At 38.8% G+C, this 72089-nt stretch overlaps 5 protein-coding genes and 1 pseudogene across 7 annotated transcripts; 3 read left to right on the forward strand and 3 right to left on the reverse strand.

The window, feature by feature from the left end:
* The first annotated feature begins 4955 nt into the window (after positions 1–4955).
* Positions 4956–6650, forward strand: LOC110804660 (uncharacterized). The gene is made up of 2 exons (XM_022010264.2): positions 4956–5056; positions 5198–6650. The coding sequence occupies exons 1-2, from the start codon at positions 4956–4958 to the stop codon at positions 6648–6650; spliced, it is 1554 nt and encodes a 517-aa protein (XP_021865956.2).
* Positions 6651–13500: 6850 nt separating this feature from the next.
* LOC110804665 (nucleobase-ascorbate transporter 11) lies at positions 13501–19625 on the forward strand. 2 transcript variants are annotated; one of them, XM_022010270.2, is made up of 10 exons: positions 13506–14479; positions 14980–15077; positions 15189–15359; positions 15959–16059; positions 16239–16374; positions 16546–16596; positions 17311–17598; positions 17808–18042; positions 18187–18467; positions 19049–19625. In XM_022010270.2, the coding sequence occupies exons 1-10, from the start codon at positions 13804–13806 to the stop codon at positions 19268–19270; spliced, it is 2259 nt and encodes a 752-aa protein (XP_021865962.2). In that variant the 5' UTR covers positions 13506–13803; the 3' UTR covers positions 19271–19625. The 2 variants fall into 2 exon arrangements, with proteins under 2 accessions (XP_021865963.2, XP_021865962.2); XM_022010271.2 differs by lacking the exon at positions 19049–19625 and having other exon boundaries at positions 13501–14479; positions 18291–18456.
* LOC110804666 (artemisinic aldehyde Delta(11(13)) reductase-like) lies at positions 19465–21764 on the reverse strand (annotated as a pseudogene).
* Positions 21765–21981: 217 nt separating this feature from the next.
* Positions 21982–24374, reverse strand: LOC110804667 (12-oxophytodienoate reductase 3). Its single transcript, XM_056840745.1, has 3 exons — positions 23977–24374; positions 23698–23828; positions 21982–22908 (listed from the first exon to the last, which is right to left on the reverse strand). Exons 1-3 carry the CDS (start codon positions 24219–24221, stop codon positions 22103–22105), a joined length of 1182 nt encoding a protein of 393 aa, XP_056696723.1. The 5' UTR covers positions 24222–24374; the 3' UTR covers positions 21982–22102.
* Positions 24375–24895: 521 nt separating this feature from the next.
* On the reverse strand, positions 24896–29596 carry LOC110804664 (putative U-box domain-containing protein 50). Of its 2 annotated transcripts, none has more exons than XM_022010268.2 (9): positions 29146–29596; positions 28893–29005; positions 28632–28765; positions 28054–28489; positions 27717–27857; positions 27084–27626; positions 26105–26806; positions 25758–25926; positions 24896–25400 (listed from the first exon to the last, which is right to left on the reverse strand). In XM_022010268.2, exons 1-9 carry the CDS (start codon positions 29342–29344, stop codon positions 25342–25344), a joined length of 2496 nt encoding a protein of 831 aa, XP_021865960.1. In that variant the 5' UTR covers positions 29345–29596; the 3' UTR covers positions 24896–25341. The 2 variants fall into 2 exon arrangements, with proteins under 2 accessions (XP_021865960.1, XP_021865961.1); XM_022010269.2 differs by having other exon boundaries at positions 24898–25400; positions 28066–28489.
* Positions 29597–66979: 37383 nt separating this feature from the next.
* On the forward strand, positions 66980–67411 carry LOC130470046 (uncharacterized). The gene is made up of 2 exons (XM_056839607.1): positions 66980–67177; positions 67265–67411. The coding sequence occupies exons 1-2, from the start codon at positions 66980–66982 to the stop codon at positions 67409–67411; spliced, it is 345 nt and encodes a 114-aa protein (XP_056695585.1).
* Positions 67412–72089: the final 4678 nt, after the last annotated feature.

Consider the following 72089-nt stretch of genomic DNA (forward strand, 5'->3'; position numbering starts at 1 on the left):
CACAAAGCTAGATTAGTTGCTAAAGGTTACAAGCAAATTCACGGCGTGGATTGTGTTGAAACCTCATGCATAATCGTAATGCTCAAGTCTATAAATCAAGCAATGATTGCATATTGGTACATATGGCAATTGGATGACAAAATAATTCTTCAATAAAATGTTGGAATAAACTATGTACATGGTATGTCATAGGATTTGTGGATCCAAATAAATGCTTGAAAAAGAAAGCTAGCTTATGAAATCTAAGTACAGATTTAAGCAAGCAATTGGGAATTAGAAATGTATTTTAGTGAAGCTAATAAGTATTTTAGTTTCATAAAATGTACATGATTCTTATAGATATATAAGAAGTTTAGTGGGAGTACATAAAAACTTAACTGGTCCTGTGTGTATCACACACATATCTCTCTATTGTGAAATAACATTCAAATGCTAATGACTTAGATTTGAAATTATTCATCAATGATGGACCAAGGCGAAACTTAGTACATACTAGGTATTAAGATCTATTTACAAAGATCTTATATTAATGTTTTGGATTAAGTAATGGCATTTACTAAATCAAACACGAAAAACTCCTTTGGAGATATTCGACCCATGTGAATAAATCTAAATAAAGAATGTTTGAACTATGTATAAGCATTTACTAAGTTAAACATCGAAGGATCTAAGTAAAATTCTTAACCTATATTATATGTCAAAGAATTTAGCTGGATTTAGTATCTACTGAAACTAGATGAGCTAAAGTTACATGAATAGAATTCAATTGGGAATTATTCTGCAAAAGAATTTATCATGTATGATATAATATGAGTATCGCCAAAAACGTATCGTATGACTTTAGGCATGACGAACATATACCAATCTCTATTAATCTAAGTGAAGATCAACTAGATTGAGATCAAGAATACTTATGGTACTTGAAAAGGTACATAGGAATAGTTCTTGATTCAAGGAAATAAAGATATGCTAAAAATTGATGCTACACGCATAAACACTGGCAAAGGATCAAGCAAGACCCTTTGGAGTTAACCATTGATAAGGACGAGCTATAGAGCATCGTGTTTTGAAATGGCAACATGGATTGGAGACCATGAGTTGTTGCGTGGGAAATTGAATATTAATTTCTATGTTCTAAGATACAGCTGGAAAGTCTTCCACATATCTGTGAACTGCTTGGATAAGTAAATCCAACCAAAGCATCACTAGCAACCTAAACAGTTGAAGTAGAAGTACTTATTGCCTAAGAAGCAATAAAACAGAGTTGTTTGTATTAATGAGTTCTTCATTGAACTTAGGTAGATCACATGTCTGCTGACTTGATGATTCTTCATTGAAAAATGCGTAGAACCACTCTTGTAGCTGGACAGACTAGATCACAAGATAAACATACTCAGAAGATCTTATCATCATATCTCGAAGAACATTCGATGAAAAGGATATTAAGATTGGCAAAGCATGATAACTAAACCTATGCAACAAGTGAGAAGCAACACTCACATTATAGCACTGGAAATCAAGCATAGCTTTGAATTCCATGAACTGTTTTAAAAGATGGGTTTGAGACCCATGGTTGTAAAACATTAGGGGTTGAACATTTATCATATATGAAATGTATTTTCATATTCCATTTAATCTTGGTTTAGTATTAAATGATGAGTCCCTTCAATTTGACGATATATTCAAGATAGACTGTCTGGACTAGTCATGTGACTAAGAAATGTCTATCAAGTGAACTTGAATGTCAAAAGTTGAAAATGGTCCCTGGTCGGAGTTTTCTATAAAGATGGACGCATAGAAAACATTAGACGACTAGAATGCAAGATGACTAGTAGTTCTGTTTCTTGAACTATGTGGACATGGCAATGTCATAAACATTTGCATAGATACTTACTTTGGGAAGACTAGTATCGGACAGACCTATGAAACTTTACTGTAAGAGATGAAAATCTGTCATAAGTAAATTTCATTAAAATTATTAGACACTAAATCCTCAATACCTGAGTGATTTGAGATTACTTGTTTGAGAACTGGTTGCTTTGACGTTGACCAACCGTCGCACCGTAAAAGGAGGCTATAAAGGCAACGCTCAGGTAATCACCTATCAAACGAAGTCTAATCTCAAGATCGCAAGATTAGGGATTGTCCTCCCATGAATCGGGATGAGATGCTTAAAAGTTGTACAAAGCCACTCGGAGAGCTAGAGACTGTGAAATGCATGGCCGTGCTCGGATGAATCATAGGCTATGATTATCTGTTTATTTGATCAGTTGAACTCTGAAACCGAGAAACACCTCTGGACATAATAAGGATGACAACTCTTACCTTATGTTCAAGAGCAAGCATCGAGCGACAAAGGAATTAGGAAATGCACACTTGTCCCTAAGGACAAGTGGGAGACTGAAGGAAATAATGCCCTTGGTCCAATTATGCATTCTATGTTAAGTCTAATAAATGCGGTTCAGTATTAATTAACAAGTTAATAATTCAGTGAGATCAAGTGAGCTGAATGCCTAGCTAGAGGCCGCTTCAGTTCAAGTGGAATTAATGATATTATTCCACAGCTTACTCTTGACTGAACCCGTAGGGTCACACAAATAGTACGTAAACGGATCAAGTATTTAATGGCATTAAATACTCTATCTATGGATATTCGGAATCGACGGATCTTGGTTTCAGTGGGAGCTAAGATCGTCACAAGAAAGAAATGAATACTCCGGAAACGATGATATTGCCGGAAACGGAAATATGGATCGTATCGGAAATATAAATATTATCCAAGTCGTAGATGTTGCCGGAAACGGAAACATGGTACGTATCGGAAAATATTATCGGAAATGGAAATATTGCCAGAATCGGAAATATTGCCGGAAACGGAAATATTGTCAGAATCGGAAATATTATCGGAATCAGAAAATAATTCCGGAAACGGAAATATTAAATATTTGTTCGAAACGGAAATTAATTCCGGAATCGGAAATATTAAATATTGTTCGTATCGGAAATAAATTCCGGAATCAGGAATTTAATCGGAAGCGTATCGTACGAATTAGCATCGGACGAGGCCCGCTAGACGAAGGCCCAGCACGAAGCCAGGCCATCGCCCAACGAGCCGTACGCACCAACGCACGCCTCGACCAGGCCTAGCGCAAGGCCAGGCCCAGCCAAGGGCGCGCGCGCGCACGAGCACAGCAGCGTGGGCCGAGCGCTGTACGCCTGTCATGGGCCGCAAGGCTTGCGCGGGTGCACGGCTCGTGCAACGTTTGTGCGGGAATCCTAATCCTATTAGAATTCGTGCAAATATTAAATCCTAATCCTAATAGATTGATTTTGTTATTTAGAGTCCTAATAAGAGTCTAACTAGCAAATCCACATCCTAGTAGGATTACAATTCCTTTTCCATACCCCTATAAATAGGTGCCTAGGGTCACAATTTATGGGAACGATTAAAGTATTCAAAGGGTAAGTTTTTGAAAGAAAAATCAGCCATACACTTGCAAACACATAGCCGAAATTCCTAAGCACCTTAAGGGCGATTCTAGTTGGTCTAACTTGAGGCGGATCCGGACGTACTGTGGACTATCTACGGAGGGACGACATTTGGAGTCCTAAAGACTTGTTCTTGTTCGGTTCGGGCGCATCTAGGGAAGGCACGCTACAACATGTATGCATCTATTCTATGCTAAATGATTATGTGTAAATAATATGCTTTCATGGCTTTATGGTTTTTTCGCATGATTTATGAATTGTCATATGTATCATAACCTAACACATGTCACGATCTGGCAAAGCATCCAATCATGCAGCTATGAGGGACCAATTCCCAAGAAACCCTAACACTATAAATAGTGCAGATCCCTAGGTAGAAGGGCATTCAATTCATTCCCACCTACCTTAAACTATAGTTTCTCTGCCTTCTCTCTAAAATTACTTCTCTTTCTAGCCTATATACTTACTTAAGCATCGGAGGGAATATTCCTACGGGAATATTCTTGTTTCGCAGGTTGCCAGAAGTTCGTGCCAGCTCATACTTGATACCTCCGAGGAACGTGTGACACGTCATCACCGTAAAAGATCCCACAACATTTGGCGCCGTCTGTGGGGAGGTACAGTATCATGGCCGAACCGCAGTCCGAAGAAGAGTATAATGATGGAGAGGAGAGGCGGCCTCGCGAAAGGAGTCAGCGTCACATAGAAGAAGCCAATCGAGTCGCAAATGCCGGAAACACACCACGTCGGGTGCAGGAGGTTGAGGTAATCGTAGAGGAAGAACCAACCCTGGAAACATCTCCATCGGGTGGCCACCTAAGCCCCAGCGTCCGAGATGCCGTGCTGGACGAAAATTTGGACTTGCTAGTCTTTGTGGATCGCTGCGCGAGATTCTAGCAGGATTTCAACATCAAATGAATCAAACCTTTCGACAACAGTTAAGAACCACATTGTAGGACGAAATTCGAAAATACATGTTGATCTATAGCACTGAAAGGACGGCCGCGCAGAGGCCCCTCAGTCTAGGCGTCAATCGGATAAACATAATGCCTCTTAGATCCAATGTGTGGAGGGCCGGAGAAAGCTCCCGTCCGTAAGCCAGCTGTGGAATCAGTCCCATGGCCGAGCGCTCAGAGATTGACCGCGGCTTCCAAACCTTTTTACCTCGAAGGGATCAAACCACGCGACCGCCGTCTAGGGGAAACCCACCGGTCGTCTTGCGACCCTCCTCGAGACGTCAAGAGCACTATGAAGCTGAATCTGAACTGTCAGACACTGGGTCCACCCCAGTGATGGAAGACCCTCCATTTTACCCCTCTGCTTGAGGACAGACCCAGATGACGCCTAACAGAGTAAGCATGCGCCCCCGCATGTTTTCCATCCGCCGTGAACCTACTTACCACATCCAAAAAGGGCTTAATAGTCTGACGCTGAGGCCCATGAGTACTCCTTTTTCCGAGGACATAATGAACGCCCCGAAAGAACCCAAGGTCAAGACTCCTACCATTGAAGCCTATGACGGTACTACTGACCCAGATATGCACCTAGTTGCTTACCGTCACCACATGTATGTTCAAGGAACAAATGAAGCCACTTGGTGCAAATACTTCCCTGCCACCCTTAAAGGAGTGGCGTCCAAATGGTTTGAGCGACTACCCCCAGGATCAATTGCCTCCTTCAACGAACTGCAAACCCTGTTCTCCACTAGGTTCATGGCACACAAGGAAGAAAGGAAAATGAGCATGCATTTAGGACGCATTCAACAGGGGAAAGGTGAATCATTAAGAAGTTATGTGAAACGTTTCAACCTAGAGGTCGGGCAGATCCCAGACCTACCCGATGACGTCTCTTTTGATAATTTTATCAGGGGACTGAAGAAAGGATCCTTCAAGTTTGACTTAGTCAAGAAGAGTGTGCGGACTATGGCCGAAGTTCTAGATGAGGCTGAAGCATTCATTCACGCAACGGAAATATGCAGCGCATCCAAGGATGGAAAGACAGGTGAAGCAACAGACTCCTCAGGAAAGAAGGATAAGATGGACCGAAAGGCTCCACGGGTAAATGGCACTTGGGCTCTGTCAAAAGAGCATGATACTAACTCTCCTGGGCACAAGAGAGAGCGTCCGCAAGAAAGAGAATATTTCGAGTATAACGCAGATCTCCTCACAATACTAAAAGACGTTGGGACCCGGTTTGATCTTGAACGACCTTTTCCTATGAAGTCACCTGCTGAGAGTCGAGACCCTAAGCTGTATTGCCAATTCCACGAGGATATAGGGCATGACACCAAGAACTGTAGAAGCTTAAAGAGAGCCCTAGACGGCCTCGCCTCCAAAGGACACCTCAAAAATTACTTACAGAGAAATGCTCACGGCTCGGGAAAGAGCCAATACAAGAAGAACAAGTCACCTGTCTCACCTACAGAGGGAAACCACATCGAAGGAGGATTTGTAGCCGTCATTTCTGGGGGGCCAGCGGCTGGAGGACCCACTATGAGGGGACAGAAAGACTATGCCTGCCGCCTAGGACAAGTTATGCTGTCGGGAAAGTCACCTATAGACCCGTTCCCTCGGATTGAGATATGTGAGTCGGATAGTGAACGAGTAGCCACCCCACATGATGATCCTCTGGTGGTCGAAATCAAAATCTCCAATATGAGAGTCAAGCGTATCTTGATAGATACAGGGAGTTCGCCCGACATAATGAGCATGGAGTGCCTCAGCCGTCTAGCTCACGATCCAAAGACCATTGAAAGCATACACTATCCCTTCATCGGTTTTGGAGGAAGCATAATACATCCTGTGGGCGTCATCAACTTGCCGGTTCGGATCGGGGATCGAAAAGATGGACGAAAGATGGGAGTAAACTTCTTAATTGTCAAGGACTTGACATCATACAATGTCATCTTGGGACGTCCCACCCTGAACAAGATTAAAGCAGTAGTTGTCACCTATCTCATGCTCCAGAAGTTTGTATGTGATGGTGGGGCAATAGGAACTATACATGGAGACCAACAGCAAGCAAGAGACTGCTACCTCACAACCCTCAACCCGTCAGCATGGAAGAAAGATTTGGCCGAAGCGAGGACCAAGAGAAAACTTGAGGAGGAACTACCTGTCGCCAATGAGAATATACCAGCCAAGATAGAGAAAAGTGGCTAAAAATAGAATGTCATTAGAGTAGTATAACTTATGTAACTCGAGCCTACTAAACGGCCTAACAATCGTGCCAGAGCCTACAAAACGGCCTGTAATGCCTGCCTACAAAGCAGCCAATTTAGTTTTGCTACTTAGTGAAATGATAATCTCTATGATAATATTTCCCTACCTGATGAACTAATGACTCAATAAAGTCACTCAAAAACTAAGGGGTAAAACACCCCCACATTGAACAACCCCTAAAGGGGAGACGTCACTAGTGGCGAAAATAAATGACGGCCTCAGAAGTGACCTGTATTAACAAAGATGTAAAAAGCGCAAAACAAAGCTCAAACAAGAGCAGATGACACCTTCTCCTTTGAAGGCGTCTCAAAGAGACTAATCGGTTGACGGCCTGAGAAGTGGCCTAGATTAGCGCCCCAAATTAGGCTAATCACCTAAAACATTGGAGTAACCGTCCACAAATGGACCAAAAAGCATGTTCCTAAAACATCAGTAATAAACTGAACTGGAATAAAAAGCAAAGTGCACAGGAGGCACTAAATATTCTTACATGCGCACAAAGCGCAACAAAACCAAATAAATAATGCCCAAAATGCATCAATGTTATTACAAGCGCTCACGGCACCACTCAACACCAACTAAAAACCACCTATGAGTGAGGGGTTGTGGAGCTCCCGTCCTGGACCTACTGGCCTTCCGGGGAATTCACCTCCTCTTCCTCCGCGTCCCCATCCTCCCCCTCGCTAAAGAATTCGGGAGGATCTAGGCCAAGGCGTCTAGAATTCGAGACGGCCATCTGGTACGAGATGCGACATTTAAACCAGGAGAAGTCCTTCCCATCCATTGATTGATCCCATGCCCGATGAGCATTCTCCAAGATAGACTCTAAAGGAACTAATGCCCTTGGTCCAAGTATGCATTCTATGTTAATTCTAATAAATGCGGTTCAGTATTAATTAACAAGTTAATAATTCAGTGAGATCAAGTGAGCTGAATGCCTAGCTAGAGGCCGCTTCAGTTCAAGTGGAATTAATGATATTAATCCACAGCTTACTCTTGACTGAACCCGTAGGGTCACACAAATAGTACGTAAACGGATCAAGTATTTAATGGCATTAAATACTCTATCTATGGATATTCGGAATCGACGGATCTTGGTTTCAGTGGGAGCTAAGATCGTCACAAGCAAGAAATGAATACTCCGGAAACGATGATATTGCCGGAAACGGAAATATGGATCGTATCGGAAATATAAATATTATCCAAGTCGTAGATGTTGCCGGAAACGGAAACATGGTACGTATCGGAAAATATTATCGGAAATGGAAATATTGCCAGAATCGGAAATATTGCCGGAAACGGAAATATTGTCAGAATCGGAAATATTATCGGAATCGGAAAATAATTCCGGAAACGGAAATATTAAATATTTGTTCGAAACGGAAATTAATTCCGGAATCGGAAATATTAAATATTGTTCGTATCGGAAATGAATTCCGGAATCGGGAATTTAATCGGAAGCGTATCGTACGAATTAGCATCGGACGAGGCCCGCTAGACGAAGGCCCAGCACGAAGCCAGGCCATCGCCCAGCGAGCCGCACGCACCAACGCACGCCTCGACCAGGCCCAGCGCAAGGCCAGGCCCAGCCAAGGGCGCGCGCGCGAGAGCACAGCAGCTCGGGCCGAGCGCTGTGCGCCTAACGTGGGCCGCAAGGCTTGCGCGGGTGCACGGCTCGTGCAACGCTTGTGCGGGAATCCAAATCCTATTGGAATTCGTGCAAAGATTAAATCCTAATCCTAATAGATTGATTTTGTTATTTAGAGTCCTAATAAGATTCTAACTAGCAAATCCACATCCTACTAGGATTCCAATTCCCTTTCCAAACCTCTATAAATAAGGGCCTAGGGTCACAATTTATGGGTACGATTGAAGTATTCAAAGGGTAAGTTTTTGAAAGAAAATTCAGCCACACTCTTGCAATAATAACCGAAATTCCTAAGCACCTTAAGGGCGATTCTAGTTGGTCAATCTTGAGGCGGATCCGGACGTACTGTGGACTATCTACGGAGGCACGACACTTGGAGTCCTAAAGACTTGTTCTTGTTCGGTTCGGGCGCAGCTAGGGAAGGCACGCTACAACATGTATGCATCTATTCTATGCTAAATGATTATGTGTCAATAATATGCTTTCCTGGCTTTATGGTTTTTCCGCATGATTTATGAATTGTCATATGTATCATAACCTAACAGATTCTTCCCCAAGCTTGAAAGAGCTAGCGGCTTACCCCCGCACGGTCTCAATCTCATCCCGGGTAGCCTTGAGTTTTTCCTCTCAGGCGTCCAAATTAATTGCCACATAACAATTTGTTAGGTTATGATTCATATGACAAAACATAAATCATGCGGAAAAACCATAAAGCCAAGAAAGCATATTATTTACACATAATCATTTAGCATAGTTTAGATGCATACACTTTGTTGCGTGCCCTCCCTAGCTACGCCCGAACCGAACAAGAACAGGTCTTTAGGACTCCAAGTGTCGTCCCTCCTTAGATAGTCCACATCACGTCCGGATCCGCCTTAAGATTGACCAACTAGAATCGCCCTTAAGGTTGCTTAGGAATTTCGGCTATTTAGGTGCAAGTGTATGGCTGATTTTTCTTCAAAATCTTACCTTTCGAATACTTCTCTTGTGTCTATAAATTATGACCCTAGGCACCTATTTATAGAGGTATGGAAAAGGAATTATAATCCTACTAGGATTTGGATTTATTAATTAGAATCCAACTTGAACTCTAAATAATAAACTTAATCTATTAGGATTAGGATTTAATCAATACACGAATTCCGATAGGATTAGGATTCGTTACGAACATGAGCATCGTATGGCCACGAGCATCGCACCACCCGCGCAGGCCTTGCGGCCCACACAAGCAGCCGCTGCTCGCAGCCCAACAGCAAGCCCAGCGTGCGCGCGCCAAGGCCTGTCTGGGCCTGGCCTTGCGCTGGGCCTGGCGAGGCTGTGGCAGCTCCATGTTGGGCGCTCGGCTTGCTGGGCGCGGGCCTGGCTTCGTGCTGGGCCTTCGTCTAGCATGCCTCGTCCGATGCTAATTCGTACGATGCGCTTCCGATTAAATTCTCGGTTCCGGAATTCATTTCCGATACGAACAATATTTAATATTTCCGATTCCGGAATTAATTTCCGTTTCGAACAAATATTTAATATTTCCGTTTCCGGAATTATTTTCCGATTCTGATAATATTTCCGATTCTGACAATATTTCCGTTTCCGGCAATATTTCCGATTCCGGTAATATTTCCATTTCCAATAATATTTTCCAATACGTACCATGTTTCCGTTTCCGGCAACATCTACGACTTGGATAATATTTATATTTCCGATACGATCCATATTTCCGTTTCCGGCAATATCATCGTTTCCGGAGTATTCATTTCTTGCTTGTGACGATCTCAGCTCCCATTGAAACCAAGATCCGTCGATTCCAAATATCCATAGATGGAGTATTTAATGCCATTAAATACTTGATCCGTTTACGTATTATTTGTGTGACCCTACGGGTTCAGTCAAGAGTAAGTTGTGGATTAATATCATTAATTCCACTTGAACTGAAGCGGCCTCTAGCTAGGCATTCAGCTCACTTGATCTCACTGAATTATTAACTTGTTAATTAATACTGAACCGCATTTATTAGACTTAATATTATATGCATATTTGGACCAAGGGCACTATTTCCTTCACAATTAACATAATTTAGGATACATACTTATGTAGCGTGCCCTCCCTAGCTGCTCCCGAACCGAACAAGAACAAGTTTAGGACTCCAAGTGTAGTCCCTCCGTAGATAGTCCACAGCACGTTCGGATCCACCTTAGATTTAATTAACTAGAATTCAACCTAAGGTTTTAAGTTATTCGAATATAATTTGTGGCAAATTATTAACTTTAGTTTTAACCTTAAAACTATATGAATACTTGAATTGGGTGATTATAAATTGTGAATGCCATCACCTATTTATAGGGTTGGATTATTGTAACTAGAAGCCTACTAGGTTTCAATTAATCTAATCTTATTAGAATTAGACATTAATTAAAACTATTAAGTTAATGTTTAATTTAACAACTAACTCTAGTAGCTTTAGGAAATTAATCTTTAATCTAATCCTAATTTCTTAAGGATTCGATGCATGTACGAACTCAATGCACACACGCACGCACAACCCACGAGGGGCGCTGGGCGCGCGCACGCGCGGAGAAGGCTCGGCCCAGCAGCGCTGCATCCCATGAGTGGGCGTGTCAGCCTGCTGGTCTCGCTTGGGCCTGGCCTTGCGCTTTGGTTGGCTGGGCCTTTCGATGATGGCGGGCTGCCTTGCTGCCTTGCGTGCATGGGCTTTGCTGGGCGCAGGCCTGGCTTCGTGCTGGGCCTTGCGTCTAGCAAGCTCGTCCGATGTTTATTTCGTACGACGCGCTTCCGATTAATTTTCCGATTCCGGAATTCATTTCCGATTCGAACAATATTTAATATTTCCGATTCCGGAATTAATTTCCGTTTCGAACAAATACTTAATATTTCCGATTCCGATAATATTTCCGATTCCGACAATATTTCCGTTTCCGGCAATATTTCCGATTCCGGCAATATTTCCATTTCCGATAATATTTTCCGATACGTACCATGTTTCCGTTTCCGGCAACATCTATGACTTGGATAATATTTATATTTCCGATACGATCCATATTTCCGTTTTCGGCAATATCATCGTTTCCGGAGTATTCATAATTTGCCTTTTGACAATTTCAGCTCCCACTGGAACCGAGATCCGCCGATTCCGAATATCCATAAATGGAGTATTTAATTCACTTAAATACTTGATCCGTTCACGTACTATTTGTGTGACCCTACGGGTTCAGTCAAGAGTAAGCTGTGGATTAATATTATTAATTCCACTTGAACTGAAGCGACCTCTAGCTAGGCATACAATTCACTTGATCTCACTGAATTATTAACTTGTATAATTAATTAATACTGAACCGCATTTATAAGACTTATCATTGAATGCATACTTGGACCAAGGGCATTATTTCCTTCATGCATTACCATTGAAGTTTACCAAACAACTAAAATGTGGTATTGAAATTTTCATTACTATTCCCACCTTATTACCACCGCCTACCAAACGGGCCGTTAGTACCATAATGCAAAATGGCCATTGGAATTTGAATATGATTTCCTGTAGAATCCCAACATGCAGACCTGCTCCATTGGATCCACGCCATTCCAATTCCTAAGTTTGGGACTGACCATTCTGCACCCTTTCACAAGGCCACCACTTTGATTCTAAAACTGCTTACAACCACTGCACATATGGAGCTAAGTTCCCTCAAACAGTCATTGACAGAAAGTGGAGTTCCATGTGGAAAGCTAGATGCCCCCCAAAGATTAAGTTCTTTATGTGGTTGTGTCTATGGAATAGGCTCCCTACTGCACATCACTTAGCTAGCAGATAAATCACCCCAACGGGAAATTTCTACTTTTGTCCTAACACCCAGGAAAACCTTGAACATATATTTCTTAGATGTCCTAGGTTGAATAGATTTTTGGTCAAATGTTAAGTTTATCCCCAAAGTTATACATTATGATTCTGATTTTAACACATGGTTTTTGGACAATGTTTTGGAAAGAGAAGTGGTCAATGATTTAAATATTGAACATGCAACTGTTTTTAGCTTCTGTATTTAGAGAATCTGGTTGAGAAGAAATCTCTGGTTTTTTCAAAAAGAAAATAAACCCGTCATTTTCTGGTCCTCTCAAACCATTAGCCCAACCACATAATTTTTTCAGAATGACCAACCTCATTCCTTGAACATCAAGCCTTTGCATATACTCCCAATTTCTGATCAAGCTAATTTTATTGTCAACGTGGATGCTACATTCTGCTCCACCTCCTTACTTGCTTCCTATGCCGTAATATGCAGGGGAAAAAATCACAGTTACATAGATGGAGTGGCTGGCACAAGCACATCAGTAGCATTTGTTGCTACAGAATCTCAAGCCATACTCCTTGCAATCTCTTGGGTCATTGTGAAACAGTGGGCAGGAGTGGTAATCATCTCTGATTGTAAAGTGGCAGCAGATAACATTAATGAAGAAGAAACAACCACTGCATGGTTCTCTAACCTATATGAAAAATTGCAGTGACATGCTAAGAAGCCAAAGAAGCCTCTATTTGAAGTCAAGAAGAAGATAGCAGCTGAAGGAAGTGGATCATGTGGCAAAGAAGGCCAAGACCCAGCCGAGTCTGTTGCATCAAGGAGTTAGCCTCACCCCCTGTAATTCTAGTATTATCTCACCTACTAATAACATTTCTCTTTTGGAAACTCTTTCTTTAAGTAGTGCATGTGCCATTGATGGTTGTATTTTTGTTCCACATGGAGTGGAAGCTGATGATATCAACACCAATTAACCTTGTATATTTTGATGGTCTAATTTAAGAATGCAGTGACTCAGTTTAACCAGAAAAAACACTCTTATCTCGTATGAGAATATCTTTGTAGGCAACAACAAATAGAATGTTCACAATTTACGAGGAAGTCTTGACCTAAAGTGGCTTGTGTCCCTATAGTACCCGTAATACACAATGACTTGTATTGATACTTCTTAGCAATTTTGCGTTTTTGATACTGATATATTATGTGTTGGTAATCAAGAGAGTTGTATTTGGGTTTTTAGTACAAGCCTTTATAGGTTTAGAAATCCTCCGCAAGCGATTATGATTTTTCAAATAAGAATCACTATTTACTTTTTCTGAGTGAAGAATCACTAATGTCACCATTATCTTGAAAAAGAGAATCACTCATGACATCGTTACCAATTTCTCTCTCCTCCTTTGCTAGTAAAATCTTCATTAAGCCACCAAACACTTCATAATCACATGCCTCCATTTTCCTAATTGTGCTCTTAATCCACATTATTAGCTCTTTTGCTTAAATTTTACTCCTTCAGAATCACTCTTTTTTTCTCTTCAAAAAGCACACAGTTTTCAATTATTCGTGGCAGCTGAACTCAAGCAGTGAACTTTCAGCACAAAACCCCAATTCAAATCTTGAAGCGAAGCTTGAAAATAAACCAGTAATGGCAACTGGGTCCAGCTCAAAAACCCTAGATAAGAAGGCTAAGAAGCAAAAAGGCGCAGGTTCGCACCCTCCAAACAACAACAACAACAACAACATTGAGTCATTTGTTCCAAAGAGAGACCATGACCCAAGAGATTTGAAATCTTGGGCTAAAAGAACTGGGTTTGTGTCACTTTTCTCCGGTGAATCAACAAATGCAGCTTCAACTTCAAGTTCTAGGAATCACAATTTAAGGAATGATAGAGGTGGGAATCGGTTAAATTCCGTCGAGGAGAGAGAAAATAATCCTGTTTTGAGTAGGACTAGAGTGGATGGAGATGGTGAAATTCAGCCACAGCCACAGCCACAGCCACAGCCACAACCAGTTGGTAATGATTTCCAGAGGAATGGAAATAGAGATGATGAAAGGAGGGGGTTCAATAATGGAGGTGGGAATGAATTCCAGAGGAATGGGAATAGAGACAACGAAAGGAGGGTATTCAGTAATGGAGGTGGGAATGAATTTCATGAAGGTAATGTGGGTGCTCACACTGTTCACTTTGAAAATGAGGAAGTTGGTGCTGAAAATGAAGTGGGTTTGTATGATAAGTCCCCTAATCCAGAAGACCCAATTCTTGGAAGGCAACCTAGGATTTTCAAAGTTAAAAGTGGGATTTCGGATAATCCAGGTTTTGGTGAGTTTTTTTTTGCTTACTTTGTTTATTGTTTACTTTGTTGTATATTTGATACTATTTTTCTATAATAACCTTGTTGATCTGTTTGAACAATTTATTGCTCCCAGTAAAATGTATGGTTTATTAACCAATTAAAAATAAAAAAGTCAACTTTAAGAGGAAATAAAAATGAGTAGATACATTGACTTCCTGTTGGAACATTATCTTTAGAAAGAAAATATTGCTGAGTTGAATCTTCATCTAGAATTGACTGTCGCAAGCCCTTTTGTATTAGAAGATTGGATTGCTGATATAAAAAGTTATACTCCAGTACATGAAATGAGCTAACACAATGCTGTTCTGTTGGTTTCACCATCTTGAAATATCAACCATGTAAGGTGCATTACATAGTATCATCATTTCTGTGGCATTGTAGTTTTCATCTTGTGAGATGACAAGCTAGTTTGTGTTGAGTGATTAATCAACTGACTATGACTTAAATGTGGTTGTGTGTATGGCAGTCCCAGTAATCTATTATGGCCTCCAGCATTATTTCTCACTTGCGGGTTCACTTGTTTTGATTCCTCTTATTATGGTACCGGCGATGGGTGGAACTGATGTAAGTATTCTTTTCGGGCTATCTTGGATGGTAATATCTTTGTTTTAGAAAGCAAGAGAAATGACTTTATGAACTTTGCATCTGAAATCAATTTGTTCTTCCATGACACAGAAAGACACGGCTAATGTTGTATCCACGGTGTTGCTGGTTTCTGGCATCACAACACTGCTGCATTCATTCTTTGGGACTCGTCTTCCGCTGGTACAAGGAAGCTCATTTGTATATTTGGCCCCAGCACTTGTTATTATGAACTCAGAGGAGTTTCGCAACCTTACACAACATGTAAGTTTTTTGCCTATGTCACTTTATATGCTTTGTCACCAATTGAGGTTGGCATGAGTGGTTAAGGGTCTCTTGCTCCTTAACCAAGGTCTCGGGTTCGAGCCTTGGGAATGGAAAAAAACCTCAACTGGGAGGGATGCTGCCCATCGAGGTACCCATGCAAACTCCCGCGGGAGATTAGTCCATTCGCTGAAAGCGGTGGGAACTCCTCGTAGTAGAACAAAAAAAAAACTTTATATGCTTTGTCCCGTTGACCGGTAGATAACAATATTTCAGTGTCTTCACTCCAAATCCAAAATACACATTTGTGTAGGGTTAACATGTGATATGATATATTGATATTATTTTTTTAGGAAATTTCAGTAGTGTTTTAACAGACTTTTTAGGACAACAGCAATACCCAACTTATTACATGTAATATTGGCATATAGCTAATGAGTCTTTTCCTGTCTGCCTTCTTATATGTGGCCAAAGTCAACTTCCTGGTTACCATGAGATGAAAACTGCTATAAAGATGCCTGCTGCTAATCTTCATTTATCGCTATTCTGCTTCAATGACATTCTCTTTTTCGATTTTTATACTATTTAATGAACTACAGAAATTCAGGTACATAATGAGAGAGCTACAAGGGGCAATAATGATAGGATCACTTTTTCAGTGCATATTGGGATTCAGTGGCCTCATGTCTTTGCTACTAAGGTATGCTAACGGTTCGTTTGGAATAGAACTTAGAAGGATAACTTTTGGACAGTCTCATAGGTTACCTTATCTCCCTTAAATGACTTGTTTCAAACTCCTACTGAAGTAACAAGCTTATTTTCTTCAAGTGAAATGTTTAAGTTTACGCATTAATTCATTTTTTTTTATTTCTATTGCAGGTTGATTAATCCGGTTGTAGTTGCGCCAACAATGGCTTCTGTAGGTTTGGCATTTTTCAGCTATGGGTTTCCTCAAGCTGGTAGTTGCGTCGAAATAAGTATACCCCACATATTGTTGGTTCTTTTCTTTACCCTGGTAATCTACGTTATAATTAAGAATGAACATCATCTTTCTAATTAGAAAATTGATTACATCATTTTATATTTTCCCTGGTCTGAGCTAACCATAAGTGTAACAAGTGTGGTTGTTCAAGATTGACAACTCTTGTAACTTTTAGTTCTTCTCTCTTGTTTTCTTTGTTTTCAGTATATTGGAGGAGTATCTATTTCCGGGCATCGAGTATTCCAAATTTATGCGGTATGTATATCAGTTTCTTGACTGGCATGTTCAGAACTTTTAGTGGATTGATTAATGGTATGCTTTTCTAGCAGCAAAAAATGCACAATTTGTCTATATCAGCCTTCAAAACTCTATACTCTGTGGTCTGTATTTCTGTACACTACAGCACATCTTGTTGTTCTAGTCTGTTATTGGGTTTTTACGAGTGCGTGCGTGCGTTTGTGTGTGTGTGTGTGTGGGTGGGTGGTGTGTGTATGTGTGGTACTGTGGTTTGCTGCATGTCACTGCTGTCCTTTAAAAAGAATTCTCATGCTTCCAAATTCATGTAATCCTGTTAGTGCACGATTAATCTTGCTATTCCAACTGGTGGTAATTGGTCTGAGACTCTGAGCTCTCAGATTCATTTTGTTAGGCACCAGGAAGTTGGATTCTCTCTTATTTTGTGAGAAAATTCATTTGATGGCTCTGTCTTGTCTTATTCTTAAATTCGACTTTATTGTTCATGTGAATTTGAAATTATGGATTATAGGCAATGTAAGTGAAGCCAATGGGTCACCCCTGTTTGTTTTTGTTTTTGTTTCTGATGACATTTATAATTTTCTGTTTCTTATTTCTAATTTAGCAAAGTTAATTACCTTTAAGTTTTGAAAGATATAGATGGAAAAGGGGGCAGATAAGTTTCTTCAAATTTAGCAGGCTTGCATATTTATTGACCTTTATAAACGTTTGCAGGTACCGCTCAGCATTCTGATTGTATGGGCATATGCTTTCTTTCTGACGGTTGGTGGAGCCTACAATTTCAGGGGTTGCAGCCCCAACATCCCAAGTTCAAATATCTTGGTTGGTGCGTGCATAAAACATGCATATACCATGAAGCACTGCAGGACAGATGTTTCAGATGCATGGAGTACTTCTTCGTGGATTCGGATTCCATACCCTTTACAGTGGGGCATCCCTATTTTTCGCTTCAGGACTGCCCTCATCATGATTATCATATCACTTGTCTCATCAGTAGATTCGGTGAGTTCCTTTTCTTTCAGATGAAAGCTGTCCACCCAAAAAGTTTATTCTGCATCAGTTGAAAACTCAATCAAGCAGTGATTATGATGGACTGACATGAAATCACCTATTACCACCTGAAGAGTCAAATATTAACTTTTGTGGCACCAATTGAACATGATGATGAACTTTAAAGTCAAACCTTGACGTCATTTGTATAATTTGTGCAGATTGCGACATATTATTCTGCATCATTACGAGTCAACTCAAAGCCTCCTACCCCAGGAGTTGTGACTAGAGGGATTGGGATGGAAGGTTTTTGCAGTTTACTGGCTGGATTATGGGGTACTGGAACTGGATCGACTACTCTAACCGAGAATGTGCACACAATTAGCATGACTGAGGTAGCAAATCGAAGGGGTATACAGCTTGGCGCTGTCCTTTTGATTTTGTTATCTTTTATAGGTAACTACCACAACCAACTTTAATCAGATTCTCCAGTTAAATTTCCCTATTTTCTTTATACTTTGAGAGAAGTCAACTTGTTAATATTAAGTTATGCCACTACATTTATATAATCCTAATGTATTATATGTTTTGTGACTTTAGGAAAAGTGGGCGGAATCCTTGCTTCCATCCCACAAGCACTTGTTGCTTCTGTGTTGTGCTTCATTTGGGCCCTCATTGTAGCTCTTGGTCTCTTAAATTTGCAGTATACTCAAGCATCTAGTTTCCGAAACATGGGAATAGTTGGTGTTTCCTTGTTTCTTGGATTATCAATCCCTGCATACTTTCAACAGTTCGAACGTGATATCAATATGATTCTTCCCAGTTATCTGATTCCGTATGCAGCAGCATCAAACGGACCGGTTCATACTGGCAATAAACAAGTAAGTAGTGCTTTTATTGATACTGTTGTATGCTGAAAAATAGTGAGAATGTATAATTTACTAACAACCAAATATAGCAAGAAAACTTTATCTTAGCGCTGAGTTTTTGTAGTTCTGTGAATTGATGAATCTGCAAAGTAGTTGTTTCTTTATTTGTGCCTTGTAATGCTTGAATGAGAATGTATAATTTACTAATAACCAAATCTAGCAAGAAAACTTTATCTTAGCGCTGAGTTTTTGTAGTTCTGTGAATTGATGAATCTGCAAAGTAGTTGTTTCTTTATTTGTGCCTTGTAATGCTTGAATTTGATCTAAATAAACCACTTGAATTACCTTATCATGCCTTGAAATCAAGCTTGTTACCTACTTACCTCTTCTGATTTTGCCTGTCTGGTGTGTCCAACTAAGTGTCCAACATAAACTAAGCCTTAGAATTTTGAACACACGCGTCTAAGGCATGTGAAGATATTTGTGTTTTTTTAATGGTCTCTCATTCCTGTTTTTATTTTTTTCTTGCCTCTTCTTTTCTATTTGCCCCCATATTCATCAAACTGATTCCTTCTTTCTCTTATTTGTACCAGTTTGATTTTGCAATTAATGGTCTCTTGTCTATGAATATGGTGGTGAGCTTCTTGATAGCATTTGTGCTAGACAATACTGTCCCTGGCAGCAAGCAAGAACGAGGGGTATATAAGTGGTCAACTTCTGAAGATTTGGCTACCGATGCATCTTCTCAAGCTAGTTACAAGTTACCCAGTAGAGTGGCTAATGCTTGTTGCTGGGCAAAGTGTCTAGGTTTATGATCTCAGCAGTCCTGCGCAAGCACCTCAATTCTCATTAGGAGATCGGGTTCTTGGCCGCTCCCTTGTGCATTTGCTTCCTTTAGGTTGTGTTTCAGACTTTTGATTCTTATGGTATGGCTTAGATTTTGAGATTCATGTTCTAGAGCTCCAATAGAGTTAAGGAACTACATAAGCTATACATTGTAGGAAACAAGTAAAAAGTCTTATGTTGTTGCCATAATATATAGTGTAATTCACATGCCTTACAAGAGTAAATTGTGAATTTTAAATCAATTTGAAGAGTAAGTTGTGTTTACTCAGCAAGATTGTAACTCGGAAATCAATGAAAAAACTGTTATACTTGTGTTCTTCTATCCATCTTTGATCCACTTAAGAATATATATATTTTTTGTCATGTGTCTTATTTTCCGGCACTCAGCAGTGCAGCAGCTACTAATCAACTTCGGTTTACAAGCTGGTTGTCTAACTATCAGGTTTCACTATTTTCATCCAAGGAGGGGTAATCACTGTAACCAACTACAGGATCGTGGGTATAGAATGTAGCAGCATCATAATCATTCAATGGTGCGTCGATCTCAAACCGGCGAACCAAATCAGGGTTTGAGAGGAAAAAACGGGCATAAGCAACGAGATCAGCATCATCTTCAGCAATGGCCTTCATCCCCAGCTCTTTGTTGAATCCTCCACTGATCATGAAGGTTCCTTGGTATGCTCTCCTGAGCTCTCTGAGAAGCTCAACTTCTGTTTCACCAATGCCGTGGGTAAGCGTTCCTGCTTGAATTTGCAAGTAAGGGAGTTCAAGCCCTATTTCTTCTTGCCTTTTGTTAAGTCTCTCTACCACTGCTAAGCCCAGGGAAAGTGGGTCAGAGTCATGGGAATCGTTGGTGTACATTGTTGGTGATATTTTCACCCCGATTCTCTCGATCCCAATAGCTTCAACTACTGCATCCAGAACTTGCACCAAGAATCTGCATCGATTTTCTAGGGACCCACCAGGCCACCATACTGATCTGTCCTGTCATTGATTCCATCTTTCAAAAACTGGTCGATGAGGAAGCCATAGGCTGCGTGGAGCTTAACCCCATCAAAACCTGCTTGAATGGCATTAATGGCTGCTTGATGGTAATGATCAACGATCTCAGGTATCTCCGAAGAATGTAAAGCTCGAGGATTTGAATAATCTGATAGTGATCCGTCGGGCAATATTCCTTTCCACCTGCTTGATATAGGCTTGTTTGTGGAAGATATTGGTGCTGCACTTCCAGGTTGGTACTCTGTAGCACAAGAGTATCAGGTAACACCTTGATATCCTCAATTTTAATTTCCTTTTTAATGTCTTCAAATGAAAATTTATCTTAGATAATTGTTGTTGACCTGTATGATTGTGTTAGCAATATTAAATAAATTTCAACTGATTAAGTGATAAACTATTATGTTACAGAGCATACTAACTGTTCTTGTTGCATCAAAATCACATATGTTTTCATCCGTAATATGCTTCTTCAAGGGGTAAAATAACTATTGACTGAAATTTCAAAAATATCCTATGAGTTCCTTGTTATTTTGTTTGCTCAATGATGGAAAAAAAAATGAGATGAAGAGTAATGAATGTTAATATACCAAGGTGCGAGGCACGCCCTACATGCCACAACTGACAGAAAATGTAAGCCCCTTGAGAATGTACAGAATCAGTAATTTTCTTGCATGCCTGCAGTTGTTCCTCCTGGTAAATCCCTGGGCAGTGAGGATACCTGCAAAAATTGATTCTTCTTTATTTTCATTCATCCTTAATAAGTATAATAACTCCATGATAGTATTGTGGAACAAGAGGAGTGAAATACTGAAATGACAAGGTTACCCATGAGCTGCGGGAGAGATGAAAGTGCCTTCAGAAATGAGAAGGCCACCATTAGTAGCACGCTGAGAGTAATACTCAACCATGGCTTCGTTAGGGATGCCGTTCAATGCCCTACAGCGAGTCATAGCCGCCATAACGACTCTGTGAGATAAGCGTAGCTCCACCACCTTCCCCATCCTGTATGCACTCATTAGATTATCCGTCCTCATCACCTCTTTCTTTCCTGTTTCTTCCTTTGTCTTCATTTTAACTCTCTTTTGTCTAATCAGGGTGCTGTCTAATAGCGTAGGAAGCATACAACAAGGCTCTTAATGTTGTTGCAGGTGGTTAGTATACATCATGAATGTTAAAGAAAGAAAAAATCATCTCCTTTTGTTAGCTTAATCGTTGACTATGAACACTAAGAGAAACAAATAACATATTCTACTGTCAATTATACTTACTACGTGTTGTTCTACGGTTATATGATTGGCATATGCGTCGGTATTATTCGTATTGCTGTTAGTAGCTAGATTAAGACTTCTATGTGGGTGCTTAAAGTTAGTCAATTGTAAGGTTTATTATTTGAGGAGACGAAACCATTAACCACTACTATTAATTTTTAATGTATGGTTTCATTTGACCGGTCTTACAACTACAATCTGGTGAGACGGCCAATTGTTCTTGCAGTGACTTATTATATTGCTGAGAGGTCTAAGGTTTGAACCAAAAATAAGAACAATTTCCTTGGACAAATTCACTAAGTGATAGGTGTATGTAGAGATGAAATTGGACGGATAGAGTTAGTGAAGGAAAAAGAGATTTAAACAGCAATTTCTGTAAAACTTGTATGGATTGTAAGTTGTAATCAAGATTTCCGTAAAATAAGCTGTTTCGTTATTCTTGTCCACCTTTGCTTGACTTGCAAAATGATTAATTTGTTAAATTATTAGTTATTACAAATCAACCCTATTTAAAAGCTGGTTGTCTTTTTCTCAAGGTTGACTTACTTGACTACTTTCATCCAAGAATGGATAATCAGTGTAACCCAGTACAGGATCATGGGTATAGAATGTAGCAGCATCATATTCATTCAATGGTGCACCGATCTCAAACCTGCGGACCAAATCAGGATTCGAAAGGAACAACCGGGCATAAGCAATCACATCAGCATCACCTTCGGCTATGGCCTTCATCCCCAGCTCTTTGTTGAATCCTCCACTGACCATGAAGGTTCCATGGTATGCTCTCCTGAGTTCTCTCAGAAACTCAGCTTCTTTCTCTGTAATCCCACGGGTAAATGTTCCTGCTTGAATTTGCAGGTAACAGAGTTTAAGCCCTTGTTCTTCCTGCAGCTTGTTAAGTCCCTCCACCACTGCTAACCCTAGGGCAAGCTGGTTAGAATCGTGGGCATCTTGGTGGTACAATGTCGGGGATATTTTCACTCCGACTCTCTCTATCCCAATGACTTCTATCACTGCATGGAGTATCCACATCAGGAACCTGCACCGATTCTCAAGGGACCCTCCATACTCGTCTGTCCTGTCATTGATCCCATCCTTCAAGAACTGGTCAATGAGGTATCCATAGGCTCCGTGAATTTCAACACCATCAAAACCTGCTCGAGCAGAATTAATGGCTCCTTGACGGAAGTGATCAATTATTTGTGGGATCTCTGAAGAAGCTAAAGCTCGGGGTGTTGAATATTTAGATAGTGATCCGTCAGGCAATATTACTTTCCATCTGCTTGGTATATGCTTGTTTGTGGAAGATATGGGTGCTGCACCTCCTGGTTGGTATGCTATATCACCAGAAAACATGATCAGGTACCCTCATTTCACTGACACATACTCACTATGTATTTTCCTCTTAATTATTTTCCTAATATGGTCAAATGGAAATTGAACTTTGTTAACTTGTTAAAAGTAAGACTTCAACTGTTTCTGTTGCATCAGTATCACAGATTTTTCCAACTGCCTATCTGTCCTGTCATTGACTCTAAAAGGACTCTCCATACTCGTCTGTTTGAAATTAGTAGTGGTATCTTGAAAAATGTGATTACAAACCATTACTATTACTCCATCCGTTCATAAATATGTGTCACTTATGAAGGATAGCGCGGTAATTTAATAAAAGTGAGAAGTGTGTAAGAAAAACAATAATTGGGAGTGTTTTTTTTGGGGAAAAGATAAAGTAGATAATTGTTTATTGATAAAGTACAAATAAAAGTGGGTGTGGGGATTGAAAAGTGGGAAAAGTGTAGAATGTGTAAGAAAAAGTAATAATGATTTATGGAAAAATGAGAAAAAATGTATGGAAAAGTGGGAAAGTGTATGTTCAAAAAAGAAAAGTGGACGCATATAAGGGAACACCACTTTAGGAAAAGTGACACATAATTAGGAACAGAGGGAGTACTACTATGTTAAGAAAAGTGACAATTTTATCAGAAAATCGTTAGATTAGTAGTGGTATGTTGTATGTGACTGTTAATTCTGAACCGAGAGGGTATTCCAAGAACACGTCATGGAATTCATTGTTACTGAGAGTGTCTGACTGGTAATTAGATGAAGAATGCTGAATGGTAATATACCGTGGTGTGAGGCACGGCCTACATGCCACAATTGACAAAAAATATATGCCCCTTTGCCATGAACAGCATCAGTGACTCTCTTCCAGGCCTCCACTTGTTCCTCCAGATAAATTCCTGGGCAGTGAGGATACCTGCAGACATACATGAACTCTTCCCTATTTATATTTAATCTCTAATAACAACTTTCCAAATGTAAAACAATGCTGGATTACATGATTATATTTATGGAAAATTAGGGAAATGATTAGCAGATATGAAATGTGAAATGTTTTATCCTACCCATGAGCAGTGGGAGAGATAAAGGTGCCTTCAGAAATGAGAAGGCCACCGCGGGTAGCACGCTGAGAGTAATACAGAACCATGGCTTCATTTGGGATGCTATCCAATGCCCGGCAGCGAGTCATAGCTGCCATAACCACTCGGTGAGATAGGCGTAGCTTTACCACTTTCCCCATCCTGTATCCACTCAGTAGATCATCATTTCCCTGGAGCTCTTCCCCTACTGTATCTTCCTTTCTCTTCATTTTCACAGTCTTTTTAGGAGTAGCAGGAAGTTGAAGTTTACAAGAAAAACTAGAGAAATGAATTTCTACTGGTCATACTTCAGGGATTTTCTTACAGAGTTTGGATAATTGAAAGTTATCACATCAAACGTGATTCAAAGCTGATGGATATGACAAAAAAGAAAACAAATATCGCACATCTGGCATTTGCCCATTGGTCATTGTGCCAACTGAGTGTGTGGTGCCAATCACTCCGTGCATGCTACAGTTTTTATGTCAGAACTATTTTTGTTTCTAGGAAATGTTATTTCGAAGTATTTACCATACCATTTCACACACCATGGTTATAAGTATTTGTTTAAGAAATGGTAAGGCTGCATACATTTGGTGGACCTTTTCAAAACCTACAGTCGGTGGACCTTTCCAGAACCTACGCTAAATAACGGGAGTTTTGGGCACTGAGTATGACCTTATACCATTTCACACAAAAAAAAACTTATCCTTGTCATGTATATTCTCTTATTTTTTATTCAAATGAGGAAATGGAAACTCCAAATAAAACAAGACGATAGCAGTAAAATCTAAACTACACAGAACAATTAAGGAGGAACAAAGCGTGTTAAGGCCACGGCCTCTAATGTTGTCATCTAAGAAGATATTAGCGCTATTGTGGTAATTGTAATTTTTCAAGTTGGGATTATGTTGCACATAAAAGATGGTCTTTCTTAACAGGAAACAGTAACTCTGAAGATATCAAACAAATGTACAAACTAGAAGACTTTAGCCTCAGATTTCATGTGCTGATGCATTCTCAGATTTCACACATAAGGTATTGACTAAAATCTTGGCTACGACCCCTTAATTCTCACCCTCAACCTCATCAGTCATCACTCAGGCACCCCTGTAAATAAGCACACTGGCCTTGTGTCCTGGAGTTGTCGCCTGATAATCGAGAAAATCTGTTACAATTAGCTGATAATCTTGTCTGTTTTTCCCTCGGCAATCAAGTTGTCCTCCACATTAATCTTATTGGTATATACACTTCTCCCATTCTATACTTGTCCTCGAAACTTAGTGAAACAAATGCCTTTCTAAAACATCTTTTTAGACATAACACATACATACGAGGGACACTCAGAGATTACTTGTTGAACCCATAACTTGAAGAATCCATGTTTTCAAGTAGATTGATAAGCTTACCTGTGAAAAGGAAAGGGAAAAAAGAAGAAGATATAGCTACAACATAGTATGCTTAAAAAATATCTATATTATAAAAAATTTCCCTCCATCAATAAATAATAGGTCACATTTTATCTGGAACAACCAAAATGATGTACAGCCTTCTATGTTCTAACTTTAGTATATCAAACTTATAACTTACCTTTAACTAAAACCTAATGAGAAACTATTATGATAGGGTAGGGATGAACTTACATAGAGAAGGATAAAGTATTTCAAGTTGGTTCTTTAAAAATAACCTCCAATATAATCAAATGTGACCTATTAATCAGAGATGGAGGGATTGGTATTATTAGTGTGGTTAGGATGTGTTATTACGCCAATCTTGGATGAGGAAACGAAGATTGTTGTTAGGGACGATATGTTTGTGCTTTAGCTTCTGGTTGGTCACTGGAGAAGTATCGCGCCCCATCTGTAACCATCCTTCTATGAATTCTAACTCATATGAGTATCCATCCGCTGCTATATGAGGATTCTCCATTACGACCTGAACATAATTCAAAGTTCATTGTACTATCTTTAATCCACACAGATAAATATTAAAGCTAGCAAATGTGCAAGTAAGAAGCAAGGTCATCTTATTTTTATTGCTTATTAGACCAAACCCGATCAGACCAGAAATTAGAAAAACTAGATCAGACCAGGTGAAGAGAACAAGGCCTAACCTGAAGTATGGGGCATAGGAAATTGGAAGGAACATGTCTCCCCTCTTCGCCAGAGGATATACTACCATCTTCACTGCCAATATGACATTCTCTCCTTTTTATCAAACCATCAGCCTTCTTCTTTAGCTCATTCAACTCTTCAGACACTGAAGACATAATCACTCCTACACTAGGCTCGGAGTTTATGGACCTACATTTCGTTGCTAGCTCCACAACTTCCTCTACCAAATCCAAAGGCCAATCACCTGCATTTTCATCCAAGGCTTCGAGGATGGCCTCTTTGCCAATCATCATTGCCTCGTGATCAAGCTGAGCCCAGTTTCTTCCTGTAACAAGCTGAAGCAGCAAGTCACCGAAAGCTCCTACATTGGCTAACACAGTAAACTCATCACAGCGTGGTGTGAGTCCAAATGAATGGACCTTGGCCACGAAGTTCCGGTCCAGGAAGATGGTGGATGGGTTAAGCTCACTGCAGACAATGGGACTAGGCTCAGCCAGGTGAAGGAATCTCAGGGTCGAGCTGACTTGGACTGCAATATGGATCCTTTGGTGCCATTGCAGTGCCCTGGCTTTTGCCCTTGAGAATATGATGTCTCTGAGGCAACCGTTGTGCATGTATTCAAAAACTAAGCACTTGAGCTCCGAGCAGAAGCCAATAAATGCCGTGACTTGGGGATGCCGAATGTTTGCAAGTAGATTTACCTGTGTTATAACGGAAGCAAGGAAGATTATAAATAACGTAAATAAAGAACACAGATATTTAACGTGGTTCACTAACTAATAATGTGTTAGCTACGTCCACAAGTAGAGGATAAGAACGTTTTTATTGATCTTGAGACTTGAGGAGTGCAGATTCCAGAATAAAGCTAAGTTGTGACATAGAGAGTTTATATAGTACTTTCTATACAGATGCGGAAAAATGTAGAATAACAGATACCGTAAAGTTGGTAAAAAAAAGGGGGATATGTGATTGTATTACCTTGGCTTGGAAAATCTCTTGGCACATATTAACATTGGAATTGAGCATCTTGACTGCAACAGACAGACGATTGATCCGGCCTTTGTACACACTAGTCCAATCCTGTCCACATGTCAATTTCCTGTACGTAGAGAAGTTATCTGTTGCTGATCTGATCTCATCTGCACTGAACTCTCTGTAACTGCAGCTAACCGGATCAGTCATCCTAGTAGCCAACCCAATAGCATCCTTTTCTTTGCAGAAATCGATCCTTAGTTGGAACACATCTCTCTGCTTCCTCAATTCCTCGATTTCTCTCACTAGCTCAGTTCTTGCATTGGCTGCATTCTCTAGCTTTGTCTCAGTTCCCCGCTTTGCAACAGAGGAGGCTTGAAGTTTGCTAGACAACTCAGATTGGAGCTCAACCAATGAGCTTAGTCTGTCCTTACTCTCATGCACATCATCTAGGATTTCATGAATCTGCTCTTGTGTATTGTCTATGTCTTTCGTTAGGTCAGCTTGTGTTGAGATTTCTTCTGCTATATGAGTTTGGAGTTGCTCAGCCTGCACAAATTGTAAGTGTTTGTTTTCAGAGACATACATTGAATAATTTTGAGGAGCATATCAAATAGATTTGTGGAGAAAATAAAGTACTTGATGCTTGCACAAGCAAATAGCCCATGAAGCTTTGGCTTGTCTGTCGACTTCAGCTTTAGCTGCATTTTTATTCGACTCTATCATTTCCTTTGCTGCTTGTATTTCTTTTCTCAGAGCTTCAATTCTGTCACCAGGACCCTGTTATTATATTTCAGAACAGCAGTTAACAATTTCAGGCCAAATCAGATGATAACCAGGTACCTAAACAATGAAAAAAGCTTAATTTTAGTTAAGTTTTCATTTTTTTTAAATACATAATTTTAGTTAAAGTTTCATCGACTTTTAAATAGTGACCCCACTATCTATCATTTCTGGATCCGCTACTTTGACATACCTTAAAACATACCTGTATACAATCAGCAAACATGATTTGCTCACTTGTATTATTCTTCATAGTACATGATCCATTTTCCTCTGAATTTGACCCCAACTCTTGAAAATACTCCTCAATGTCTTGTTTATACAATTCCCACTGATTATTACTATTATTCCTTGAAATGGGGGAATCGGAATCAGCACTCGAACACCGGGACGAGGGGCATGTTGGGGATTTCACTTGTCCATGGGATAACATTTTCCCTAACCAACCCTTAAAACTTGCCTTTTGCTTAATTTTCCCCACAATTACCCCTTCCTCATCCTCCATGTACCCTTCATCATTTTCCTCCTTAAGCATTACCAACTTCCCTCTGCAAAGTATGAATAACTCACAGAAATCTGGCTTCGTTCGATGAACGTAAAATGACCCGTTAATCGCGTTCTTTGATCTCCTATATGGTTTGATTAAGCATTAGTTGTTTAAAAAAAAGAAAGAATTAGTACCCTCTGTCTATTTTTGATCTTCCTGTTTGGAATCTTTTTTATGAAATCAAAAAAAGTTAAACCAAGGAGTATAAAATTAGAATAGCATACCCTGATGATGAGGATGATCTCATCAATGTCATTCCCATAACCAGCTTAGTAATTTTCCTCTCAATGATTAAGTCAACCACAGTCTTTTGAATTGGTTCATCATGTTTTTTAATATTATGTACCTCTGTTTTTACCTGATAAAATCAAATAGATTAGTGAAAATAATTATAAACATTATTATTTTTTCATTGTGCAGGATAAAATGCCTTACGGAAACGTTGCAATTAATTTGAAACGAATAATAAAAGAAAAAGAGCATACTTTTCCACAAAATGCAATGTATTTTGAGAGGAGCTTGTCAATTTTCTCTTGTTCACACTTCCTTAGGATCTTTATTTTATCATCACTCACAGAACTTGCAGGAAGCTTTCCAACTATAGAAAAAAAGTTATATTATCATGAAATTATGTTCATATAGCATATAATAATTAAACCTGTAATATAATAAAACAAAATATTAAAAAGCCATAATAATGAAGTATTTATTTTAAAAAAAAAGGGTGAAATTGCTTACATGGGGTATCAACAAACTCAAAGGAAGAGGAAGAATTGATGAAAAGAATGATAATTGAGATAGGATGATGACCACCCCATTTATTAATAACCCAATTCAAAGTCAAACGACCTTCATCTTCTTGCATTTCATTGTTCAATGCAACATAAACTTTCTCATGAAGGTTCATCACCATATCCGTACTCGTGTTCATATTCATTCGAAATCGAGACGGCTTCGAAAGGTTTTTAACAACTCCAAATGATTAACTTGAGAATTGAGCGTTTCATTAATCTAATTCTGGTAAGACCCATTTTCCCAAATGTTGGCATTTTGAGGTTTTTGGTAGTTGCAGTGTGAATACATGGTCGTACATAGGAATTAGGAAGGTGACGGGAGGAGATAGAGAGAGAAAGAGCGACTAGAATTGGGATTGGAGGGTTTTGATTCTGAGGATCGAAATTTCTATGAAGGGTTCGTTATTTAGTTACTCTGACTTGTCTTCCAAAGTTCCATCAAACTTCAAAGACTTTTAGAGCATAGTGATCACTCAAATTCTTATTTACAATGGTTGTACAATAAATATTGTACATCAAAGTAAAAGTTAACTCAAAATGTCTAAAAGTTAAACTTATATATGTAAAAGTTATCCATTTTTTAATGATAAATTTTTTTATTTTAATAAAAATCGTTTCTTCAAAATCACTAATAATGTATAAAATTAATCATTTAACTCTTTAAAATGTATATCTATCAACATTTTTTTACTAATATAAAAGTTAATCAAAACTAGGTTAAAGTTACAAAAAAATAGGTAAAAGTTATCTTGGTGTACAATAAATTTATTGTACACCTAGTACGCGCAAGACCTTTTGTAGTTACCATTATCAAACACCTTGGTTTTGGTCTTCAACCTAATAAAATATATTATTTTCTTATTTCTCTCTCCCCAACACCAAACTCAACACCAACAACATTTAACAACATTTATCAAACACCAAAAATATCATCTCTCTCCTACATCATTCATACCCCACCTACATTTATATCTCATGATATTGTTATGAATAAGTATATAAACAAATTATTAGTGACATAATTAATCGTTATTAATTAAGTTAGTGACATATTAATTGTTTATTAATTAAATTTTATAATCGGCTAATAAATGTTTAATTAAAAAATACTTAAAAACTAAACTAAGTGAATACTTTGTGAAAACGGATTTATCTGAGAATTTAAATATATAACTGAATGTGAATAAGTTTGTAAAGTTGGATCTGTTTGAGAATTTTGGATATTTTTGGACGATTAGGGATTGTTATTTCTCATATAAAATGAGTTGTTATCCATTGTTTAAGTTTTTGTTAACACAAAAAAATAAATAAGAGAGAAGAAAATGAAGACTTTTTTAGTGATCTAAGGTGGATCAATATTGGTGTCTATTTATAGAGCACAAAAAAATAAAGACATTTATAATTTTTTTCTTTTTGAGTTGTAATATTTATTTTTTGGGCATTGTAAAATTGCAATAGGTATGTATTTTTGACACAACAAACCTATGTCATAAATCACATTGCAATTTGAAAAAAAAAAATAGAAAACCAATGATTTTGGTCCCCATATGACACATGTCAATCTTTCCAAGCAATGTTTTGGTTTTCCATTTGGTGTTCATGAACACCAATTTTTTTTTGGTTTCAATCTCTCTCTAACTTTCTCATTCATCTCTCTACCTCTTTTAATATTTTTTATTCACTTATCTCTCCTAAACACCAAATCAAGGTGTTTGATAACTATGGTCTTATTCACGGATCCCCCGGCCTATGAAAGGTGTCTGGATTAGTAGGAATGACAACGAGTCGGATTTTACAAACTTCGTATCCGGTCTAGCTTTATTTGAACTCATATACAAACACTAGATCACTTAATCACCATTGTTTTGATCGCTCTAGGTTATTTGGAATTACTCCCGGTAATTCAAGAATGAGAATATCATTCTTAACTTTTGCAGACGACACAATGATATTTTCAAAGGTAACATCAGAAAGTTGTTTACTTATTAGATAAATCCTTGATAAATATTGTTCCATGTCTGGTCAATTGGTAAACTACTATAAATCAGCTTTTCAATGCACAAAAAATGTCACTGATATCCAAATTATAGAATTTAAATCTATTCTCAACATGTATCACTCTCATTCTTTAGGGAACTATCTAGGATGTCCTATTATAGACAAAAGAGTCACTAAAGAGACCTTTGTCAATTTTCCTCAAAATACAGATTCTCAACTTTCTAAGTGGAAAGCTAATTCACTTTCCCATACTAAAAGATCGGTTCTAATTCAATTAACTTTAGCTACTAAGGCTAAGTTTCATTTGCAAAGCTTTACTCTCCCAAGTCAAATAATAAATCTCTAGATAAATCTTATAGAAATTTCTTTTGGAATAAAGATCCATCTAGTAAAGCTCCCAACCTTGAGATCGTATTTGCACAGGGTCGGCTCCGGCGATTACGAGGCCCTGTGCTAAGTACAAAATATAAGAAAATTTTCCATTGAACAACATATTTACAGATGAGTTGTTTGACAAGATGAAATGGTTTCTTCAATGATATCGAAAAAAGTGGAGAAATAAATTCAGTCAATTAAGAATATAATTGAATATAGAACTTCGTGGTGGGTGATAAATGAGAGCATTAACTACTTTATTGGAAAGCATATAATGTAAATTGGAGAGAGAATTTGAAGAATTTGGGTATTAAATGGAAATGTTGTTTTCACGGAATCAAGAGATTGAAAAAGAAGGCATTAAATGCTTTTTTTAAAAAAAGACTTCCCAGCCTTTTTTTTTAAATTTTGGGCCCCCAAAATTTTGGGGCCCTGTTCTTGAGTTCCGCCTGGACCGCCCATGAGTCGGGCTTGTATTTGCAAACCAAAATGTTATGGAGGTCTTGGTTTTAGAAAATCAGAGGCAAACAATATAACAATGCAAATGAAACTCTTGTGGAGAATTTTAACTGAACCACAAAATCATTGGGTCCAACTAGTAACTAAGAAATATTTGAAAGATAAAAGTATTTTTGAGTACATTCCTTTCCACTTATGCCACGTTGCAATGGAAAACTTGATGAAGATTCGTCCTTCATTTCGAAAAGGTCTTAAATGGCAAGTGGAAAATGGGGAAAAAAATATATCTTTTGGCATGACAATTGGGTTTTCCCTTCTCCACTCTCAAATCTAATTTCAGTTCTCTTGCATTTGAATCAAATTAAAGTTAGAGAGTTCATTACATTGGAAAAACAATGAGTTGTTCTTAAAATACAAGAAACAATCCCTTTACATTTATTAGATGCAATCACTTTAATTCCCATTCCTAGTAATGACATTGAAGACAAAATGTTTTGGGGTCTCACCCTTAATGGTAATTTTGTTAGGTTATGATACATATGACAATTCATAAATCATGCGGAAAAACCATTTAGCCAGGAATACATATTATTTACACATAATCATATAGCATAGTTTAGATGCATACTCTTTGTTGCGTGCCTTCCCTAGCTGCGCCCGAACCGAACAAGAACAAGTCTTTAGGACTCCAAGTGTCGTCCCTCCGTAGATAGTCCACAGCACGTCCGGATCCGCCTTAAGATTGACCAACTAGAATCGCCCTTAAGGTACTAATAATTTCGGCACTTTTAGGCAAGGTATGTGACTGAATTTTTCTCTCAAAAACTCACTTTGAATACTTGAATAATCTATGTAAATATGTGACCCTAGGCACCTATTTATAGAGTTATGGAAAAGGTTTTGGAATCCTATTAGGATACTAATTTATTTAATTATAATCCTACTAGGACTCTAATTAAATAATCATTATCTAATAGTTTTAGGATTTAATCATATTTCGAATCCCGATTGCTTTAGGATTCCCGCACAAGCATTGCATGAGCACCGTACACCCGCGCAAGCCTTGCGGCCCACGCTAGGCGCACAACGCTCGGCCCACTGCTGTGCTCTCGCGCGCGCGCCCCAGGCCTTGGCTGGGCCTGGCCTTGCGCTGGGCCTGGTCGAGGCTTGGCATGCGATGGTGCGTGTTGGCTCGCTGGGCGATGGCCTGGCTTCGTGCTGGGCCTTCGTCTAGCGGGCCTCGTCCGATGCTAATTCGTACGATACGCTTCCGATTAAATTCCTGATTCCGGAATTCATTTCCGATACGAACAATATTTAATATTTCCGATTCCGGAATTATTTTCCGATTCCGATAATATTTCCGATTCTGACAATATTTCCGTTTCCGGCAATATTTCCGATTCCGGCAATATTTCCATTTCCGATAATATTTTCCGATACGTACCATGTTTCCGTTTCCGGCAACATCTACGACTTGGATAATATTTATATTTCCGATACGATCCATATTTCCGTTTCCGGCAATATCATCGTTTCCGGAGTATTCATTTCTTGCCTGTGACGATCTCAGCTCCCACTGAAACCAAGATCCGTCGATTCCGAATATCCATAGATGGAGTATTTAATGCCATTAAATACTTGATCCGTTTACGTACTATTTGTGTGACCCTACGGGTTCAGTCAAGAGTAAGTTGTGGATTAATATCATTAATTCCACTTGAACTGAAGCGGCCTCTAGCTAGGCATTCAGCTCACTTGATCTCACTGAATTATTAACTTGTTAATTAATACTGAACCGCATTTATTAGACTTAACATTGAATGCATATTTGGACCAAGGGCATTATTTCCTTCAGTCTCCCACTTGTCCTTAGGGACAAGTGTGCATTTCTTAATTCCTTTGTCGCTCGATGCTTGCTCTTGAACATAAGGTAAGAGTTGTCATCCTTATTATGTCCAGAGGTGTTCCTCGGTTTCAGAGTTCAATTGATCAAATAAACAGATAATCATAGCCTATGATTCATCCGAGCACGGCCATGCATTTCACAGTTTCTAGCTCTCCGAGTGGCCTTGTACAACTTTTAAGCATCTCATCCCGTTTTATGGGAGGACAATCCCAATCTTGCGATCTTGAGATTAGACTTCGTTTGATAGGTGATTACCTGAGCGTTGCCTTTATAGCCTCCTTTTACGGTGCGACGGTTGGTCAACGTCAAAGCAACCAGTTCTCAAACAAGTAATCTCAAATCACTCAGGTATTGAGGATTTAGTGTCTAATAATTTTAATGAAATTTACTTATGACAGATTTTCATCTCTTACAGTAAAGTTTCATAGGTCTTGTCCGATACTAGTCTTCCCAAAGTAAGTATCTATGCAAATGATTATGACATTGCCATGTCCACATAGTTCAAGAAACAGAACTACTAGTCATCTTGCATTCTAATCGTCTAACGTTTTCTATGCGTCCAATTTTATAGAAAACTCCGACTAGGGACCATTTTCAACCTTTGACATTCAAGTTCACTTGATAGACATTTCTTAGTCACAGGACTGGTCCTGACAGTCTATCTTGAATATATCATCAAATTGAAGGGACTCATCATTTAATAAACCACAAATTAAATGGAAAAATGAATTCTCTTCATTTATTGTGAATTATTAACCAATAATGTTTTACAAAGATTTAAACTCTAAAACTTTAAAACATTAAACAGAGACATCAAAGCCATTCTCCAATATGCTTGATTCCCATAGCTGCAGTGTGCGAGTTGTGCTTCGCCTGCGGCAGAGGTTTAGTCAATGGATCTGATATGTTGTCATCAGTTCCAATTTTGCTTATCTCGACTTCTTTTCTTTCAACGAACTCTCGTAGAAGGTGAAATCTACGAAGTACATGCTTGACTCTCTGGTGGTGTCTAGGCTCCTTTGCCTGTGCAATAGCTCCGTTATTATCACAATACAGGGCTATTGGTCCTTTAATGGAGGGGACTACACCAAGTTCACCTATGAACTTCCTTAGCCATATAGCTTCCTTTGCTGCTTCATGTGCAGCAATGTACTCCGCTTCAGTTGTAGAATCCACAATGGTGCTTTGCTTAACACTTTTCCAGCTTACTGCTCCTCCGTTGAGGCAGAAGACAAACCCAGACTGTGATCTGAAATCATCTTTGTCGGTTTGGAAACTTGCGTCCGTATAGCCTCTAACAATTAATTCATCATCTCCACCATAGACCAGGAAGTCATCTTTGTGCCTTTTCAGGTACTTCAGAATATTCTTGGCAGCAGTCCAATGCGCCTCTCCTGGGTCTGACTGGTATCTGCTCGTAGCACTGAGTGCGTACGCAACATCCGGGCGTGTACATATCATAGCATACATTATTGAACCAATCAATGATGCATATGGAATCCCATTCATTCGTCTACGCTCATCAAGTGTTTTTGGGCACTGAGTCTTGCTTAGAGTCATTCCATGAGACATGGGTAGGTAGCCTCGCTTGGGGTCCGCCATCTTGAACCTATCAAGCACCTTATTGATATAAGTGCTTTGACTAAGTCCAATCATCTTTTTAGATCTATCTCTGTAAATCTTGATGCCCAATATGTACTGTGCTTCTCCTAGATCTTTCATCGAAAAACATTTCCCAAGCCAAATCTTGACAGAGTTCAACATAGGAATGTCATTTCCGATAAGTAATATGTCGTCGACATATAATACCAGGAAAGCAATTTTGCTCCCACTGACCTTCTTGTATACACAAGATTCGTCTGCGTTCTTGATGAAACCAAAGTCACTGACTGCTTCATCAAAACGTATATTCCAGCTCCTGGATGCCTGCTTCAATCCGTAGATTGACTTCTTTAGCTTGCATACCTTTTTAGCATTCTTTGGATCCTCAAAACCTTCAGGCTGTGTCATAAACACAGTTTCTGTTAAAACGCCGTTTAAGAAAGCAGTTTTGACATCCATCTGCCATATTTCGTAATCGTAATATGCAGCGATTGCTAACATTATCCGAATGGACTTTAGCATTGCAACTGGTGAAAAGGTTTCATCGTAATCCACACCGTGGACTTGCCTGTAACCTTTTGCAACCAATCTAGCTTTGAAAACTTCAAGTTTCCCATCTTTGTCCTTTTTCAGTTTGAAAACCCATTTGCTTCCAATGGCTTGGTAGCCATCTGGCAAATCGACCAAATCCCATACTTGGTTTTCAGACATGGAGTCTAATTCAGATTGCATGGCTTCTTGCCATTTCTTGGAGCTAGGGCTCGTCATAGCTTGTTTGTAAGTCGCAGGTTGACCATGATTCTCACCAGATTCTTCTAAAGATCTCCGAGTTTCATCCTGAATGTCATCTTGAGCATTCTCTAGAGTTTGTTGTTCGACTCGAATTTCTTCGAGGTCTACTTTTCTCCCACTTGTCATTTTGGAAATGTGATCTTTCTCCAAAAAGACACCATCTCGAGCAACAAACACCTTGTTCTCAGATGTATTGTAGAAGTAATACCCCTTTGTTTCCTTTGGATAGCCCACAAGGTAACATTTGTCAGATTTTGGATGAAGTTTGTCTGAAATCAATCGTTTGACGTATACTTCACATCCCCAAATCTTCAGAAAAGACACATTTGGAGGCTTTCCAAACCATAATTCATATGGAGTCTTTTCGACAGCTTTAGACGGAGCTCTATTTATAGTGAGTGCAGCTGTATTTAGTGCATGTCCCCAAAATTCTAATGGAAGTTTGGCCTGACCCATCATTGACCTGACCATGTCTAGCAAGGTTCTGTTCCTCCGTTCCGACACACCGTTCCATTGTGGTGTTCCAGGAGGAGTCAATTCTGATAGAATTCCACATTCTTTCAGATGGTCATCAAATTCATAGCTCAGATATTCACCGCCTCTATCAGACCGCAGTGCCTTAATCTTCTTGCCTAATTGATTCTCTACTTCACTCTGAAATTCCTTGAATTTGTCAAAGGATTCAGACTTATGCTTCATTAGGTAGACATAAGCATACCTACTGAAGTCATCAGTGAAAGTGATAAAGTAGCTGAAACCACCTCTAGCATTTGTACTCATTGGTCCACATACATCTGTATGGATTAAACCCAATAGTTCATTTGCTCTTTCTCCAACTTTAGAGAAAGGTTGCTTTGTCATTTTTCCAAGTAAACATGATTCGCATTTACCATAATCCTCTAAGTCAAATGGTTCTAGAATTCCTTTCTTTTGAAGTCTTTCTAAGCGTTTCAAGTTTATATGACCTAATCGACAATGCCACAGATAGGTGAGATCTGAATAATCCTTTTTGGCCTTTTTGGTATTAATGTTATATACTTGTTTGTCGTGATCTAATAAATAAAGTCCACTGACTAATCTAGCAGATCCATAAAACATCTCTTTAAAATAAAACGAACAACTATTGTCTTTTATTAAAAAGGAAAATCCCTTAGCATATAAGCAAGAAACTGAAATGATGTTTTTAGTAAGAAACTGAAATGAAATAATGGTAATTTTTTTAGGTTATGATACATATGACAATTCATAAATCATGCGGAAAAACCATTTAGCCAGGAATACATATTATTTACACATAATCATATAGCATAGTTTAGATGCATACTCTTTGTTGCGTGCCTTCCCTAGCTGCGCCCGAACCGAACAAGAACAAGTCTTTAGGACCCCAAGTGTCGTCCCTCCGTAGATAGTCCACAGCACGTCCGGATCCGCCTTAAGATTGACCAACTAGAATCGCCCTTAAGGTACTAATAATTTCGGCACTTTTAGGCAAGGTATGTGACTGAATTTTTCTCTCAAAAACTCACTTTGAATACTTGAATAATCTATGTAAATATGTGACCCTAGGCACCTATTTATAGAGTTATGGAAAAGGTTTTGGAATCCTATTAGGATACTAATTTATTTAATTATAATCCTACTAGGACTCTAATTAAATAATCATTATCTAATAGTTTTAGGATTTAATCATATTTCGAATCCCGATTGCTTTAGGATTCCCGCACAAGCATTGCATGAGCACCGTACACCCGCGCAAGCCTTGCGGCCCACGCTAGGCGCACAACGCTCGGCCCACTGCTGTGCTCTCGCGCGCGCTCCCCAGGCCTTGGCTGGGCCTGGCCTTGCGCTGGGCCTGGTCGAGGCTTGGCATGCGATGGTGCGTGTTGGCTCGCTGGGCGATGGCCTGGCTTCGTGCTGGGCCTTCGTCTAGCGGGCCTCGTCCGATGCTAATTCGTACGATACGCTTCCGATTAAATTCCTGATTCCGGAATTCATTTCCGATACGAACAATATTTAATATTTCCGATTCCGGAATTATTTTCCGATTCCGATAATATTTCCGATTCTGACAATATTTCCATTTCCGGCAATATTTCCGATTCCGGCAATATTTCCATTTCCGATAATATTTTCCGATACGTACCATGTTTCCGTTTCCGGCAACATCTACGACTTGGATAATATTTATATTTCCGATACGATCCATATTTCCGTTTCCGGCAATATCATCGTTTCCGGAGTATTCATTTCTTGCCTGTGACGATCTCAGCTCCCACTGAAACCAAGATCCGTCGATTCCGAATATCCATAGATGGAGTATTTAATGCCATTAAATACTTGATCCGTTTACGTACTATTTGTGTGACCCTACGGGTTCAGTCAAGAGTAAGCTGTGGATTAATATCATTAATTCCACTTGAACTGAAGCGGCCTCTAGCTAGGCATTCAGCTCACTTGATCTCACTGAATTATTAACTTGTTAATTAATACTGAACCGCATTTATTAGACTTAACATTGAATGCATACTTGGACCAAGGGCATTATTTCCTTCAAATTTTTGTACTAAATCAGGAGCATGGTTAGCCCAGGGGTTGGGACCTTCGGCCCCTCCAAAAGTAAGTTATAGATGGATTTGGAATATCGACATTCCTCCAAAAATAAAAAATTTCCTTTGGAAAATTTGTAACGGTCTTCCTTCTAAAGAACGTTTGGAATACCGACATTCCTTCTAAAATAAAAAATTTCCTTTGAAAATTTGTAACGGTCATCCTTCTAAGTCATGTCTTTGTCCCTCTTAATTGTCCCCTTTGCAATCACCATCAACAAGATACCTTGCATTTATTGTTCTCATGCCCTTTTACTGTGAATCTTTTTGACATTTTAGAGGAACAAGAGAAATGGGCAAAGCCATTATCCCTTGTTCTTTCCTTAGACTTGGTTGCAAACTTAGATCATTATAACGGTATGTTAGGTTTAAATTCCTTTGCCAAAATTTCATTCGTGTGGTGGGCCACATGATTCATCTGTAATAGCATTAATTTTTGAAATGAAAGTTTCACCCTTAGTGAAGGAGTTGAATAAATTAAAAGAACTTACAAAGTTTGGTCTTACGCAAAATTTGTGGATTTAGATAACTACGCACCAACTATCCCTCCTTTAATTCTAACTTAAAAAACAAGAGTGCCTCCAACAAAGAAATTGTTTGGAAACCACCTCTATCTCCTAGTCATTTCAAATTAAACTTTGATGGTTACCTTCATTCTAATGGGAATTCGGCTTTGGATTTTGTTATTAGAGATCATCTTGTTACCCTTAATCTTGCGGGCGCCAAATTCATAGGATCCAGTTGGGGATCTTGTTAGCGGAAGCTTTGGCACTTCAAGAAGATATCAAATGATCACTAATTCTGGGGGTCAAACACCTCATTGTTGAAGGCAATAATCTTTGTGTCATCAACGCAATCCAGCGACAATGGAAGGTTCTGACAGGCTAAAGTCGTATCACCTAATAAAGAATAAACCTAATTCCACTAACAAGGTAGCAAGAGAAGTCAGGATCGTATCCACAGGGAAACATGCGTTCTTTCTACTATTAAAACTAAGGTCTAGACTATTGAGAACATGAAAAAGGGTTGATTTTTATAACTAAAGCTAAGACAATAATTAAATCGGAAAATAACAATACTAAGGGAATCTAGGGTAACGATTCACCACAAATGCAGACCAGGATTGGACAACGGACAACAACAATCAATCAATAACCATAACTAGGAAAACATGCATCTCTCGAATCTTATGAATTCCTTAGGAAATTATAACTAGCAGGCTCTTTCTATGTACTAGAAACAATCCCTATATAATAACCACAGAAGAAGAACATCAGACTTATACCTCTCGGCGCATAATATAAGATTCATCAAACTCAATCAAAATAGTCTGGCCGAACATAATTGACGAACAATTAAGACAAGCTATAGAAATTATAATCAACAATTAATAGTTTAATCCAATCCAATCCCAATCATACATTAATGTATCCCCTAAACCCTAGAATAATAGACTACTCACACATGCTAAACATAAACCAAACAATTGATATTAATGAAAACGTAATTCTAAGCAATTAATAAAAACAATTAAAGCAATTGGAATTAATTAATAAAGTTGAGAATGAAACAATACCTAAATGAAGAACAAGGAAAGAACCAAAAGGTTCGAACTTTGAATTCAAAATAAAACTAAGTAATTGCAATGCTTGAGAGAATAAAAACAAGTGCTAAAATAAACTAAGTGTTTAAAACTAGGAAAATAAGATGTTTGAAACAAATAACTAAGGGCTATATTTATAGTGTTGCCCAAAATAAAACGAAAAACCGGAAATAACTAAGTAGAAAAAGCGCTAAGGTTGTTGTCGCCCGATCGGGCTTTTGGCTCGCAATCAAGTCGATCGGGCAGAATTCCGCCCGATCGGGCGGATGAGAAATGCTCCGTAGTGACTGCAGGATGGGCGCTCGATGGGCACCGGGCAAAGTCCGCCCGATTTGGCGCGTGTTGAAACAGATAAATGCTCTTTTTGCTCGCCCGATTTTCTCCATTCGCCCTCTAGTCGTAGGGCGACCGGCTAAACGCATCCTACATCGATATTATCATCAAGTCTAACCCTTGGGGCTCAAATGTAAGCATCATAGGCTCCCAAGAGTCGACAATAATCGCCTCGAACCTCATCGGAATCGTTGTCAAAAAAAGCTTTTTCAACAACGGCTCATAGTGACGCTTTTTTGGTCAAAATTTGGCTTCAAAAAGCGTCACAATTTTCTCAAGTGGCGCTTCAGTAAAGCGTCATTATTTTATGGGCCACTATATTGTGACGCTTTTAGCTGTCACAATTTGCGGCTTTTATGACGCTTCTTTTAGCCACTCCTTCAATATAGGGACGCTCTTTGTGGTGGGTTTTTGTTGAGATATATTTAGCACGTAGTCCCGCCAAACCAGTTTTGATGCAACAAAGCGTCACAATTTACCTTCAGATTATTTTCCCACCAAACTGCTTTTGATGCAAAAAAAGCGTCACAATTTACCTCCCCATCATTTTTTTTGGGTTTAATGCTTGAATTATTAATTAAGTTAAAACCAAGAAGAATCAAACATATGAAATTAAATAATATATAATTCTTCATAATCATACTTGTAATAAATCATATATAATTACAAGGCGATACAAATTAAATTAACTACAATCAAACTAGTCCACAAATTACCAAAACAATGATAAGATGCTATATTATATGTGCATACATCAAATTTTTACCTTATCAAATCACACTAGAAAAAAAATAACTTCTTAAGACTATCCAACTAACATAGCATTCGCTCCTTTAACATTAAAAAAAATATTTGTTCCTAAATCCCTGCAATTGGAGACCGGACCTTCAATATCTTGATCTAATTGTTACTTTTGCCATCTGAATCATCATTAACACACATCAAAAAATTTATGTCATATATATGCAATGCAAAAAGCATTTGTATAGCTGTATCACATCGGTCTACTTCTAGACTCCTGTTTTTTTATTTTCTTAAGCTTTAACTAGCAAGCTTACAAAGAAAGAATGAAGCTTACTAAGTTATGCGTACAATAAATTGACATTTTTACATTTTTGGAAGGAGCGTGAACCTAGTTTCCAAATCCTAGGAACAATTGGTAAGTAAGATGATTGAGAGGTACATAAATTGTGGCCGGCCACTATAAATTCACAAGAAGACTGTGGATTATGTTCCACATCTGATCAATACTTCATATTGATTGACAAATTTCCAGAAAAATAATATAAATGGACAAGCAAGCTACAATGGTACAAAAAACTGAATTAAAATCAAAAGTTCACTGATCAATCATCCAAAATTCACGTAATGTCCAAGTTAGAAAATTGATAGTTAAGTCTACTATAAAGATACATCGTAACAATAATGAAAATTTGGCAATGTCATGTAAATATAGCACTGATAATTCAACAAAACGAACAGGATGAACTGAACAAACCGCAGTGCCATTTCTACTTTTATAATACAATGAGTGCCCACTGCCACCATAATCAGACTATAAGTCTGTTGTGCGGAATGGATAACTACTAGGAGATTCCCGAGGTAAGTAAGATTATAGTGGAGTTGCTAAAATCTGAAGTTCTCTTTTTTATCGGTTGGGCATGATGTTCGTTTGGAGATGATACCTCTAAGTTTATCAAAAGTTAGGACCTACATTGCCCATAGGTCATAGTTGTGACTGTAGTTGTCCAATAGGCATACACTATGGAGCTTAAGAGGGGAGGGAGGACTTTCAAAAGCTTTAACTACATGGCTCAACCGCTCAACAAACTGATTTTATTCAGAAAGTTAAAGAAGGATGGGGCAAAGAGATAACAGGAAACAATGTAACAATTATGGCAGAAATTGAAACACAAAGGCAGGGCTATTCTCTTCACTAGAGGGATTCTGCTGCTAAGCTTGATGGTAGAGTTGAAATAAATGTGTCAACTAAATATAAAGAAATGAAGTCTTACAATATTATCAAACTATGCGTTTGTTGCTCCGAATTTCAGTGCTATAATCAGATGTGAAAGTGATACAAACAAGGAACAACACCTGCAAAATTAAGAAAGAAAAAATCAGAATTATGTTACAAGCAGCAGAAAAGGCCAATAGCTAGTCGTAAGTTTCTCCTGATGAAACTATAGCTATTATTATGAACAGTAGAACTTGGCTCAGTTTGATACAGACCGCTTTCCCATCCATTGTTCGATTCTATAGTTAAACTCGGTATATAACATTACAAGTTTCTCATTACTGCAAAAGATCACCTCAACCATATAACAAACTTCACCACTATCATAGGATACGTATGTGTTTTAACTTTTCAAACCAAACTTCTCAAATTAGACAGCAACTAGAAACAGGGCAACATGCAAGTTAGATATATATAAATATGACATTTTTCTTGGTTATCAATACACTATATACCAATCTCAAATCTACAAACATCTCAAGTAACTGTATTCGAAAGGCCTAAAGAAAAATTCAACAAAAAACATGCTCTTAAGTAAAATAAAAACGAGATGAAATGAATAATAAAGTCTTTACCTATGCCTAATTAATTATCTAAAAGTGACTTGATGTGATTGAGGCAACTTCTTAGGGATTGAGTCATTAACTATTATATTAGACAATTTGAGATTCATGGGGAATTCAATTATCATTTATAGAATTATATCATGCTTTGTTTGTTTTATTATCCTAAACATACATAGAATTACCCAACTAAAAGCATGTGAAATCAGAGTAATTCATATATAAAAGAAAATTTTCTACAACACCCAAAACACTTGCATAGTACATTAAGCCTCCTAATATTAATTGTCAACAAGAATAACGACATTCACTTAAACATCACCCAAAAATTTGACAAGAGAAAGAGTCACGCACCTGCAGTACAAGTGTACAACGGAGACCTTAAGTTCCGAGAGGAGCCTAATATTAGCAGCAAGTAGCACCACAACCAACACGTTCCAATCCAGAATAATTATACTGGTAGAGTAGGTTCTGTCAACAATACGAGAGTCTGGCCTGTTGAGTTGAAGGTAACCAGAAATCCAGAATACCCTCTCAAATGTCCTTTCCCTGTACATACATAAGTAATCTCCAAATAAACAAATCTGCAAAGCCTTTAGTTAAAAACTACAAAATGGCACAGGAACGAAGTTTATATATAACTTGAAAATATCACTTGATTCAACATCATCAGTTGGGATCAAAATGAAATGATGGCATTTTACACATTAATGAAACTAGATGAACTGATAAAGAGATGTTTTGCATATAAGAAGCCAAATCTGCATTACTGAGCTATCACGAAACCCGTTAGGTTTTACAAGTATATTTCCTAGTGAAACTTCCAGCTACAATGGAAAATTTTACATGTTGTAAAAAAACATCGGATAGGTCATCTATCCTTACCCTCTTCTACATTCAAGGGGATAGAATATACGAACCATTGTTTCCATGTCGCATCTGTAATGGACCACCCTACTGACCCACCTATTCTGGTCTACAGGAGACGCAAAAGGCAGCAGCAGACTACAACAACCACATCACACAACACAGAAGGGAGTGGAGATGGCCCTTAGCCAACTAGAAGACAAAGAAGCAGAGAGCAGCATTAATTACATGGCAGTGTACTGGCCAAACCTAGAGTATAAATAGTAAAAGAGAGGAAAGAGAATGACATTGTGTTTTTTATTAAGAAAAGAGACTTGTAGCCTCAAGCTACTACCTTGGAGATTAATAGCCTAAAGCTATTGCCCTTTGTATTTGTTCTTGTGTTGTGAATCAAATCATTCTTCTCTCTATTTTCTGAGTTTTCCCTTCCATATTATTGTGTGTTGAGTTGGTGCATTGCAGCATGTTCAATCCACGAAAGAAATGCACTATCCAACAATGTTAACATACAGGAGCTGATACCTCACATGTACATACCAGAAATTTTCTACCCGAATTATCGGCCAACCACCAGCTTCTAAAATGAAGGTTGGTGAGAGCAGTACGCTTCCAATTGATAATGAAACGTTCATCACGGTCCTGCTCCGTAAAACAGAGATTAAGAACCCACATGGGAAGGATTATAAAAAAACAAATTAATTAATACACACAGCTTTTAGCCGGTTTAAGTGTAGGCTTATCTGTTAAAGAAAGGGAACGCAAAGACTATAGAGAAAATCAATTTATGCACAAGCACTGCCGTCAATAATAACAAGAGGGGTAACCAGAGTTTCAATAGATCTTGCTCTTAAAAGCCAATGAAGGTAAACCGAAACTTAAAGATAAATCACATGGTACTTACATTAATTGAATTTGATAAAAAACAATGCTGAATTATAGAAAAATAAGGAAATTCAAGAAATAAGGGCATTAAAAGAACACATCTCAACAAATGAAAAGAAAAAAATAAAAGTAAAATAATGCCATGAGCAGAGGAGATGGAGAATGTTACAGGGGTGTTAGAGTAAGATTGGTATATGATGAAAATTTGGATAAGAACATCACTGAGGAAAGCCATAAACGATGATTTGACATCATGTATAAAATCTCACATAATACAACTCGCTGCACTTTGGGGGGCCGGGGGGCTTAGGGAAATAATGGGGACCCTAGCTTGAGTCTTGAGGGACATTGGTACAGGTTATGGGGAATATGCATGGGACCTAGATGGACCTCTCTCCAACTTTCAAAGAAAACACTCAGAAGGTCTTAAAAGCAAGAGTTACTTTGGAAATAAGCATTATTTGTAGTCAATTTTAAGTCCAGTGCTAATTTAGCAAGTCTGTAAAGGTAATATGCTCAGAAAGACACCCCCGTCATGTGGGTGTGAGTCGTGTGACAATCAAAATGTTGGCCACATTATATAATCTTTCATTTTGAAATCTCCACCCCGACAAAAATATGTAGTCATTATATGCATAAAAGAAACATTCTAATTGAACAAGATAATAACCCTACTCCATCTTGAAAAATAATGGTTCACCAGATCGTCATTAATCAGATCCAACCGCAAAGGATTCCACTAAACCAGTAACCCAACGCATCCGGAGAAATTAAGTTAAATGCAAAGAGATTCATTAACTAGCTAAGACGTACAATATCATGAAATAGACAGTCCATCCAGTTGAAAAACTTTCAGTAAAATTTATCTTGGGATTTGTCTTTAGATTGTCCGACAACCCTACAGTAGAAGCAAGAACTTAATAGCCACGCACATGTCATATATAACAGGAAAAACAACTAATTTAATCTTTTGGAACCTCGAAAAAATCCTTGCTGACGAAGTTACATGGCTAACCATCCTAAACTCGTGGATTAGGCATTGACCAACCCCTTGCATTCTGCCATCTCTGATCTGAAAACATCAAGGGACATAAAATATGCAATTTATCAAACTAGTATAACTTCAGTAAGTATAACTTCAACAAGTTCAACCAGATAATAAACCTAATGAAATAGCTCCGTGCTTGGCACAACCAGGAACATAAGCGAAGCCTATGCTTAACCCGTATAAGTAAAAAACCAAAGTCCCAATTCACAATATACACTCAATTCACAATGGAAGTTCACAACAAAGATAAACTAATTGCACAATTTTTAATTAGCATACCTTTCCCCTTAGAAATCAATGGTCCAAAATCGGTAGAATTTTGAGTCCCTGGTTCCCATAAAAGCATCCCCTTCCTTAACCCCCATACTTCTTCCATCGACACCTCTCCCCTAAAACTCAATTGCTCGAAATTAATTGTACAATCAACTTGATTGAATATAGAACATTAACAAATAAAAAAAACCTTACAGGTGAAATTAGCGACGATAGCTCTGTTGATGGTGTTGCGATAGGGTTCGAATGAATCTTCAATATTGCAATTACCAAATAAAAACGTAAAATCCAAAGAAGCTTGTGATTAAGGATGAAATTAGCGGTGAAGATTGAGAATTATGTGCTTCTCCAGATTTCCCATTTATACTTGAAAGTGATAAGAGAGAATTGAGTTGAGGAGATCGTTTTGCAGAAAATATTTTGAGATTAATACGGAATTTGCTGAAGAAAGCTAGAGTGAGGGTGAGTCGGTTGAGGGTAGAGGGAGGTTGAGGATGATTTCGTGGGTGTGTGAAAACTGAAAAGCGGGATTGATTATTTTGTTCTTTGAAATTTTCAAATATGTACTAGAGGTGAATGATAACACGTGTGTAAAAAGTGTTTATTTTGGTATTTTGCAACTCTTTTTGTTGCCAAATTTTGTTTAGGCGCTTAAAAGCGTCAATATATGTATTCCCAGTTTTCGCAAAGGAAAATAAACTGTGACAATTTTTAAAAGCGTCATAGAAAAAGTGTCATTATGTACATCATTTTCTTGTAGTGATTGCATGGCTTCTTGCCATTGCTTGGAGCTAGGGCTCGTCATAGCTTGTTTGTAAGTCGCAGGTTCATCACTTTCAAGTAATAGAACTTCATGGCTCTCGTTCGTCAAAATACCTAAGTACCTTTCCGGTTAAGACCTATATCTTTGCGATCTACGCGGGGTTACATTTCTAGATGGTTCTTGATTCTCACCAGATACTTCTAAAGATCTCTGAGTTTCATCCTGAATGTCATCTTGAGCATTCTCTAGAGTTTGTTGTTCGACTCAAATTTCTTCGAGGTCTACTTTTCTCCCACTTGTCATTTTGGAAACGTGATCTCTTTCCAAAAAGATACCATCTCGAGTAACAAACACCTTATTCTCAGATGTATTGTAGAAGTAATACCCCTTTGTTTCCTTTGGATAGCCCACAAGAATACATTTGTCAGATTTTGGTTGAAGTTTGTATGAAATTAATCATTTGACGTATACTTCACAACCCAAAATCTTAAGAAAAGACACATTTGGAGGCTTTCCAAACCATAACTCATATGGAGTCTTTTCGACAGCTTTAGACGGAGCTCTATTTATAGTGAGTGCAGCTGTGTTTAGTGCATGTCCCCAAAATTCTATTGGAAGTTGGGCCTGACCCATCATTGATCTAACCATGTCTAGCAAGGTTCTATTCCTCCGTTCTGACACACCGTTCCATTGAGATGTTCCGGGAGGAGCCAATTCTGATAGAATTCCACATTCTTTCAGATGGTCATCAAATTCATAGCTCAGATATTCACCGCCTCTATCAGACCGAAGTGCTTTAATCTTCTTGCCTAATTGATTTTCTACTTCACTCTGAAATTCCTTGAATCTGTCAAAGGATTCAGACTTATGCTTCATTAGGTAGACATAACCATATCTACTGAAGTCATCAGTGAAAGTGATAAAGTAGCTGAAACCACCTCTAGCATTAGTACTCATTGGTCCACATACTTCTGTATGGATTAAACCCAATAGTTCAGTTGCTCTTTCTCCAACTTTAGAGAAAGGTTGCTTTGTTATTTTGCCAAGTAAACATGATTCGCACTTACCATAATCCTCTAAGTCAAATGGTTCTAGAATTCCTTCCTTTTGAAGTCTTTCTATGCGCTTCATGTTAATATGGCCTAATCGCCAATGCCACAGATAGGTGAGATATGAATCATTCTTTTTGGCCTTTTTGGTATTTATGTTATAAACTTATTTGTCGTGATCTAATAAATAAAGTCCATTGACTAATCTAGCAGATCTATAAAACATCTCTTTAAAATAAAACGAGCAACTATTGTCTTTTATTTAAAAGGAAAATCCCTTAGCATCTAAGCAAGAGACAGAAATGATGTTTTTAGTAAGACTTGGAACATGGAAACATTCTTCCAGTTCCAAAACTAGCCCAGAGGGCAACGACAAATAATAAGTTCCTACAGCTAATGCAGCAATCCGTGCTCCATTTCCCACTCGTAGGTCGACTTCACCCTTGCTTAACCTTCTACTTCTTCTTAGTCCATGTGAATTGGAACATAAGTGTGAGCCACAACCTGTATCTAATACCCAAGAAGTTGAATTAGCAAGTATACAGTCTATAACGAGAATACCTGAAGATGGAACGACTGTTCCGTTCTTCTGATCTTCCTTAAGTTTTGGACATTCTTTCTTGTAATAGCCAATTCCATCACAATGAAGACAGCTTGATGTGGACTTGTCCTGCTTTGTCTTCCTTTTGAGAACTGACTCAACATTGCCGTTGGACTTTCCACCTTTCTTGAAGGGTCTCCCTTTAGCCTTGAGTAAATCCTTGGCTTCACAGTCGAGTATTATCTCAGCTTTTTTGACAAGGTGAACAAACTCTGCTACTTTTCTTCTCTTGGTTCACTCATGTATAGTTTCTTAAAGCGACCAAACCCATTGTGGAGTGAATTGAGCAAGATAGAGACTGCCATCCTTTCACTTATTGGTGTTCCTAGTAGGCTTAAGCGGTCGAACAATGAAAGCATATGGTCTACATGGAACCTTAGTGGAACACCCACCCTTTGTTTAGTGCGAAGGACCTGAACATGTGTTTCTTGGACTTCCATTCTAAAACATCTGTTATGAGAACTAACCTTTAGGCCAGACGTTGATTCAATCAACTCATGGACATTTAGGTCCCTGTCCTCCGTGTTTCCACGATAGATATCCCTCAGATTCTTGATGAGCATAAAAGGTTCGTAAGCTACAAACCTCCTAGTCCTTTCATCAGGGATGTTGTTCAGCATGAGACTCATAACCTTCTTGAGATCCGCATCCTAGGCGGCATGTCTTTCAGGGGTCATGTCTCTAGCATAGTAGCTTGGCATGGGATGGAACAGTACATACTCAAATCCATTGAGTCTCACTATTTCAATCAACTTATCTTCCCATTCAAGAAAACTTGTTAGGTTCAGCTTGACCATAAGCTCAGAACCCATGATGATGTTTTGATTGTTGTTTACCATAGTAAAACTACAATTGAAAAAGAATAAACAAATAAATAACCATTCACAGTTTCTCTTAATAAACTTAAATTCTAGCATACATGCATAATTTATTATTTATTAAGAATTTTATTCAAGTTATGTGTTCCGGCAGGTGTGAATAAAATGATTCCAAGACCCTTAAATCATTGAAGAATTAAACACATTATGTATTTAGACTCAATTCTAAAATATTTTAGGTAAGCAAAGCCTTCGCTAATAGTCTAGAAACTACTCTTGGTTGATAGGTACATCTTAGAACTTATTAGGTAAACCTATCTCATTTGCCACGACATAAAAGGACTCCTTACTTATATCGTTGAGTTTCACCAAAACTAACATGTACTCACAATTATTTGTGTACCGGCCTTACCCCTTTAGGATCAATAAGTAACACCTCGCTATGGCGGAAAACTATTAGTAAGATTGATGTAAAGGTTATCCTAGTAAGTGTTATTTTGGCATGGCACCTTTTAACTCAATTTTTAAAGTTTGGAACTTAAGGCTCTTACTATGTTGGTTAGATTTTAAGTGAACTAAAATCCTTAATGATGCAACATAATCAAGCCACAATCTCATGCATAATTAAGACATATTTAAAGCAATAAATAACTTAAAGAATGCATAAGATATAAATGTGATCTAGTATTGCTCGACTTCATCTTGAAGCTTCAACATCAAACTTTGTCTTGAAAATGGGTTGGAAACTCCGTCTTGAATTTCACCATGGGAGGCTCCATTTTCTTCAAATAGGATAAGCTATAATTTAAACAAATTACAACTATTTGATGGTACACAGACCATATTTAAATTAAAAACTTTGGTGCATTAGACCAATTTTACATTCAAATTAATGGTACGCAGACCATATTTTCTATCCTATTTGGGCCATACTAGTCACTTTCCATAACCTGCAAAACAGTACATTTATAATATACCATTCACCCATTCATTTATCAATGAATGACCCACATAGCTGGTTAGTAGAACATATTATGCATCAAATAAATATTTGCAGCAATTAATCAAGGCTTCCAATAATTTACAAATTATTCAATCCTTATTAATTCTAATCGAGTTGCTTTAACCTTAAAGGAATGTAGACCTAATCAAGAGTTTATGACTAAAAGGCTCCCACTAAAACCAAGAAATTTACATGCTTTACTAATTTTAAACATAAAATTGTATTTCCTAGTCCAACCGGAAACATACAAATTTAATTAAAATTTAAAGCTCATACAAATTTTTATTTAAATCCTTTAATTTATTTTCAGTTTATTAAATTAATTAATTTAAATTTAATCAAGGTTTTAATTTTAGTAAAATAATTAGTATAAATAAAATTTATAATAATTAAATTATTCAAAATTAAATTACGAGAAAAAATTTAAATTACGAATTTTAAATTTAATTAAAATCGTTTTTCCAACTGAAAATTAAAACGAACCAATCGGGTCAAGACGAGGCCATGGGCTCGCGCCCATGCCTCGTAGAGTCCAAGAAGCAGTAGCTCATGCCACTCGACTGATCGTACCGCAAGGCCGAGCGACCACGCGCAAACGCAGCAGGCCCAGCGAGCTACGGTTGCGCGCAGCCCATGCCCACTGCCAAGGCACGCTGCTGGGCAACGCAGCTGGACGAGCCAGCCATCGCTGCCCGCGTGCACGATGCGTTGTGCTCGTCGCCTTACCCACTCGCCCATCCCGCCCACGAGCTCGCAGCACTCGAGGCAAGGCAGGGCTGCTGCCTTGCCCTCTCGTGCCACGCCCTTGCTCGTTGCATTCGTACCGCGTGGGCGACGAGCTCCCTTGCTCGTCGTCGCATGCCCGCACTATACAACACCACTTAAGGGTAACACTTAGCGTCCATTGCTTCGTGCGTGCAAGATTCGTGAACGGATTTTATAAAAAACGAAACTTTATTATTTAAATTTACAGACGAATTAATAAATCATATTAAATTCATAAATTTAGGGCGAAAAATCAAAAAATTATTATTCAAATTAATTTCCGATCAAGTTTATTTTCATGGATTCAAATCTAGGTCATAAAATTTTAAAACTTTTCAATTTTAACAAATTTTATGGTGGTTTTTAATCATGTATTCCTAATTAAATTGCTAATTAATTATGAAAATCAAATCAAATTCTAAATTATTCGAATTTCAACAAATTAATTACAATTACAAATTAGGTTGTATAATTAACAAGCTTAGGCGTTGAAATTGTTAAACATATACAGTAGGTCAATCATAGATTCAAGATTTACAAACAAGAATCGAAAATATTTAATTTAACATCTTAAAAAATAAAAACGTTCGAAAAACTAAAACCTCCGAAAAGTCATAGTTAGGCTTCGAATTTGGGAATTCTGGATTCGGCATCAAATCTTTGATTTTAGTCAAAATTTTAAAACGCCGTTTACATGCGAAATTCACTATAAAATTATATGATTCCGACCATTATTTACTAAACTGCCGAAAATCCTGCGAACATATAATTAAATAATCGCACGAATTTGCAATTAATTACAATCAACGAAATTAATCACCCCTTTAATTCATTGCAATTTTTTAAAATTTAACCATGTTAACTATAATTGATTATGGAATTAATTAGAGGCTCGTGACATCACTGTTAGGTTATGACAAATATAAAACATATATTTCATGCGGAAAAACCATAAAGCCAGGAATCCAAAATAATTGCCACATAACAATTAGCATAATTTAGGATGCATACATTCGAAGCGTGCCTTCCCTAGCTGCTCCCGAACCGAACAAGAACAAGTTTAGGACTCCAAGTGTAGTCCCTCCGTAGATAGTCCACAACACGTTCGGTTCCGCCTTAATTTCAATTAACTAGAATTTAGCCTAAGGTATTATTTTTTTCGGTTATAATTTTGTGGCAAATTACTAACTTTAGTTTTTAACTTAAAACTATATGAATACTTGAATTGATGTATAATACATTGTGATTGCCATCACCTATTTATAGGGTAAGATTATCAGAACTAGAAACCTACTAGGATTCAATTTATCGAATCTTATTAGAATTAGATACTAATTAAATCTATCAATTTAGTGTTTAACTAAACAACTAATTCTACTAGGTTTAGGAAATTAATCTTTAATTGAAACTAATCCTAAATGCTTAAGGATTCGATGCATGCACGAACTCAACGCACACACACGCACAGCCCACGATGGGCGCTGGCCGCGCGCGCGCGGAGCTCGGCCCAGCAGAGCTGGCTCGCAGCCCATGCTTGGGCGCGCCAGCCTGTTGGCCTTGCTTTGCTCGCTGGGCCTGGCCTTGCGTGCTGCTTGGCTGGGCCTTGCGTGCCTTGGCGGGCTGCTGGCTCGCCTTGCTGTGCGGGCTTCGCTAGGCGCAGGCCTGGCTTCGTGCTGGGCCTTGCGTCTAGCAAGCTCGTCCGATGTTTATTTCGTACGACGTGCTTTCGATTAATTTTCCGATTCCGGAATTCATTTCCGAATCGAACAATATTTAATATTTTTGATTCCGGAATTAATATCCGTTTCGAACAAATATTTAATATTTCCGATTCCGGAATTATTTTCTGATTCCGATAATATTTTCGATTCCGACAATATTTCCGTTTCCAGCAATATTTCCGATTCCGGCAATATTTCCATTTCTGATAATATTTTCCGATACGTACCATGTTTCCGTTTCCGGCAACATCTACGACTTGGATAATATTTATATTTCTGTTTCTGGCAATATCATTGTTTCCGGAGTATTCATAATTTGCCTTTTGACGATTTCAGCTCCCACTGGAACAGAGATCCGTCGATTCCGAATATCCATAAATGGAGTATTTAATTCACTTAAATACTTGATTCGTTCACGTACTATTTGTGTGACCCTACGGGTTCAGTCAAGAGTAAGCTGTGGATTAATTTTATTAATTCCACTTGAACTGAAGCGGCCTCTAGCTAGGCATACTGTTCACTTGATCTCAGTGAATTATTAACTTGTTTAATTAATTAATACTGAACCGCATTTATTAGACTTATCATTGAATGCAGGCTTGGACCAAGGGCATTATTTCCTTCACAGACTCCACCGAGTCACACGATGTCTAAATCCCTGAAATCATATGGGGTGTCTTCCTCAAGCAATGTTCTGACTGGGCTCACAATGCCAACTATTGAGGCAATCAACTTTGAGATCAAGCCCGCTCTAATCTCCATGGTCGGACAAATTCAATATGGTGGCCATCCATCTGAGTAACCCACCAACCATTTGCAGAGGTTCAACCAACTGTGTGGTACTATCAAGCATCAAGGGGTCATTCAAGAACAATTAAAATTTATGTTGTTTGGTTTTAGCCTTCGTGATAAGGCTCAAACATGGTTGGACGATGTCAAGGAGACAGAGTGGAGTGCTATTTCACAGGCCTTTCTAGAAGAATTATTTCCACCCACTAAGATTGCTGAAATAAGATACAAGTTGACTACATTCACACAAGAACCTGGAGAGTCACTTAGAGAAGCCTGGGATATATTCAAGGCATTACAACGGTCTTGTCCGCATCACAACATTGAAAAATGGTTCTTGGTTCAAATTTTCTACCATGGTTTTCAAGATGATACAAAGAACACAGTTGATTCTGCTGCTGGTGGTGTTTTTCTTGACAAAGAAGTGGATGCAGGTTATGATTTTCTTGCCAATTTAGCTTCCAATCATTACAGCACCACTAGAACCACATCTAAGAAGGGCAAGATGGATGTTGATACCTATGCTCTATTGACCTCATAAGTGGCATCCTTGAACCTAAACATCGATTCTTTGAAGGCTCCTCAATCTGGTACTCCCCCAATGAGTATCAATGCTATGTCTAGTGTAGCTCCAGTGACAACTTCTTACTTCGAAGTATGTGGAATTCAAGGTCACTTTGGTTATGAGTGCTCTTATAGTTCGCATGATACCACGCAAATAGAGAAAGTGAATGCTTTTCAACAGAGGCAACCCAATGACCCATATTCTAACTCCTATAATCTGGCTTGGAGGAATCATCCAAATTTCTCATATCCGAGCAACAATGTTCAGAATCCTCAACCCCAGCATCAATGGTCGCAACCATAGTGCCATCCACCTCAGCCACATGTTTTTAGGCCCCCATTTCAACAAGGAACATCACATAATTCTCCCCCTGGGTTTAATAGGCCCCCCCACCAAGGCTATCAACAACAAGCTCCTCAGACCAATGCTACTCTAGAGCCTAACATGGGTGATCTGTATAAGCTCATTGCAAATATGCAGAAGACCGCAGTGATAGCTCAGAAGAATCATGATGAAAGCATCAAAGAGTTGAAGAATCAGAATAGAATGTTGGAGAATCAAGTTGCTCAACTTGCTGACACTCTATCTCAGAGGCAACCGGGTACACTTCCAGGGAAACCTACTCCGCTCAAGGGTCAGAATAGAGAAAGTGGTAATGCTATCACTCTTAGAAGTGGTACTAAATATGATGGACCCCCGATTCCCACTGATGATGCAACTCTTGCTAAGGAGAACACAAATGAACCAGAGAAAACAATTGTTGCAGAGCCTCAAATCCCGGAAGTTAATAATGTTGTTGATGTTGGCGCAAATAAGGGGTTGGCCAATGCCTAATCTGTATGGATTAAACTTGCATCCGTATAGCCTTTAACAATTCATTCATCATCTCCACCATAGACCAGGAAATCATCTTTGTGCCTTTTCAGGTACTTCAAAATATTCTTGGCAGCAGTCCAATGTGCCTCTCCTGGGTCTGACTGGTATCTGCTCGTAGCACTGAGTGCATACGCAACATCCGGGTGTGTACATATCATAGCATACATTATTGAACCAATCAATGATGCATATGGAATCCCATTCATTCGTCTACGCTCATCAAGTGTTTTTGGGCACTGAGTCTTGCTTAGAGTCATTCCATGAGACATGGGTAGGTAGCCTCGCTTTGAGTCTGCCATATTGAACCTTTCAAGCACCTTATTGATATAAGTGCTCTGACTGAGTCCAATCATCCTTTTAGATCTATCTCTGTAAATCTTGATGCCCAGTATGTACTGTGCTTCTCCTAGATCCTTCATCGAAAAACATTTCCCAAGCCAAATCTTGACAGAGTTCAACATAGGAATGTTATTTCCGATAAGTAATATGTCGTCAACATATAATACTAGAAAAGCAATTTTGCTCCCACTGACCTTCTTGTATACACAAGATTCTTCTGCGTTCTTGATGAAACCGAAGTCACTGACTGCTTCATCAAAACGTATATTCCAGCTCCTTGATGCCTGCTTCAATCTGTAGATTGATTTCTTAAGCTTTCATACCTTTTTAGCATTCTTTGGATCCTCAAAACCCTCAGGCTGTGTCATAAACACTGTTTCTGTTAAAACGCCATTTAAGAACGCGGTTTTGACATCCATCTGCCATATTTCGTAATCGTAATATGCATCAATTGCTAACATTATCCGAATAGACTTTAGCATTGCAACTAGTGAAAAGGTTTCATCGTAATCCACACCGTGGACTTGCCTGTAACCTTTTGCAACCAATCTAGCTTTGAAAACTTCAAGTTTCCCATCCTTGTCCTTTTTCAGTTTGAAAACCCATTTGCTTCCTATGCCTTGGTAGCCATCAGGCAAATCGACCAAATCCCATACTTGGTTTCAGACATGGAGTCTAATACAGATTGCATGGCTTCTTGCCATTGCTTGGAGCTAGGGCTCTTCATAGCTTGTTTCTAAGTCGCAGGTTCATCACTTTCAAGTAATAGAAGTTCATGGCTCTCGTTCGTCAAAATACCTAAGTACCTTTCCGGTTGAGACCTGTATCTCTGCGATCTACGCGAGGTTACATTTCTAGATGGTCCTTGAACCTCACCAGTTTATTCTAAGAACTCTGAGTTTCAACCTGAATGTCATCTTGAGCGTTCTCTAGAGTTTGTTGTTTGACTCGAATTTCTTCGAGGTCTACTTTTTTCCCACTTTTCATTTTGGAAATGTGATATTTTTCCAAAATGATACCATCTCGAGCAACAAACACCTTGTTCTCAGATGTATTGTAGAAGTAATACCCCTTTGTTTCCTTTGGATAGCCCACAAGGATACATTTGTCAGATTTTGGATGAAGTTTGTCTGAAATTAATCGTTTGACGTATACTTCACATCCCCAAATCTTAAGAAAAGACACATTTGGAGGCTTTCCAAACCACAACTCATATGGAGTCTTTTCAACAGCTTTAGACGGAGCTCTATGTATAGTGAGTGCAGCTGTGTTTATTGCATGTCCCCAAAATTCTATTGCAAGTTCGGCCTGACCCATCATTGATCTTACCATGTCTAGCAAAGTTCTATTCCTCCGTTCCGACACACCGTTCCATTGTTGTGTTCCAGGAGGAGTCAATTCTGACAGAATTCCACATTCTTTCAGATGGTCATCAAATTCATAGCTCAGATATTCACCGCCTCTATCAGACCGCAGTGCCTTAATCTTCTTGCCTAATTGATTCTCTACTTCACTCTGAAATTCCTTGAATTCGTCAAAGGATTCAGACTTATGCTTCATTAGGTAGACATAACCATATCTACTGAAGTCATCAGTGAAAATGATAAAGTAGGTGAAACCACCTCTAGCATTTGTACTCATTGGTCCACATACATCTGTATGGATTAAACTTGCGTCCGTATAGCCTTTAACAATTCATTCATCATCTCCACCATAGACCAGGAAATCATCTTTGTGCCTTTTCAGGTACTTCAGAATATTCTTGGCAGCAGTCCAATGTGCCTCTCCTGGGTCTGACTGGTATCTGCTCGTAGCACTGAGTGCATACGCAACATCCGGGCGTGTAAATATCATAGAATACATTATTGAACCAATCAATGATGCATATGTAATCCCATTCATTCGTCTACGCACATCAAGTGTTTTTGGGCACTGAGTCTTGCTTAGAGTCATTCCATGAGACATGGGTAGGTAGCCTCGCTTTGAGTGTTCCATATTGAACCTTTCAAGCACCTTATCGATATAAGTGCTCTGACTGAGTCCAATCATCCTTTTAGATCTATCTCTGTAAATCTTGATGCCCAGTATGTACTGTGCTTCTCCTAGACCCTTCATCGAAAAACGTTTCCCAAGCCAAATCTTGATAGAGTTCCACATAGGAATGTCATTTCCGATAAGTAATATGTCGTCGACATATAATACTAGAAAAGCAATTTTGCTCCCACTGACCTTCTTGTATACACAAGATTCGTCTGCGTTCTTGATCAAACCAAAGTCACTGACTGCTTCATCAAAACGTATATTCCAGCTCCTTGATGCATGCTTCAATCCGTAGATTGATTTCTTAAGCTTGCATACCTTTTTAGCATTCTTTGGATCCTCAAAACCCTCAGGCTGTGTCATAAACACAGTTTCTGTTAAAATGCCGTTTAAGAAAGCGGTTTTGACATCCATCTGCCATATTTCGTAATCGTAATATGCAGCGATTGCTAACATTATCCGAATAGACTTTAGCATTGCAACTGGTGAAAAGGTTTCATCGTAATCCACACCGTGGACTTGCCTGTAACCTTTTGCAACCAATCTAGCTTTGAAAACTTCAAGTTTTCCATCCTTGTCCTTTTTCAGTTTGAAAACCCATTTTCTTCCTATGGCTTGGTAGCCATCGGGAAAATCGACCAAATCCCATACTCGGTTTTCAGACATGGAGTCTAATTCAGATTGCATGGCTTCTTGCCATTGCTTGGAGCTAGGGCTCGTCATAGCTTGTTTGTAAGTCGCAGGTTCATCACTTTCAAGTAATAGAAGTTCATGGCTCTCGTTCGTCAAAATACCTAAGTACCTTTCCGGTTGAGACCTGTATCTCTGCGATCTACGCGGGGTTACATTTCTAGATGGTCCTTGAACCTCACCAGTTTCTTCTGAAGAACTCTGAGTTTCAACCTGAATGTCATCTTGAGCATTTTCTAGAGTTTGTTGTTCGACTCGAATTTCTTCGAGGTCTACTTTTTTCCCACTTGTCATTTTGGAAATGTGATCTTTTTCCAAAAAGATACCATCTCGAGCAACAAACACCTTGTTCTCAGATGTATTGTAGAAGTAATATCCCTTTGTTTCCTTTGGATAGCCCACAAGGATACATTTGTCAGATTTTGGATGAAGTTTGTCTGAAATTAATCGTTTGACGTATACTTCACATCCCCAAATCTTAAGAAAAGACACATTTGGAGGCTTTCCAAACCACAACTCATATGGAATCTATTCAACAGCTTAAACGGAGCTCTATTTATAGTGAGTGCAGCTGTGTTTAGTGCATGTCCCCAAAATTCTATTGGAAGTTGGGCCTGACCCATCATTGATCTAACCATGTCTAGCAAAGTTCTATTCCTCCGTTCCGACACACCGTTCCATTGTGGTGTTCCAGGAGGAGTCAATTCTGACAGAATTCCACATTCTTTCAGATAGTCATCAAATTCATAGCTCAGATATTCACCGCCTCTATCAGACTGTAGTGCCTTAATCTTCTTGCCTAATTGATTCTCTATTTCACTCTGAAATTCCTTGAATTTGTCAAAGGATTCACACTTATGCTTCATTAGGTAGACATAACCATATCTACTGAAGTCATCAGTGAAAGTGATAAAGTAGCTGAAACCACCTCTAGCATTTGTACTCATTGGTCCACATACATCTGTATGGATTAAACCCAATAGTTCAGTTGCTTTTTCTCCAACTTTAGAGAAAGGTTGCTTTGTCATTTTGCCAAGTAAAGTCAAATGGTTCTAGAATTCCTTCCTTTTGAAGTCTTTCTAGGCGCTTTATGTTTATATTGCCTAATCGATAATGCCATAGATAGGTGATATTTGAATCATTCTTTTTGGCCTTTTTGGTATTTATGTTATAAACTTGTTTGTCGTGATCCAGTAAATAAAGTCCATTGACTAATCTAGCAGATCCATAAAACATCTCTTTAAAATAAAACGAACAACTATTTTCTTTTATTAAATAGCTAAATCCCTTAGCATCTAAGCAAGAAACAGAAATGATGTTTTTAGTTAAACTTGGAACATGGAAACATTCTTCCAGTTCCAAAACTAACCCAGAGGGCAACGACAAATAATAAGTCCCTACAGCTAATGCAGCAATTCGTGCTCCATTTCCCACTCGTAGGTCGACTTCACCCTTGCTTAACCTTCTACTTCTTCTTAGTCCCTGTGGATTGGAACATAAGTGTGAGCCACAACCTATATCTAATACCCAATTAAGAAGTTGAATTAGCAAGTATAAAGTCTATAACGAAAATACCTGAAGATGGAACGACTGATCCGTTCTTCTGATCTTCCTTAAGCTTCAAGCAATCTCTCTTCCAATTCCCCTTCTTCTTACAGTAGAAGCACTCGGACTTCCTCTTTTCAGACTTGGCGCCAGTTTGCTTAGTCGGGCTGGCCTTCTTGCCACCTTTCTTAGCATTCCTCTTCTTTCCAGATTTCTTGAACTTTCCCCCATGCACCATAAGCACATCTTGCTTATCACTTTTGAGCTTCTTTTCAGCGGTCTTCAGCATACCGTGAAGCTCAGTGAGTGTTTTGTCCAGACTATTCATACTGTAGTTCAGTTTGAATTGATCATACCCGCTATGAAGAGAATGGAGGATGGTGTCTACAACCATTTCCTGAGAAAATTGCTGATTAAGCCGACTCATTTTCTCAATGAGTCCAATCATTTTGAGAACATGTACGTGGACTTACGGGCTCGCCTTTCTTAAGCTTGGTCTCAAGAATTTTCCTATGAGTCTCGAATCTTTCGACTCGAGCCAGATCTTGGAACATGTTCTTTAACTCACTGATGATCGTGAAAGCATATGAGTTTATGAACGATTTCTTTAGATCTGCACTCATGGTTGCAAGCATTAGACATTTCACATCCTTGTTAGCATCAATCCAATGATTGAGGGCTGCCTGAGTGACCCCGTCCCCAGCGGCTTCGGGCATCGCCTCTTCCAGGACATACTCCTTTTCTTCCTGCATAAGAACTATTTGCAAGTTCCTTTGCCAGTTAAGGAAGTTTTTCCCGTTCAACTTCTCCTTTTCGAGAATTGACCGGATGTTGAATGAATTGTTGTTTGCCATAGTTAAAACTACAATAGAAAAAAATAAGCAAGTAAATAACCTATTCACAGTTTCTCTTAATAAACTCAAATTCTAGCATGCATGCGTAATTCATTGTTCATTAAGCATTATATTCAAGTTATGTGTTCCGGCAGGTGTGAATAAAATGATTCCAAGACCTTAAAACCATTGAAGAATTAAGAACATTATGTATTTAGACTCAATTCTAAAATCTTTTAGGTAAGCAAAAGCCTTTTGCTAATAGTCTAGAAACTACTCTTGGTTAATAGGTACGTCTAAGAACTTATTAGGTAAACCTATCAATTTTGCCACGACATAAACGGACTCCTTACTTATATCGTTGAGTTTTACCAAAACTAACATGTACTCACAATTATTTTGTGTACCTTACCCCTTTAGGATCAATAAGTAACACCTCGCTGAGCGTAAAACTATTACTAGATTGATGTAAAGGTTATCCAAGTAAGTGTTATTTTGGCATGGCACCTTTTAACTCAATTTTTAAAGTTTGGAACTTAAGGCTCTTACTATGTTGGTTAGATTTTAAGTGAACTAAAATCCTTAATCATGCAACATAATCAAGCCACAATCTCATGCATAATTTAAGACATATTTAAAGCAATAGATAACTTAAAACATGCATAAGATTTAAATGTGATCTAGTATGGCCCGACTTCATCTTGAAGCTTTAACTTCAAAGTCCGTCTTGAAAATGGATTGGAAACTCCGTCTTGAATTTCACCATGGGAGGTTCCATTTTCTTCAAATAGGATAAGCTATAATTAAACTAATTACAACTATTTGATGGTACGCAGACCATATTTAAAAGCAATAAAATTTGGTACTTTAGACCAATATTACATTAAAATTAATGGTACGCAGACCATATTTTCTATCCTATTTGGGTCATACTAGTCACTTTAATTAACCTGCAAAACAGTAGATATACAATATATACAATTCACCTATTTATTATCATGAATGGCCCACATAGCTGGTTAGTAAAACACATGTTATGCATCACATAAATATTTGCAGCAATTAATCAAGGGCACCAATAATCTACCAATTATTCAGTCCTTATTAATTCTAATCAAGTTGTTTTAACCTTAAAGGATTGTGGACCTAATCAAGAGTTTATGACTAAAGGCTCCCACTTAAACCAATAACTTTAGATGCTTTACTAATTTTAAACATAAAAATGTATTTCTAGTCTAACCGGAAACATACAAGTTTAATTAAAATTTAAAGCTCATATAAAATTATAATTGACTCACCTTTTCATTTGTTTTCAGTTGAATTAAACAATTAAATTTAAATTAATTCAAGGTTTTAATTTTAGTAAAATAATTAGTATAAATTAAAATTTATAATAATTATAATAATCAAAATTAAATTCCGAGAAAACAATTTAAATTATTAATTTTAAAGTTAATTAAAATCATTTCCGAACTGAAAATTTAAAATTAAAATCAAAACGTATCAATCGTAGCAAGACGAGGCACTTGGGCTTGCGCCCAAGCCCCATCGAGCCACGAGGCTACTGCGCCCCGCACGACTGTTCGCTGCACAAGGCACGAGAAGCAGCGCCACACGCACATGCAACCATCGCAGGCCACGCTGCGCGCAACCCCATTGCTCGTCGCGTTCTGTCTTGCTCGCTGGGCGAGCCAGCGTGCGCTGTGGCGCAGCCCCATCGCTGCCCACACGCGTCTCGCTCGTTCGTTTGTGCTTTGCCCCATCTCCCTCGCCCATCGCACAACACACACGCCCAGACGCTGGGCCTTGCGCGCGCGCCTTGCCTGTTGCTCGCTCATTCGTACCGCACGGGCGACGAGCTTCTTTAATCGTCGTCGCGTGCCCGCACTATACAACACCCCTTAAGGGTAACACGTAACGTCCATTGCTTTGTGCGTGCAACATTTATGAGCGTTTTTCATAAAAATTTAAAATTTTTAATTCAAAATTAATGACAAATTAATAAATCATATTAATTTCATAATTTTAGGGCGAACAATCGTAAATTTATTAATCAATTAATTTCCGATTATCATGGATTCAAATCTAGGTCATAAAAATTTAAAATTATCATAAATTAACAAATTTTATGGTGGTTTTTAATCATGGATACCTAATTAAATCATCAATTAATTATGAAAATCAAATCAAATTCTAAATTATTCGAATTTCAACAAATTAATTACAATTACAAATTAGGTTGTATAATTAACAAGCTTAGGCATTCAAATTGTTAAACATATACAGTAGGTCAATCAAAAATTCAAGATTTAACAACAAGAATCGCAAATATTCAATTTAACATCTTAAAATTACAAACTTTTGCGTTCGAAAAACTAAAACCTCCGAAAAGTCATAGTTAGGTTTCGAATTGGGAATTCTGGGTTCGGCCGAAAAAAGAATATTTTTGTCAAAATTTTAGAATGCCTTTTACATGTGGAGTTGGCACAAAAATCACTCGATTTCGTTGAGTAACGAAGAAACTGCCGAAAAACTGCGTACATATAATTAAATAAACGCAATTTGCAATTAATTAACAATTACGAAAATTAATCACCCCTTTTAATTCTTTGCAAATTTGTAAAATTTAACCATGTTAAGCAATTATTATGGAATTAATTAGAGGCTCGTGATACCACTGTTAGGTTATGATAAATATGAACAACATAAATCATCGGAAAAACCTACATGCCAGGATTTAAATTAATTGCACATAACAATTAGCATAATTTAGATGCATACACTTTGTAGCGTGCCCTCCCTTGCTGCACCCGAACCGAACAAGAACAAGTCTTTAGGACTCCAAGTGTTGTCCCTCCCTAGATAGTCCACATCACGTCCGGATCCGCCTTAAGATTGACTAACTAGAATCTCCCTCAAGGTACTAGAATATTCGGCTATTATGGGGCAATTATTTGACTGAATTTTTACTCTCAAAAACTCACTTTTGAATACTTGAAACTTGTGTATAAATTGTGAACTAGGATCACATATTTATAGGGGTATAGAAAACAAATTGGAATCCTATTAGAATTCTAATTAGTTAATTAGAATTTAATTAAAACTCTATTTAACTAATTTATCCTATTAGGATTAGGAAATCAATCATTACTCGAATCCTACTTGACTTAGGATTTGTGTGGAAGCACAAACACACACACACGAGCATGGCCCGCATTCACGCAGGCCATGCCCGCGCACAGCCCTTGCAGGCGCTCAGCCCACACAAGCCTTGCGGCCCACGCGAGCCTTGTAGCCCACGCGAGCAGCTATGCTCGCAGTCCATTGCGCGCGCAGCCATGCTGGCAGCCTTGGCCTGCTGGGCCTGGCCTTGCGCTGGGCCTGGCGTGGCCATGGTTGTCTTGTGTGGCGCGCTGGCTTGCTGGACGCGGGCCTGGCTTCGTGCTGGGCCTACGTCGAGCAAGTCTCGTCCGATGCTAATTCGTACGACGCGCTTCCGATTAATTTCCGGATTCCGGAATTCATTTCCGATACGAACAATATTTAACATTTCTGATTCCGGAATTAATTTCCGTTTCGAACAAATATTTAATATTTCCGTTTCCGGAATTATTTTCCGATTCCAATAATATTTTTGATTCCGACAATATTTCCGTTTCCGGCAATATTTCAGATCCCGGCAATATTTCCGATAATATTTTCCGATACGTACCATGTTTCCGTTTCCGGCAACATCTACGACTTGGACAATATTTATATTTCCGATACGATCCATATTTCCGTTTCCGGTAATATCATCGTTTCCGGAGTATTCATTATTTGCCTTTGATGATCTTAGCTCCCACTTAAACCAAGATCCGTCGATTCCGAATATCCATAGATGGAGTATTTAATGCCATTAAATACTTGATCCGTTTACGTACTATTTGTGTGACCCTACGGGTTCAGTCAAGAGTAAGCTGTGGATTAATATCATTAATTCCACTTGAACTGAAGCGGCCTCTAGCTAGGCATACAGTTCACTTGATCTCCCCGAATTATTAACTTGCTAATTAATACTGAACCGCATTTATTAGACTTATCAGTAAATGCATACTTGGACTAAAGGCATTATTTCCTTCATTTATGTTATTTGGATGGATATTCAGGTTTCTTTCAGATTCTCATTCACCTAGAAGATCAGGAAAAGACGATGTTCACCTGTCCTTATGGAACTTTTGCATACCGCAGAATGTCGTTTGGTTTGTGCAACGCCCCTGCTACATTTCAAAGATGTATGATGGCCATTTTCTCTTACTTTATCGAGGATATCATGGAGTTATTTATGGATGATTTTAGTTTATATGGTTCTGACTTTGATGTATGTTTGCATAATCTTTCTAAAGTGCTTAAACGTTGTTTTGAAGTGAATTTGGTATTGAACTAGGAAAAGTGCCACTTCATGCTCAATGAAGGAGTGGTACTTGGTCATCTTATTTCTGAGGGTGGAATCCAAGTTGACCGAGAAAAAATTGAGGTGATTGAGAAACTTCCCCCTCTCGTGCATGTCAAGGGAGTGAGGAGTTTTCTCGGTCATACGGGTTTCTATCGCGGTTTCATAAAAGATTTTTCTAAAATTGTTAAACCCCTCACTCAATTATTGCTCAAGGATGCCACATTGGAGTTCACTGATGCTTGTCTGGAGTCTTTTGACAGGATTAAGAAAGCATTGATAATTGCTCCAATCATTCATCCTTCGGATTGGGATTTGCCATTCGAAATTATGTGTGATGCTAGTGATTATGTTGTTGGAGCAGTGCTTGGCCAGAGAAAGAACAAGGTGTTGCATGCTATCTATTATGCAAGAAAAACCTTGGATGGAGCTCAGATGAATTATGCCACTACTGAGAAGGATCTTCTTGCGGTTGTTTATGCTCTTGACAAATTCCGGATGTATCTTGTTGGTTCGAACACTGATCATGCCGCCCTGAAGTATTTGTTGGCCAAGAAAGAGGCCAAACCAAGACTTATTCGATGGATTCTTCTTCTCCAGGAGTTTGATTTGGAGATTCGGGATAAGAAGGGTGGTGAGAATGTTGTTGCAGATCATCTCTCTCGGTTGAAATTTCAATCTAGCACAGACAGGCCTATCAATGATTTGTTTCCTGACGATCATCTGTTCTCTGTGTCTACTCAATCCCCATGGTATGCAAACTTTGCACATTATTGTGTTGGTGACTCCCATCCTCCGGAATTGACATATCAACAACGTAAGAGGTTCTACCATGATGCTAAGCGGTATGTTTGGGATGATCCACATTTGTATCGGAAGCTAGTGTGCCGATGGTATGTTTCGTAGGTGTGTGGCGGATTGGGATACCCACGGTGTTCTTAAGCATTGCCATAATTTACCTTCTAGTGGTCATCATGGTGCTATTCTAACTGCCCATTGCGCTCTTCAAACTGGTTTCTATTGGCCTTCTATATTCAAGGATGTCTAGTTCTTTTGCAATGCATGCGACTAATGTCAACGAACGGGCAACATTTCGAAATGGCAAGAGCTACCACAAACTGGTATTCTTGAGGTTGAACCATTTGATGTATGGGGCATTGATTTTATGGGATCGTTCCCTTCTTCATGTGGGAATCGGGACATCTTGGTTGTCGTTGATTATGTTACAAAGTGGGTGGAAGCTATTGCATCACCAACCAACGACTCTAAGGTCGTTAAGAAGATTTTCAAGAAAATTTTCTTCCCGCGTTTCAGAGTCCCGAGAGTCGTGATTAGTGATGGGGGTTCCCATTTCCATCAACGGACTTTTAAGGATCTTCTGAAGAAGCACGGAGTTAATCAAAAGGTTGGCATGGCTTATCATCCTCAAACTAGTGGGCCAAGTTGAGGTTTCTAATCGACAGATCAAGAGAATCCTCGAAAAAGTGGTTAACAAGTCTCGAAAAGATTGGTCATTGAAGTTGGATGACACATTATGGGCGTTGCGCACGGCCTACAAGACTCCTTTGGGAACAACTCCGTATAGGTTTGTGTATGGCAAAGCATTCCATTTACCGGTCGAAATGGAATATCTCTCTAATTGGGCCGTCAAGGAGATCAATATAGATCTAGATGCAGCCGGTGAAGAGAGACTTCTTCAATTGAATGAGCTAGATGAACTTCGCTTTGAAGCTTACAAGAATCATAGGCTCTACAAGGAGAAAATGAAGAAGTTTCATGATAGGATGATCAAAAAACGAGAGTTCAATGTCGGTGATAAGGTCTTGCTTTACAATTCATGACTACGACTTTTCCCAGGAAACCTTAAGTCTAGATGGTCCTAACCTTTTACTATCACCGAAGTCAAGGAACATGGAGCTATTGAGGTTGCTAGTGAAAATGGCACCAAGTTCAAGGTGAACGGCCAACGTTTGAAGCTATACACTCAAGGAGCGTTTATTGGAAAATTGGAGATGATCTATCTCTCCGATCCACCCACCGACTCTTGTTTTTGAGGTTTGGAGTCAAGCTAATGACTTAAAATGAGCGCTTATCGAAAAGCAACCCGATTTCTAACTCTCCCTCTTTTCAATTATTTCTATTTTAATGTAATTTATATTATTTTATTTGGTTAATTTTTATAAAGAACAAAAATATTTTATTTTTAGTTCACTTGAATTCATATTTTATTTCATTTTTAGATTAGTTTTTTGTTATTCGTATTTATTTATTTTTGTGTGTGTAATTTTTACTAACTATTCTAATTTTTGAGTTTAGTGGTGCTTGATTTTTTTTAGGATGTGTAGGTGCACGATCAAGTTAATTCCGAGAATTTTGATGCATCGACAAGCCATAGTAACTCCCTCATGTGACCGCATTTTCCATCGCATGCCCAGCTTGCACGCTGATCTGGGCGACCTCCCCACGAGTGCTACTGTATCATCCGCTGGCAATCTACCTAGCTCGCTGGCCCAACTCTTCGTTGCGCGCAGAAATCCCAGCGAGCGATGGCTCGATGCAGCAAGGGATCTCTCGCCATCCATACAGACCTGGCAGCTCTCCATCTGCGCTACATCCTCGCACAAAATGCCTGGTAACTTCCGCCTCGCCCAACTAGCGATCACTCGCAGCCAACGAGGGATGCCTCGGCCGGCGAGTGATCACTCGCCCCAGCGAGCGATGCCCTCTATGATAGCACCTTGCAATCAAGCGTGCACCAACCATGCACCTGTCAGCACTTCTCTTCGTCGCTTACCAACTTTGCGCACAACAGGCCTCCAGCGAGCGATCACTCGCCCCAGCGAGAGATGCTTCGCCCAGCCTTGCTAACTCCACTTGCTGCTTCATCCAAAAGCCCAACAACACAACTTTGAAGGAAATATGTCCTTCACCCAAGGTGCATTAAGTCTAATACAAGGGTTCATATTAATTGCGAACAATTAATTCAGTGAGATCAAGTGATCGGAACAGCTAGCTGTAAACACCTACTCTTGTCCCCATTCCCGCAAGGGAAAGGTTCGATGATGAAAGCATAAAAACTCCACTTGACAACGCATCTCCTATAAAATAAACGAATCTCGATTCCCCATTTCATTTCACCCGAAACCTGCTATTTATGGAAACCTGCTAAAAATAGTAACTGCCGTAAAAGGTAGAGTCTAAAAGTGGCGAATCATAAAAGATAGAAACCTGTCAGAATTAGGTGTTGCACTCCAACATAAATCCTAAATGAGATAGAAAACTACGAGAATCCTATTCCTAATAGGATCCGGAAATAAGAGTTACGTATTAATTAAAATCCTAACGAACCTAGAGTTCGTAACGGGCCCAGACGCATTCCGTCTCAAAATTGATACGCGCTAAAAGACTCGAATTAATCTCAAACTCTACGGATTTTAGGAATCCGAATCTGACTAAACAAAGCTGCCCAGACCCTATTTTCAACGCCTAGCTCTGGGCGCCAAAATCTTCGGCGCCCAGGCCTGGGCGCTGAAAGTACCTGGGTACGTCTCTTTTCCTAATTCTTTGCGGATTAGAACTCTGCAATTCTACCTTTCCACGAACTCTTCCCTATAAATAGGCCCCTAGTTTCGACGTGAAAGAACACACAACAACACATAATATATTCTGAGTATTGACTCTAAACCCCTTAGCCTAAGCCTTTCGCTGCGAAACTGTTCACGCGTTCTGTCGCAATCGATCCATAAATCGAACAGAACGTATCCTGTCCCATAATTGAGATTCGTTAAATAAAAAGGAGAAATAGCAAAGTCAAAGTGGTTAGTTTTCTGAGAACCGTGACGCACCTCTCAAGGGTGCGTCGTAATGTGTCCCTTTCCGATGATTTAACTGCTTTCCTCGCCCTTTTTATGAACTGTTAAACTAACTTAATATGATTGTTCTATCACGCCTAACAAATATAAAATTTTTGGGAAATCGGATTATCATGCTAGGTCCCTTAATGCTATTTAAATCAGATAATCACGATCGAATTAGTATTATATGTTGCATATTGCTAAAATCAATTCAGATTAGTTTAATAGTTAACGCATGTCCCTTCAATTATTTATGCTGAGCTAGTAAGGATATCCTGCCTCTGGAGTTATCGACGAGCGAATTACTCCTCTCGATAGTTACAGTCCCCCGAACCCTCAATCTCTACCTTGCGGGTGTATATTGAGAGATCCCCACACCAGGGATCACAAGGGAACCTACGGCCGTCGTGGTCAAACATAATTGCACTCCCTTTATGTCACGATAACCGGGTTTTGTCAGTTTTTCTCATTGTCGTTAAAAACTGAATGGCGACTCCTATATTACTAGTCAATTGGGTGTATACTCACAGGAAATCCAATTACACTTGATTGAATAAAAAGAATCGTCACACCCATGAGGGACAAGGTCACGCATTAGCCTCACGCTTTTTCGACCCCCTCACAGTGGCGACTCTGCTGGGGATAGTGAAGGAAATACTCGTGATTGTAGGTAATCAAAATAGCCGAAGGGTGAAACGATCCTACCCCGCGTTTATTTCCCCATCAAGTTGGGACGACCTGAAAATCAGCATATTAATGTGAACGGGCAGAACATCATATCGAATCTCGGCTCCCTCGGGAGTTGGGACTAAGGATACCTTTTTTCGCCAATAGGGGGTGCATACGCCGCGCATGTTTCCCACTCGGTACTTGTGCAGGTAGTACACCTATCCCGAACCCAATCGCTCGCCCATTAGGTCCCTCTCGCCTGCATGCCCCCTTGGCTTGCACTTGCGAGTTGGCCTCTTGAGCGAAATTTGTCTGTTGAAGACACTACCTCGACCGGGGCATGTGTTGGATCTACGATAGAAGCGGTACCAAGCCAGGAGCAAATAAACTACCCATAGAAACCTATCATAAACTACGTGGCATATTTAATTTTCAAATCCATGTTTGTATTGCAGTTATATGTAGCGAAATATGTGATTGTGTGTGACAAACTATCCTAGAAAACCAACGACCTTAAAAAACTTCCTCAAACATTCATAGACTAATTTGCCAAAGAGTTATACCGAAACACGTGTTCCACAAACCCGAATGATCGCCACAAAATAAGCGACGCTCGGGATGGCCTGTAACGAATCCCACAAACGCTGCACAACGCGTAAGTACGTTATTAGGCAAGCACGCAAAATCAAAGTCGCAAAAACAAAAGTACACGAAAACTGAAAACGAGTACCAGTCAGGGACGCATTTTCAGCGCCCATGGCTGGGCGCCAAAATTTCTCACGCCCACTTCTGGGCGCCGAAGTTGCTGCCTGGCCTTTTGGTCAGGCACAGCAGCCTCGGTGCCCGCGCATAAAAAAGTATATACGTAGCAAAAAAAAAAAGACTTTTCGAAAAAATTGCTACAAGGGCGTAAAAAAGCACTCGATTTCAAAAGCGACTCGTAAAAAATTAATAACTCTTTGCGTCGTTGTTAGGCCTCCTACGACGACAATGCTCGGCATCAAAACCGAACATGCTAATAATTATGAATGTCACATGGGCGAAGTATTCAAAAAATAATGTTCGAATAAAGTCTTCAAGAAAAAATAAATGTTCAAATAGAAAATGAATAAATCCGAGTCTAGACTAGGCTATGCCAAAGTACAATCTAAATCCTAAGTCTTAGTTGTCTTATCCATAGAATCGGTCCTAATGCTTGGTGTCGTTCTGCAAGTTAAAAGGTTAAACCATATTCGAGTCTCCCTTCCTAACATTTAAATCAATGAGCACCCATATGTAATTGTCATCCCTTACTAAGAATCCACGGCCTCAATACTCTCTCTCACCAATAAAAAGAACATATTATTTAATTCAAGTATTTGCAAAATGGAAACGGTCACATTCTGAAAATCATTCCCCCATAGTCGCACAAACCCCAAAGTGAACCTAAGGTGTCAATACCGTTAGCAAAAAATTAATAGCCTCAAGGCTTAGGATCACATTGGGTCACGACTATCATAGTCCTCTCGAGTCACTCACTCCTTGAAATACTACTAAGTACGGACTAAAAGATTTTCCATGAATGCAACATGACCAACCATGAAAATACCCAAATCGGCATACCATAAAGCTACCATTGGGGTAAAAGCAATACACACTAAGAGAGAAGCCGTACTAATGATTCCAGTCTTGCAAAAATAAAATTCGATCTCCCCAATTAACTACCTTGCCAACATTAAGCAACATGGCGCATGACGAATAAACACCCAAAGGTTAAAATCTAAAGTGTCAACCAACAAAAGTTATGGTCCAATTAGCCTAAATCTTAGAGTCACTTGGTCAAGTATTATAGGCTTACGCCACGTCATTATTTTGAGTCTAGGCCACCTCCTTGTATTCCTACACGGGTTATAATCAGAAAATTAATGAAAGTTTGAGTCCAAATCACAACTTCCAATTAAATCCCGGAAACTGTAAAAAATTATTTTCGATGTAATTCTTTCGTTAAATTTCAATAAGGTAAAAACAACATTTTGAATCTACGCTATTTGCACATTTTAAGAAATGACTAAATACGCTTGCAAAGTAAGATAATTTAAAGTTCCACCCTAGGCCAACTAAAATTAAAGATCCACCCTAGGCCTACTAAAATTAAAGGTCCACTATAGGCCTACCAAACGAGGCTCACTCAGTCTCGCCTCGTGACTCAAAGACCATAACCATCTACCTT

The sequence above is a fragment of the Spinacia oleracea genome, chromosome 3 (genome assembly GCF_020520425.1).
Source record: "Spinacia oleracea cultivar Varoflay chromosome 3, BTI_SOV_V1, whole genome shotgun sequence".
Lineage (NCBI taxonomy): Eukaryota > Viridiplantae > Streptophyta > Magnoliopsida > Caryophyllales > Amaranthaceae > Spinacia > Spinacia oleracea.

What these genes read in the sequence shown, in the direction of transcription:
- LOC110804660 (XM_022010264.2), top strand. Translation starts at nt 4,956, where the DNA reads ATGAACGCCCCGAAAGAACCCAAGGTCAAGACTCCTACCATTGAAGCC. An exon ending in GTTGCTTACCGTCACCACAT is followed by an intron (nt 5,057 to 5,197) that starts GTATGTTCAAGG and finishes GTTCTCCACTAG; the next exon opens with GTTCATGGCACACAAGGAAG.
- LOC110804665 (XM_022010270.2), top strand. Translation starts at nt 13,804, where the DNA reads ATGGCAACTGGGTCCAGCTCAAAAACCCTAGATAAGAAGGCTAAGAAG. An exon ending in TTCGCAACCTTACACAACAT is followed by an intron (nt 15,360 to 15,958) that starts GTAAGTTTTTTG and finishes AATGAACTACAG; the next exon opens with AAATTCAGGTACATAATGAG. An exon ending in GATTTTGTTATCTTTTATAG is followed by an intron (nt 18,043 to 18,186) that starts GTAACTACCACA and finishes TTGTGACTTTAG; the next exon opens with GAAAAGTGGGCGGAATCCTT.
- LOC110804667 (XM_056840745.1), bottom strand. Translation starts at nt 24,221, where the DNA reads ATGAAGAGAAAGGAAGATACAGTAGGGGAAGAGCTCCAGGGAAATGAT. An exon ending in ATCTCTCCCACTGCTCATGG is followed by an intron (nt 23,829 to 23,976) that starts GTAGGATAAAAC and finishes GTATGTCTGCAG; the next exon opens with GTATCCTCACTGCCCAGGAA. An exon ending in AGGCCGTGCCTCACACCACG is followed by an intron (nt 22,909 to 23,697) that starts GTATATTACCAT and finishes CTGGTGATATAG; the next exon opens with CATACCAACCAGGAGGTGCA.
- LOC110804664 (XM_022010268.2), bottom strand. Translation starts at nt 29,344, where the DNA reads ATGAATATGAACACGAGTACGGATATGGTGATGAACCTTCATGAGAAA. An exon ending in TGAGTTTGTTGATACCCCAT is followed by an intron (nt 29,006 to 29,145) that starts GTAAGCAATTTC and finishes TTTTTTCTATAG; the next exon opens with TTGGAAAGCTTCCTGCAAGT. An exon ending in AAGAGATTTTCCAAGCCAAG is followed by an intron (nt 26,807 to 27,083) that starts GTAATACAATCA and finishes GTTATAACACAG; the next exon opens with GTAAATCTACTTGCAAACAT.
- LOC130470046 (XM_056839607.1), top strand. Translation starts at nt 66,980, where the DNA reads ATGGAATATCTCTCTAATTGGGCCGTCAAGGAGATCAATATAGATCTA. An exon ending in AGTTCAATGTCGGTGATAAG is followed by an intron (nt 67,178 to 67,264) that starts GTCTTGCTTTAC and finishes ACCGAAGTCAAG; the next exon opens with GAACATGGAGCTATTGAGGT.